The sequence below is a fragment of the Pituophis catenifer genome, unplaced genomic scaffold (genome assembly GCF_029215685.1).
Source record: "Pituophis catenifer annectens isolate HBS135680 unplaced genomic scaffold, rPitCat1.0.hap2 SCAF_3, whole genome shotgun sequence".
Lineage (NCBI taxonomy): Eukaryota > Metazoa > Chordata > Lepidosauria > Squamata > Colubridae > Pituophis > Pituophis catenifer.
The window spans coordinates 42,391,107-42,463,195 of NW_027256883.1; the positions used below are offsets into that span (position 1 = coordinate 42,391,107).

General features: G+C 36.5%; 1 protein-coding gene across 3 annotated transcripts; it reads left to right on the forward strand.

Moving 5' to 3' along the window:
* Positions 1 to 25,940: 25,940 nt before the first annotated feature.
* OPRK1 (opioid receptor kappa 1) lies at positions 25,941 to 41,374 on the forward strand. 3 transcript variants are annotated; one of them, XM_070942304.1, is made up of 3 exons: positions 25,941 to 26,203; positions 34,916 to 35,272; positions 40,852 to 41,374. In XM_070942304.1, the coding sequence occupies exons 1-3, from the start codon at positions 25,941 to 25,943 to the stop codon at positions 41,372 to 41,374; spliced, it is 1,143 nt and encodes a 380-aa protein (XP_070798405.1). The 3 variants fall into 3 exon arrangements, with proteins under 3 accessions (XP_070798405.1, XP_070798404.1, XP_070798406.1); XM_070942303.1 differs by having other exon boundaries at positions 34,916 to 35,268; positions 40,842 to 41,374; XM_070942305.1 differs by having other exon boundaries at positions 26,169 to 26,188.
* The last annotated feature ends 30,715 nt before the right edge of the window (positions 41,375 to 72,089 follow it).

Consider the following 72,089-nt stretch of genomic DNA (forward strand, 5'->3'; position numbering starts at 1 on the left):
CAGAAAATACAACTTCGGCAACAGAGTGGTCAATACCTGGAATGCAGTACCTGACTCTGTAGTTTCTTCCCCAAACCCCCATAACTTTAACCTTAGACTGTCTACTGTTGACTGCACACCATTCCTAAGAGGTCAGTAAGGGGCGTGCATAAGCGCACCTACGTGCCAACTATCCCTGTCCTACTGTCCCCATTTATTTGTACCCATTTCCTGTATTCATAATCATGTTTATACTTATATCTGTTATCATATACATACTTGACAAAAATAAATAAATAAAAATAAATAAAATAAATACTTCAAAATGCAATCTGGGCTCCTGTCCTACTCTAGTCTAACATTTGAAAGAAGTTGATATAATTATTTAAATATAGATGTCTATCAACCAGGAAGAACGCTTGGTGACAAACAAAAATCAAAACTATAATATAGTTTTAATGATTTAAAACCAAAATGGCTTTAAAAACCACTCAAACAACATTCAGGCCTACTAAAACTTGACTCCATGAGTCAAAGCACAATGGCTTCATCAACATTTTCCCCCAGTGCCTGAGGAGAAAGCTAGGCTATCACTGATTTCCTGAAGGCTAACAGTCTTAGGGACCTCCAACTCTCTGAGGAGAAGCTGTTCCATAAGACAGGCACGATGACAAAGAAGCCATATATCTAAGACATTACCAAGTACAAAGTAAAAAAGGTGCAGATCTATCTTAACCTATTTAAGAAAAAATATTTGTATGATTGTTTTTAAATTAACTTGATTTTTCAAAGAGCAGTTTTCATTATGCAGATTAGATTGGAGTGGCCACATGCTCATTATCATTAGAAGCTGATTTATAACTAATAAATATCTTTCCTTTTCTGGATGACGAGAACATGCAATTGAGATATTATGTGCTAATTAGACACATTCTTTTCTTTTAAGTATTTAGATTCCAATTTCTAGCACCAAAAAGAACATAAAAATATACCAAATCGTCCTGCTGAGTCCAGTCCAGCATCCTGTTTCTAACAATTAATCAGATGCATCTGTTCATCCTGTAAACAACAGATGATTACAATATAGCAGAGAAGGTGATATAGAATCAGGATAGAAATACAGTTTTCCAGATGTGGTTAGCTGTCTATAACTTTTGAAAATCTATTAAACACTGATTTATTTTCCATTCCCCTTTTTAGCATGGAATATGTCTTTGGTTACAAATTTACAAATGCTACAAATCCTGGTTTGAGGGATTCTCTCAACATTCAAGATTTTTATTAGTTGTACAATGAAAACTGTCTGGACTTGTCAAAAAGTTGCTATGTTAATATTTTTACATACAGCTGCGGCCATTTGCCAATTATCTGGCATTTCATCCATTCAGGGATTCTTGCTACTAAAGTACACCTAACTTGATTTAGGATGAACACTTAATGGTCCATTTTATTACTTAGGCATCTGACTGTGCTCTTCAGAAGTAAACCCTTTTTGATGAATTACTCTAGAAAACTTTTTTGTTTGTTCATTAAGGCATGTATTAGGTTGTACTGATTTCTAAATGCTTTTACCCATAATTTAAATTATAATTCACAGCAATTTCTTTAAAAAAAATGATTACAGGTACTTCTTGACTTACAACCATCGATTTAGCAACTGTTTCAAGCTACAATGGTACTGAAAAAAGTGACTTACAACCAGTCCTTGCACTTAGGGCCATCGCCGCATCCTCACAGTCACATGACAGAAATGTGGGCATCTGGCAATCAGGATGTATTTACAATGGTTACAGTGTCTCAGGGTCAGGTCATTGGTATTGGTGACCTTCCCAGTTGACTTTTACCAAGCAAAGTTAATATGGGAAGCTGGATTTGCTTAACGACCACATGATTCACTTAACAACATGGCAAACAAGAGTTGTTAATTGGGGCAATTCAACAACTGCCTTGTTTAGCATTGAAAATTCTGCTCCCAATTAAGGACTTCCTGCACAGTATATCTAAACATAATACATTCTTACATCTTTGCTAGGGGATAAAGAAATTATAAAATATTGGATGCAGATTAATATCCTAACCACTCACCATTATAAAACTGTTTTCCTCAGATTTGGTAAGGAAATATGAATATGAAAGTAATTCTACTGATCTGTTTCACGGCAAAATTTTTAAACTGAAATCTATACAAGATCAAAAGCACCAGTGATTAGAAAGGAGTTAATTCATAGACTTGCTGACATTTCTTTTCCCCAGTATCCAGACTAGTTGAAATTGGGTAGCCAACTTGCACCCTGGTTTTCTGTTCTCTAGTGCTAAATCTAAGAAACCTTATCCATTTGTCTTTCAATATGAACAAATGGCAGTGATACAATTATTATATTGTACTTACTCTACCAAAGAATGGGTTGTGATACACAATGTAACAAAGAGCTTTAATCACGTATTTATACAGCAAGTCATAAAAAATAATAACAAATTGCTTTGTCATTTGAATATAATTCCTTGTGAACATAGTGCTCCAACATTTCTAACAGTAATTACAACCAATAAAGAACCAGACAAGAATTATGTAAAATAAAAGCCATTGTTTGTAAAAATGCACCTTTCCATCTTCTCACTCTCTGTATTTCTTCTAATTCAGCTATGTTGTTTGTGTAGAGTCTGCCTGGCTGCAGTTCTATCAGTCTGTGTCCTCTGTTTACCTAGGTTTACACATTACATTAATTCAAATCAGCCATGAATGGTCTGCATCTTGGTGCAATCATTTACTCTTGCTTAGCTTCTATTGCCAGAAGAAATGGTAGACAGTGATTTCTTTCTCTTCTAGTTGATCATTTTAGGGGTGGGAAATATATGCAAACATCCTTCAGATATTTGTGAGTTCAGTTCTTTTCATTACCCATCACAAATATTGTTTGTTAGGCTGATAGGAATAGAAATTATAAAATACCTGGAAATGGATATGTTATCCATCCCTGATCAGTTTCAAATTTAGACAAGCACCCCAAAATGTTCTAACAAGCTGGGGTCATAACTCAGCATTTGCTGTTGCCCACAATTTCTGGCTTATTTAGAGGAGTCAGATCAGGGATTTTGGTTGAGATTTTATATTTAATGAGCCATGGTAGCAGCTTTTACAGGTTTTTAAAGATTTGTCCCCAGTAAAATGCTATTTTTTCATTATTAACCTGGGATTTGAGTTAATCATCATAATTCTGCAATCCTTATTACAATTCTTGTACTATATCATGCCTCATAATACCAAAGAGAAGGAAACATTTTTCCGTAGCTTGCCGAAACTAACAGGTTCTTGGAATTTCTTCCCAACTTCAAACTTCATAATAATGTTAAGTAAAGCTGTGGGGTACTTTTTCACAACTTTCACATCTTATGTCTGAAGTAATTAAAAAAAATATTATGAAAAATTGTTTTGTCTTTAGATACATCTAAATTTTTAGGTGGGGGCAAACTGCAACAGTTTTTATCTTTAACTTATTAAAATAATATTTAAACCAGTGCTTTAGATAATTCAGAACTATCCTAAGGTATGATATCTGTCTTTTACACAAAGTTACTCAATCAGCTGATGCATGTTATGATTTATTTGTCTTTACACACATGGGGGGGGGGGAGGGGAGAGGGACAGAGAAATTGTATAAAACTCCATAAAAGAAAGTCTATAACAGCTAATATTTTGTGGTTCTGAAACAAATTGGATCACATCTCTGGAATGCTCCTGGGACTCCTATTTCATATACAGTCGTAATACTTTATCACTGACCATCTGGATTTTAGAAGGAGATTTCACTTGAGGTTGAGGCTGACATTTTTGGCTGATGTTTTAGATATTTTCGTGGGAACTTGACAAAAGATAGGTATAGAAGTTTAACACATATTGTCAGAATTTTAATTTAAATACCCATATAAATTGGCAATTTTTGACAAATTTTCAAAGCATAAGAAATAAGTTCTCCTCAGAGAAAAAGTGGCTAGTGCCACTGGATGAGAATCTGGAGAAAGATAGAGGAGATATTAAAAGACCAAAAATCGGTCCTGAAAGATATGGCAAGTTTGACCTCCACAATTGCGAAAACCGGTAAAAAAGCGACATCTATACCTACCCTAGCGATGTCTTCCCCAGCTACCCAAAAATCAGTGGAAGGTCTTCAGAAACTAGACAAACCCCCTGCAACTCCTACATTGCAAACGGTGCAAGCATCCCTCCAGTCAATTCAAGAAACAATGCTTGCGATGCAAGAAAAACTCTTGAATAGCCACTCTGAACTAAAATCAGACATCCATGCTCTTGATTTTAAAATGAACGAAATCCAAAATGCTATTGCTAGTAACGAAAACAGAATTTTAAAAGCAGAACAAAGAATTGAAAAAAACGAGAAAAAACTGGACACAGTGGACCAAACCTTGTCGGCACAAAACAAAGAAACAGAAGACGCGCTGATCCAACTTGAGATGGATAAGGCCTCGTTTTACTTGCGTTTCCAGAACATCTCGGAGGAAAAAGAGGAGGACTTAGGTGATAAGATGGCGGAATTGATTGCAGAAACTCTGCAGCAAGATAAGCAGGAAATAATTCGTGAGATTGACGAGGTGTACAGAGTTCAGACGAATTACGTAAGAAGGAACAGACTCCCCAGGGAGGTCCATGTGCGTTTTGCTAGGAAAAAAGTTAGGGACATCCTGTATAACATAGCCCGGGAGGAAAAAATTACCTATGGAGGAAAAGAAATTAATATTCTGAAACAAATTCCGAGAAGAGTGAGGGAAAGGAGGAAAAATTATAGGTTCCTGACAAACCATCTAAACAGGAGGAATATAATTTTTAGGTGGCTTTTGCCAGAAGGATTGCAAATTTCCTGGCAAGGGAGGAAAATAAGAATTGACTGTCTAAGTGATGCTCAGGACTTTTTAGAACAACTAAGGGGAGGAGAGGAGGAGCAAACTAGTAAGGAGGATAACGAGATAGTAAATACGGAAGAAGAGATATCCCAAGAGCAAATTACTAGAGAAGATATAGAAGAGGAGAAGAAAAAGGAGGATACTGAGGAAAGAGGAAAAAAATCAAGACCAGTGAGAGCCGTAACTTTAAAAGGCAAGTAAGAACAAGAGACTAGAAACTAATTTTAGAAATGAACGATACTAAGATCATATCGGTAAACGCGAATGGTTTAAATGATTACAAAAAAAGAAGGATAATATTGTCAAAATTGGCGAAACAAAACCCCGATATTATCTGCATCCAAGAAGTTCATATAAAAAAAGATGAGGCTGATTATCTAAATTATTGTAAATTTGGTAAAGTATTCTCCTCATTAGCTGAGAAAAGGAAAAGGGGGGTCGCCATCTACGTTAAGAAAGGAATAATGGCAGAATGCAAATATAAAGATGGAAAAGGGAGAATACTTATAGTTGAAATAACGAGAGGCAATGCTAGGCTGTTATTGGTAGGGGTTTATGCACCGAATAAAAAACAAGGGAAATTCTACAGGAAATTGCAGGAACAGTTGGCAAATTGGGCACATCTTGAAATTTGTATGCTAGGGGACTTTAATGGAATTGTGGATCCAAAGCTTGATTATAAGAGCGATATAACAAAAAAGAATAAAAGATCTCCTCTACCAAAGACCTTTTTTGACTTAGTAGATGAGATAAATTTAATTGACATGTGGCGTACCTTACATCCCCAGGACAGACAATTCACATTTTATTCCATCCCACAGAACTCCTGGTCCCGAATCGATATGGTTTGGGCTACCAGAAAATTGGCGTTAGAAATAAAGAAAGTTAATATGGGCTCTAATACTTGGGCAGATCATAAGCTCCTAGAAATCAGTTGGTCCCACGATATGAAGAAAATACAACAGAGATGGAGTTTAAGGACCAATCTCTTAAACGAAAAAGAGTTTACACTAAAATTGAATGAAGAAATCAAACGCTTCTTCTTAGAAAATGGGAATCGAGAGACAGCCAAAGAAATTGTGTGGGACACTATGAAGGCGTATGTCAGGGGAATAGCTATTTCATATACTGCCTTTAAAAATAAGGAAAAAAGAAAGAGTAGAGAAGAACTTACTCAAAAATTAATACAAACTGAGGCCGAATTACAGCAACGACCGGGAGACGAGGAGACGAAACAACAGTGGTTGATGTTGAGACACCGATTGAATTTATTGGACCAGGAGGAGATGGCTCAAAAAATAAGAAGATCTAAGCATTATTGTTTCGAGAATGCTAACAAGTCGGGGAGATGGTTGGCGTATAAATTAAAAAAAGAGAAGGAAAAAAACCAAATATTAGCTTTAGAAGACCCGCAGGGCATCTTGTTGACAAAGGAAGAAGATAAATTAGAAAATATAAGAAAATTTTATGAGTGTCTTTACAAAAACGAAGGAATTGAGTTAAATAAGGTAGAACAGTATTTGTTGGAAGCCAACCTCCCTCAAATTTCGGAAGAAGAAAAGGAAATGTTAAATGAAAAGATCACCATAGAGGAGTTAAGATCTGCCTTATCTAAAATAAAGAAGAATAAAACCCCAGGCCCTGATGGTCTCCCTGGGGAACTATATCAAAAATTTGATGATGCCCTGAAATTGGAACTGCTAGAAATTTTAAATGATGTTATTGCTGGTATAACAATCCCAGACTCCTGGAGGGAAGCCTACCTGACGATCATTCTGAAAGAAGGTGCCGACCCGAAACAGATTTCCAACTATAGACCCATCTCACTGCTTAACGCAGATTATAAATTATTTATGACTATAATTGCGGAGAGATTTAAGAAAATTCTAAACCGTTGGATACACAAGGATCAAAATGGTTTTCTCCCTGGGAGACAGATTAGAGACAACTTGAGAACAGTCTTAAATACTATTGAATACTATGAACAACACCCTGAAAAGCAGATGGCTTTAATGTTTGTTGATGCCCAAAAGGCATTTGACAATTTAAATTGGACCTTCATGATAAATCAAATAGATCTTATGGGATTCGGGACTAACTTTAGGAGGATGATAGAGAATATTTATCATAATCAAAGGGCAAACATACTAGTGAATGGAGACAGAACTCGGACATTTCAGATCCAAAGAGGAGTCAGGCAGGGATGTCCCCTATCCCCCTTACTTTACATTCTAGCACTAGAGGTCCTACTTAGAAAGATTAGAGCAAATGAAGATATCAAAGGCTTAAAGATTAGGAAGGAATCATTTAAAACCCAGGCTTTTGCGGACGACGTCGCCTTTATAATTGAAGACCCATTAGACACCGGCTCAAAATTAATGCAGGAAGTTCAGAACTATGGAGAAGTCGCGGGCCTTAAACTTAATAAGAACAAAACTAAAATAATCGTGAAAAATATGACAAACCTACAAACGAAAGAATTAGAAGATCTACTAGGCCTCCAGGTAGTTAAGAAAACAAAATATCTGGGAATATGGATTACCACAAGACTATCTTCATTAAAAGATGATAATTATATTCCCTTATTGCAGAAAACCAATCAAGACCTCGATAGGTGGAGGAGACTTAAATTGTCCCTGACCGGGAAAATTGCGGCGATCAAAATGAATATTCTACCGAAATTTCTATTTTTATTTCAAAACATACCGGTATCACTGGATAAAATTTTTTTCCTGGATTTGAATAAATATATCAGGAATTTCTTGTGGGAGGGTAAGAAATCAAGGATATCTCTTAAGACACTTCAAGGGAAAAGAAATTTGGGAGGGTTTGGGCTCCCTGATTGGGAATTATACCAAAAGGCGGCAAAAATAATTTGGATAAAGGAGTGGATTAAATTAAAAGAAGGGAGAACTCTGACACTAGAAGGACATGACCTCCACGAAGGATGGCATGCTTACCTCTGGGATATAAAGGATAGGAGGAAAACGTATTTTCATAAACATAAAATAAGAGAGACATTGATTTGTACGTGGCGGGAAATTAGACAGAAGATATATACCAAGGTTCCTAGCTGGTTGTCGATTATGGAAGCTCTAGTGGTCCCAAATAGGAGAGGAAACTATAAAATGGGCACATATAAGGATATCTTGGACGAAGAAGGGAAGCTCAAACCTTTGGAAGCATTGAGGGACCAGGGGTTCAATCTGGATTGGTGGAACTATCTCCAAATTAAGTCTAGATTTCAAGAAGATAGAGATAGAAGGGGTATTGAAATGAAATATGGATATTTTGATAAAATTATTTGGGGCCCAGATAAGAAAATGCTATCCAAAATTTATAACTTTATATTAGATGAGGATAGAGCGGAGATGATAGCTAAAAAACAGTTAAGCATTTGGGAGAAAAACTTAGGATATGGCCTTAATTTCAATGACTGGGAGACAGCTTGGAATAGGAATCTCAAAATAACAAAATCATCAACATTCAGGGAAAACCACTACAAAATGTTGCATAGGTGGTATCTAGCCCCGGACAGGCTGGCTAAAATATTCCCAAACTCTTCTGCTTTATGCTGGAAATGTGGAAAAACGGTCGGCACCTTTTATCATCTTTGGTGGACTTGTCCCGAGACCAAAAAGTTTTGGTTAAAGATCCGACTCTGGCTCTCTGAAATAATGGGACAGGAGATAGTCCTGGCCCCGGAATTCTTTCTCTTAGGTATGACGGAAGATGGTCTCAACAATAATAAAACCCATTTGGCAATTCAAATTATTACTGCGGCTAGAATAGCCTTTGCGAAACTTTGGAAATCTAAATCTACCCCCTCTGAGGAAACATTAATAAATAAAATCCTAGAGTGCGCAGAGATGGCTAAACTGACAAACGAGCTAAAAAATGAAGAAAATTCTAAGCACTATGAAGTATGGGGAATTTGGTATAATTGGTTAAAGAATAGGATAAAAGTATGATAATAGGCTATAGTTGCTTAAACACCAGAAATGGACTCAATTGTATAGAAATGTAGAGGAATATATAGTATTGTATAATATAATGTATAGTGATAGTTATGGATGGAATCCATCCAATATTTGACTTATGAAATGTGTAAACACCGTACCCCGGATCAAGATTGAGATTGTATTTTGTCTTTTTAAATATTGGAAAACTCAATAAAGTATTTAAAAAAAAAAAAAAAAAAAGAAATAAGTTCTTAGCACTGCATGCAAGTGACAGATTTTGATGGGTAATTCCTGCTTTATATGTTATTGGTAAGCAGTTAATTTAGGGACTATTCTTGATGGTCCATGTGGGTATTTAAAAAAATAAAAAAACAAATTGCCGTAATATAAACTGAATTTCTTTCTGATTTTCTGACGTCTGAATGGGAATTTTGTCCTATTTTTATAACATTTTGAAAAAAAAAAAAAGTTATAATTTGTTGTTTTTGTACTATCTGGACATATGGAAAAATAACTGATACATGTAAGTGAACATAAGGAAAGAGCCAATTGCATGTTTGAACACTTTCCCCCCCTCCATAGTTGAATATACTGAAGTAATCGATGTGTCTTGTAACCTCACACAATGGAATAATACTAGTACAGACACTTAAGATTGATAGACTTTATTTAGAAAACTATTGATAGTAGATAAATCAAATTTTGTGTGAATAATACTGTTGTTGTTCAAACTTTATTGAATGATATAGTAATATAATAATCCCCCTGATTTATGCCTATGTAAAATTCAGTGTAATACAGCTTTTTAAAAAATCTGGTATTATTAGAGCGTGTAATTATTTAGAATATGTCGTAATACAAGGATAAGAAAGTTAAACTCTATTCTCACAAGCTTCTAAGAATTTTTTAGTATGTTGAATAAAATTGATGTTGATAAAGTAATAGTTTAAAAAGTTATTAGTGAATGTGCATTTTATAGAAAACAAGAACGTGCCATATGTAACTTTCTGCTCTTGCTGATATATGAAAAGTAGAATTCATCAAATGCTGACAATTCATTTCCAAGGATATATTTGTAGCATCTTCAATAACTCAGCCAAATAATTCTGGCAAATAAAAATAATCCTGCTTCAAAGGAAAAATTTGAAACATTTTTCTATCAGGCAGAACAGTGGAGTCAATCTATTTCATTTAATAGTTGGGGAGCAATAAACATGCAGCTATTTTTATAAAATAAGGGCAAGGTATACATTTAATGTATACATTAATTTAATTTAATTTAATTTAATACTTTACTTAATATATTCATATATTTATATATTTATAATATTTTTATGAAGTAAATACACAAACATAACATTAATATTAAACATATATCTGCATCTCTACCAAAAATTTTTACCTTGTGGTAAGATGGGCGGTGAATACATTTTATAAATAAATATATAAATAAAACTACAGTGTCCTGACTAAAATATTTCCATCTTATTCCTCTTTATTTGCTTGCTGAATCCATTTAATTGATTCAGTAAATCATCAATCAATCAATCAATCATTCATTTGATTGCTGAATCAATTGACTGATGAATCAATTAACCCAAGCTGGCTTGGCAAAATTTGGCAACTAGTCACCATTTACTTCACAATTTAGAACTCACTGCAATATTTATGTTTATTGCAAGCAAAATTGTTTTGAAAATTCTGCAGCACCAGCAGTTTCAAGAAAAATGTATAACAAATAAAATTAATGTATGACATCTAGTATAATTATCCCTCCAGCAAACAATTCAAAACACCAATGCATCCCTGAACAATGAGCAAAGAGGTAGGCATCCACCACATAACAAAAATATTAAATGCCTTGTCACACGCTATGGCTGTACCTTAAGAGGGCTTGAAGTAGTTGATTTATTCAGAAGAAGTGATGTGAGGTCTATTCCCACTACCATCCCCTTAGAATTCTTCAAGACTTTTAATAGTATTATTTGGTCCTTATAGAACATACATTAAATACATTAAAGCACCATGGATGGTAAAGCACAGATATCACTGTGTTAGCCCTTCCTTTACACCAGGGCTCTCCAACCTTGGCAACTTTAAGACTTATGGACTTCAACTCCCAGAATTCCTCAGCCAGCTTTGCTCTGGGAGTTGAAGTCCACAATGTTGTGGCTCCATTATCTGAGCCTGTGTCATCAGCAGGAGAGGACTCCGAGAGTGAAGGAGAGGTTGGCAAGGCCTCCCTCTCCAGGACCCTCCTCTCTGGCAATGCCTTCGGTGTCTGCCGAAGGGCAAGAGATAGGGCCGGGGCCAAGCACGTCCACGCAGCCACAGATGGACAGTGATGAGGGTAATGAGTCTTGGCTGGATCCACGCCAGCGTCGCAGAGATAAGCGCGCGCAACAGAAGAAAAGGCGTGCCTGAGATTAGGCTGAGTCACTGGACCACACCCCACAGGATATAAAAGGGAGTGTGGTGGCCAGTCAAACCTTGTGACGAACAAAGCTGAAAGCTTCCACACTAATCTGCATTGCCGGACTTTTGCTATAGACTTTGCTGGATTATCTCTGGACTTGATTGACTCTGTAATTATTGAGCTGTTTCTTTGGATGTACCAGAAGTGGGGAGAAGTTATCTCTCCTCTTTGTAAATTTGTAAACTCTTGGCAGGCAGCCACTAGGTTGTTGCCAAGTTCCGTTATCATAAGGAAAAGGATTTTGCCGGCTGGTTTGGTCTTTAACTCTTGAACGTCTGTTGGTATGTGTGCGTGTGGTTGGGGACAGAACACACAAGTCTTAAAGTTGCCAAGGTTGGAGTCCCCTGCTTTACACACCAGCATCATGATGCCATTGTGTGACAAGGCTAGCCTAACAATATCACCGGATGTAGTCAAATGCTGCATAAGCACATCTTCGTTACTTGCAAGCAAAAACCTGGCTCCTTTTCATTGATATTGCTATGTTAGCTCCTCCTCTACACAACTGCATCATGATATTCATTAGACTAATGTCACCTCTCTCAAGATTGCTGTCATTTGTACTTTATGGAGAATTCTGAGTTTTCTAACAGAGGATGATAATTATTTTTCAAAAACCTGTGAAATGAGAAAGAAGGAATGATTAATATGCCACCTAAGTCTATATCTAATATCTCTTCAGCAGAAAAACAACAAAACTGCTGCTTTAGTTCTTTCTTTAAAGTCAGCCTTTAAACTCAGCGTAATGCGGATCTTTACACAGCAAAACCAGTTGTATCAGAATACAAGATAGAAAATCAGGAAAAATATAACATTTGAAAACAGCTCAAAGAAAATTGAACATGACGGACGTTTGTGAATGACAGAGCAGAATGTGTATACCTATTTAACAAAACAATGTAGGGAAAAGAGAGGCCTGCACTAAAACATTACATGCTGTAATGTTTTTTTTTTTTTTTTACTGCAGTATTAATTCTCTGTTTTTGCAACCAAGAGATTATTCAATCAGCTTTCATCAATTGAAGTCTGAATTTTCATGCTGGAAATTATGTTTTGGAATTGTATCATGCATTCTGACTTTAGAGCTGTTAAACTGGAGCTTGATCAATTATGCGCTCTGAATGTAGAATATTAATTAAAGTGTATTAAGCAATTATGTGGGGACAAGGGAGAGTCTTGGCTTCTTGGTTGAAATAATTTAACAAAGCGACATAATACCTATAATCAGAGATATTACGAGGACAGTTCATAGGGAGTACAATGTAATATATTTTGAGTTCTTATAGTTCTATTGTATTTATGTCCCCACAAGAGGATATATCAGCTGAAAAGTAGGGTGACTCTTTAAAACAGTCTTCCAAAAATGTTGTATGCATTCATGGTGTTTACCTTTAATTTTGAGCAGATATTTGAAAGTAGTGATGCAATAGAATCTGCAGGAGCTCCTGTGCTAAATGGGGTCCCTAATGAGTGGTATAAAAAGTATAAGGAAAGTTTAACCCCTAAATGATAAACTATGTAGTCATAGAATATAATAAGATATTTGAAAAAAGGTCCCTACCCTCATCACATTCTGTGGTGGTTTATATTTTGATCATTTTGAGAATAGGAAAGGATGCCAGAACCTGAGCAAATTATATTCTGATATCCTTGTTAAATGTAGATGTCAAAGTTCTGACAGTTATCTTGTAACAACTATTATAGAAGATATTGCTTTCAATAATTCACCCAGCACATTGTGGCTTCATGAAAGGATGTCAATCCTCTGACAATATTAGAAGATTGGAGATATTTTAGCATTGTATTCGGATAATAATCAGTCACAATAGCTTTGCAAGATGCAAAGAAATTCTTAAGGTTGGGAACAAATTATGAATAAATGGGTTTCTAGAAAATTTAATTCTTGGATTATTCTAATTATTCTAATGTTTTTTGGGGGTAGTTACCAATAGGATCTCTTTTGTAATTAAGATATTATATAAAATGCATCAAAAGTACTCCTTGTCTACTTTAATGTTTAAGATGGTGTTAGCAAATTAACCTCTGGCATGCTTAATAAGATACTTTGATGTTCTTGGATAACAGGAATTAAATATTTTTTCAATTGATAATAAGGTATGCCTAGAAATACATACAAATGACTTTTGTTTTCCATCTACTTTCTATTACATACTTGGGATAATTCTTCCTATTAAAATAAATAGGGACATTGAGAAGTAGATAAAATTTCCTATGGGTCCTCAAGGAAGAGTAAATATAGTGAAAATGAAAATGGATTTAAGTTTGATATATATGTGGAGAATAATAGCCACATTGATTGCACTCAGATATGTTAAACAATTAGGTAAATCAATCTTTACAAACAATTTGTAACATTGTAAGATCCTATGGAAGTCTTTTTAAAAAACTTTGTCTCTCATAAGATAACAGATGCTTTAATTTTCCTGATTTAATTATGTCATTAACTTCAGTGATACTGTGTTATCACTGTGTTATCACTGTATTATACAGGTAAAAAAATAAGCTAGTGTGGGGATAGGGGATGGAGCTGCCCTACTTACCAGGTCTCGCACACCTTGTTCCGAATCGATCCAGAGCTCTATTATTGGCTGCAGATGCCTTCCGGCAGGCATCTAAAGGCAAAACAGAGGCTGGGGCAATGTGTGCAAGTGGTGGCAAGTGGCCACAGAAGAAATGAGCCAGCAGTGGGCTCCGGCTGGGTGGGGCTGTCCATGCCACCACCGCGAGGTGAGTCAATAATTAGAACCCTCCAAAAAGAAGGTCTACCTGTTTTTTCACGGGTCAAAAGAAAATAAGACCCTGCCTTCTTTTTGGAGAAACACGGGTAGTAATAATTCTACTACTATGGACCCAGTGGACAGTTACTATGTGGAATTTCTGGCAAGCAGAGATGATCCTCATTACGAACCACGACTGAGACCAGCCACTCAAAGTGATGCAGCAGTAAAGTGAAATGTGACATCACCATACGTAGGGCTGGCTGCTGTCATTCAGCAAATCACTATGCATAAGTGTGACCTCACATGTCCATAACTGGCAATTTGCTGCTGGCTTCCTCATTGACTCTGCTGTTGGAAGCTGACTATGAAGGTCGCCAATGGTGATCATGTGATTGTGGGATGCTGCAAGCATTGGGAATGTGTGCTGGTTATCAAATGCCTGAATCATGATCACATGACATTGTTGGATTCTGTGACAGCTGCAACGTCAAGGACCAGCTGTAAATCTACTTTTTCAACATCATCCTAACTTCAAACAGTTTAAACTATTGGGTTCTAGGTACATTAGGATTTTTGTGGTAGTTTCAAAATTTTAAAGTAGTTATACCTATTTTGATGATATTGGATAACAAATTAACATTTGACTTAAATCTCTTGAGTAGGGGATGCTTTGAAATAATCCTTATTTTAAAATGTCAGGAAAAAAACAATAACAACTACCATGGGTGGACATTATTAATAATATTTTCAAAAGTTTTGAAATATTGAAAAGTAATACAATTTACCAAAGACTATTCAATGGAAGCATGTACAGTTAAAGCCTTTGTTGGTTTGGATCCTTTAACTGCCTCTGAAATTTTGGTAATTTTAAATGCCTTGGAGAAAGTTAGAAGCTAAACCAACAATCCAATAATACAACAATTTTAAAAGTTTACAAAATTAGAGAACGGATTAATAATTAATTAATTAACAAAATACAAGAAGTTTAGAATAGAGAATTAGAATATCGCATATTGGTGGCTGCAAGTTTTTAACAACCATTAAATATATTTTTTGTGGTTTGAAAACAAGATCAAATATATAAAAATGTCTTTTTCCAGTTGATTAGATTCCCCATTGGCTGCTCAAAAAAGGTTAATTGTAATACATTCTATATTCAATATGCAATAAATGTGAAGGCACATGATGTATTTGCTTTGGCAGTATCTTTTATGTTAGACAAGTATTTTTCAAACTTGGCAACCTTAAGATGCTTAGACTTCAACTCCCAAAATTCCCCAGCTAGCATGGTTCACACATCTTAAAGTTGTCTAGTTTGAAAAATCTGTGTTAACTTGTCCCAGTTAGATGTTTATGTGTAATACTGTTTTGTTTGAAAATTAATATATCTTTGATTTTAGAGTTTGTATTCCCAAAACAAGAACCGTCATATCAGAGAAGTATGACCCTATGAGGGATTATCAAAAAATTGTAAAACATTGCTACTAATTTTTATTATTTAATTTACAATCTGCATGACAAAAGGCTCTGGGACCAAACTAAACTGTGCATGTAATATTTATAGGTATCCTTTGTTTCATTCCATGTATGTCAATACACATTTAATAAAGTTCATCCCTGCTCCAATTTCTCTCTGTCTTTTTCCATATGAGTTGCACAACATTGAAATGTGTCCCAGGGATTTTTTTCTTCTTCTTGGAATATTCATAAGCAGGAAAACTGAGTTCCCTTAGCAACAAGAAAGAATTTCATGAAAACTCTTAAAACACCTTCTAGTACTTTTCCTTTGTTGGCCCAGAGATACTTAAAGAATAATACTATAGAGAAGTCAAATATATCAAACAACCAGGCTAGACATGAATACATTCATAGATACTGAATACTGGATAATGGATTTTCTTTCTTCTGTCAATTTCTAGGTTGCAATGCCCAAGAAGCAGGGATATATCATTTATAATTTGAAATGGATTTGTTTAATGGATCATAATTTTAATGGACGTTGCAAAAGAATTAATAAATACCTATTACTTCTGAATTAAATATAAATATTATAACTTCTCAGTGAACGTTATATTCACCTCAGAGAAAAGTTATGGACAAACACAACTTTGCATTTACTGCATAACTTAAATATGGAGATTAAAATGTGTATATTATGACTGTGCAATATTTCAAAAATAATTTGGAAATGATGTTTCAGAATGCACAAAAGCAAAATGCACACACACAAACATGTATATATATTTCCTATCCTAGCACAGCACAGCACAACACAACATATAATATCTTTTAATACGGGCTTCCAGTTAGCACCGCCAGCGTCACGGACGGTCTTTTTGGACTGCCAGCCCTGCGATTCCGTTGGAGCCGTTCTGACAGCGCTAATCAGCTGTCAGACGGCTTAAAAACCTCTCCTTCGGGAGAAGAAGGAGAGGAGAGCCGGTGGGCGAGGGTAGAGCTCCCTGGAAGCCCCTGGAGCAATTCCAGGGGCTTGGAGGGTGAGAGCTCCCCACTCAGCCCACTGAAGCTCCGGATCCGTGGCGACTCCGTTTAAACGGAGCCAGACGCCGGTGACTGACTCTGCTGTCAAGAAGGTTAACTGATTTCAAAAAGCAGAAAGAACGGAAGCAGAAGAACAAGCTTTTGCAAGTATATGCTTAACTCCTGGGATACATTGTTTCTACTTGATTTTGCTGAGCTGGAGGTGGAAATGGCGTCTTCGTTGTGGATGTGAAAGTGAAAGTTGGAAATGAAAGTGCTTGTTAACAGATTTGTGCTCAGAGACTGGATTTAAACTGCTGGGATTTGAGAGCTGGGTATAGAAAAGACTATCTTGCTTGATAAATTACAAATAAATCTGAGAAAGTTGTTCAAGAGATTTTATGGTTGTGAAAAGAAAAATTCTTTTAAAATAATATGGCTTCCCACCAAGGAGTTTCTGAAAGTGGTGGAGGCTCTTTAATGGCGTCAGAAATGACACAGAGAACTGAATCACAAAAATAATAAAAACTTTTTGTTTTAAATATCTTTTAATACAATATAATAATATAATAAAATATACATATGCAGTTAATGTACAGATATAATAAAAGTTGTATCTAATATTACTAATAATTATTTTAATTTAATAATTAGATTAAATAAACAACTGGCAAGTTTAAGTATGAAAGAATGAGGTCATCAAATAATGCTGAATTAACATGACCAATAGCGAATTATAGTGGGAATTCCAACTCAGCAACCTTTGTAAAACCATAATAAATAATTAGACTAGATACAAATAAATCTGAATTTCGATTATCTTCTTTGTTCCTTGAAGAACAGATTATGTTTTGTGCAATATTTAATAGAGCATTTTTATCAAAAGCATCAATTTCTGAATCAGAAGAAAACATTTATTAATACATCCCTGCATTACTATAGAATTTGTATTCCAAATACATCAGAAGTTCAGTGTGACTAGAGAAACATTTACCATTATAACACAATAATCTTTTGTTAATATATTTAATAAAGTTATGATATACAGTGACATCATAGGCACAAAGCCAAGTTCTATCTCAAGTGTGGTCATCATCATTTGTCACACAAAGATTAATTGAATGTCCTTATTGGTTCTGTGCATCAGATGATGCCTTACTCCATCCTGGTTGTCTGGACAGTTGAGGACAAGTCTGTTATTGTTCCAAATATTTTGCCACCTTTTGTGTATTTTACTGCTGCATGTTCATAATTGTTTGGATCCATTTTCTCATTCAGTGGTTATAACTTAACTGTTCCTTAGAGTACATTCTGCCATAAGACAATAATTTTGTAAATATTTGGGACTTTGATTGCATCTTTTGGCTTGTCCATAAGCTGGTCAGCATTTATTTCATGAATCTAGTAACTGCCTCAATAGGCTACACATGGCTATTGACATTTTACATAATGATCTTTTCTTTGCTGTTGTTGAACATTCTTATCTTTGCAAATTACAGCTTTCCATCAGCCTTTATTCTAATTATGCTATCTTAATTTTCGTTATCCATCTAAAAATCCCAGCTTCTCTCTAGGTACATTTGTTTGTGTGTGTGTCTATGTGCTTGTTATAAGCACATTATAAGTGCTTCTCTGAGTGAGGGTGCCTTTCCCGCTGCCTTGAAAGAGGCGGTGGTGAGGCCCCTCCTCAAGAAGCCTTCCCTGGACCCGGCTGAATTAGCAAATTATCGTCCGGTCTCCAACCTTCGTTTTGTGGTGAAGGTTGTTGAGAGTGTGGTGGCACGACAACTGCCCAGGCACCTGGATGAAGCTATCTATCTGGACCCGTACCAGTCGGGCTTCAGGCAGGGGTACAGCACAGAAACAGCATTGTTTGCGTTGGTAGATGATCTCTGGAGGGCTCGGGACAGGGGTTGTTCCTCTGTCCTGGTCCTGTTAGATCTCTCAGTGGCTTTTGATACCATCGACCATGGTATCATGCTGCAGCGGTTGAGGGGGTTAGGAATAGGGGGCACCGTTTTGTGGTGGTTCTCCTCCTTCCTCTCTGACCGCTCACAGTTCGTGTTGACACGGGGGCAGAGGTTGACTTCAAGGCGCCTTGCATGGGGAATGCTGCAAGGGTCGGTCCTCTCTCCCCTTCTGTTCAACATTTATGTGAAGCTGCTGGGTGAGATAATCTATAGTTTTGGGGTGAAAGTCCACCTGTACGCTGATGATACTCAGCTGTACATCTCCACCCCAGACCACCCCAACGATGGCCTTGATGTGATGTCTCGCTGTCTGGAGGCCGTGCGGGTCTGGATGGGGAGAAATAGGCTCAGACTCAACCCCTCCAAGACTGAGTGGCTGTGGTTCCCGGCGTCACGATATAGTCAGCTGGTCCCATCGCTGACTATTGGAGGTGAGTCTTTGCCCCCCACAGAGAGGGCTCACAATCTGGGCGTCCTCGTGGATGCACGGCTGTCTTTAGAAGAACTTATGATGGCCGTGGCCAGGGGGGTTCTTCTATCAGGTTCGCCTGATTCGCCAGTTGCAGCCCTTTCTGGATCGCGACACCTTGCGCATGGTCATTCACGCCCTTGTCACCTCCCAACTGGACTACTGTAATGCTCTCTATATGGGGCTCCCCTTGAAAAGCACCCAGAGGCTCCAACTGGTCCAGAATGTGGCCGCATGGGTGGTTATTGGTGCAACTCATTGTGCCCACGTGACACCCCTCCTGTGCGAGCTGCACTGGCTCCCAGTGGTCTTCCGGGTGCGATTCAAGGTGTTGGTTATCACCTTTAAAGCGCTCCATGGCATTGGACCTGGGTACCTTCGAGACCGTCTTCTGCCAACAGTAGTCTCCCACCGGCCAGTCCGCTCCCACAGAGAGGGTCTCCTCATGGTGCCATCGGCCAAATTATGTCAGCTGATGACACCCAGGGGGAGGGCCTTCTCTGTGGGAGCCCCTGCCCTTTGGAATGAACTGCCCCCAGAAACGTGTAAGATCTCCGACCTCCGTGTATTTCGCTGGGCCCTCAAAACCTTGTTGTTCCGCCAGGCCAGGCTATCAATGTAAAGATTTTAATTGGTTTTAAATGTGGGATTTTAAATTTGGGGGTTTTATAATTGAGCCAATTATTTAATAATTTTAATTATTTTTAAATTTTGTCTGTCTTTGTGCTTTTAATCAGGCTGTACACCACCCTGAGTCCTTCGGGAAAAGGGTGGTATAGAAATAAAATAATAATAATAATAATAATAATAATAATAATAATAATAATAATAATAATAATAATAATAATAATAATAATAGTTGTTGTTGTTGTTGTTGTTGTTGTTGTTGTTGTTGTTGTTGTACCTTTGAGTCAGCCTTGATTCCTGGTGACTGTATGGATCAATCCCTGCAGTTTTCTTGGCAAGATCATGGAAGTGGTACGCCCTTGCCTATTTCCTAGGGTTGAGAGAAAGTGACCGGCCCCAGTCCTAACTCTTGTGCCTATGGTAAGACAAGAAGCACAGTCTCCTAGTTTCTATCTTGATGTCTTAACCACTACACCAACTTGCTCTGTAATTGGCTTTCTGTAACTAGGATATATACATAGGGTATATGTCACTATCTAAATTTCATCCAACATGAAGTTGGCTAAGATGAAACCAGGGATAATTAAATTATTAAACCATTGACCATAGTTCTATACTTCTCATTCTGTAAAACCCCAGTATGAGAATACAAAAATTAAAACGGATTCATCTTAAATTTTATTGCCCACAATAAATGTTGGGATTTATCAGATTTGAACAAACAATATACAAAGTCATTTACTTGCCAAGAATCATAGAGCACAATGTTATGTCTAGTGATGATTATAACAGCCTGAATATCCTCATTGTAATATTTTCAGAAAAATGTTATTTTATTCAGTTCCATCAAGATATAATCACCTTACTTTATTGGACATATATATTTCTCTTGAACATACTTCGAAAAGGGAGATATTAAAGAATAAATCTGCAGAAAACATGCTCAGCTGGACATGAAGACTTTCTCAGTTAAATAAGAATTTCATATGAAATAATACTCTGTGCAATAAAAACAAAGCTCAGTTTTGATATGTTTAAAGAAAAAAGAAATCTCAGAATTATGATGTGTGCGCAGATTTTCTGGATTTAATTTCTTCAGAAAAATACTTCCTACTTTCAGCTTTGCTTTTAATGTAAATCAGATGTTCTCATTTTCTTAGGAGATTATTACAAGTTAATGATATGCCTCAATTAGCACAGGAACATCACCGTATAAATGATATGAATGCCCAATCAAGGCCATCATGTACTTTAAGGCCATAATTTGGCTATATTTGGAATGCAAATTTCTTTCATCAGAGTAATTTTACATGTTTATTTTTTAAAAATAAGCCAACATTTGGTTGTTTTTGGGTTTTACTGACGGAAGCTGATGCATACATTTTTTTCATATAATAATGTTTATCTTCAAGGATGAAGAAATACATTTATTATTTTCTTTAGTATCTGAAAAACATAACACTTTAAGAGAAGATGTGATTACAAATTCATTAATTTTGCTATGTACTAATGAAGTCTCTTGGTTCTATTATAATAATATGTGGCAAGTAGTATCTCTTAAAGAGAGGACATTTTTCTATAGCATAAAGCAGACAGATATCCTAAAATTGTAGTTTAACAGCTATCTTTATGGTTATAGCAGTACACAATGTTAAAAGTAGAATTAAGTTAAACTATAGATTATATGTCAGTATTGATATACTATATGTTTGTGTATGTGGGTATATGTTATACCATCATTAAATTTACACTTTCGGGTAATATTTGCATGATCAAACTTTATACACATTGGGCACCTTTTATTTCTCTTTCAGTATATGACTATAGCATATATTTATGTCAAATGACCAGAGTGTGAATTAAGAATCAGCAGATCTACCTTTTCATCAAGTGTTTCTTCAAATATAGGACAATTTTGTTTTTCAGTTTGCTTGTTTTATTTCAGTCCTTGAAATGTAAGCTTTCTTACTGTCATAATTTCTGAATGGAGTGGTATAATTTTGGAATGATAATAGAGAAATCATTTTAGCTGATCTGTACAAAAATTTGTTGGCCTCAGTATTAGCTTCTGTTATCAGAAATGGGGATAAATATTTTTTTCCATAATATATGACTGTATACCATGGGAATTAACTACCTGGGAATGTTCTGACTAATTTGACTAATTTAAATATTTTTACTCTAAAAAATATTTGATTTCTTTACATCTTTCTTTTCTATTTTTCTTCAACTTTTCTTCTTTTCTTACACTTTTGTTTTACCTTTGATTTTTTTCTCTGTACTTTATATTCATTTGTATTAGTTTTTTTCTTTTTGTTTAAAATTCTTAATAAAAATATATACTAAAATATAAATAAAAATATTTTGGTTCCACTATGTTTAACTTTCCCCTGTCATAGATACTTCACTATTATCATGGGCTTTAGTTTTAAACATACACAGGTAGTCCTTGACTTACAACCACAATTGAGCCCAAGATTTCTGTTGTTAACTGAGGCACTTGTTAAGTGAGTTTTGCCCCAGTTTACGACCTTTCTTGCCTCAGTTGTTAAGTGAATCATTGCAGTTGATATGTTAGTAACCTGGTTGTTAAGTGAACCTGACTTCCCCATTGACTTTGCTTGTCAGAAGGTCACAAAAGGTGATCACAGGAATGATCACAAATATGAACCAGGTTGCCAAGCATCTGAATTTTGATCACATGATCCTGGGGATGCTGCAAAGATCGAAACTGTGAAAAACAGTCATGAGTTGTTGTTTTTTCAGTGCCATTGTGACTTTGAATGGTCACTAAATGAAGTATTGTAAGTCGAGCAGGGGTGAAATTCAGCTTGTTCTATCCGGATTGCGCGATCCGGTAGGGCCGACTGCTCAAAGCCCCATCCACCCATGCAGACGTCATGATGTCCCTTTTTTGCAATGATTTTCAGCCTCTGCGCATGCCTCTGTGCATGAGCAGACGATGCGGCACACGCCCATTTGCAAACTGGTAGGGAAGGTAAGTGAATTTCATCCCTGAAGTCGAGGACTATCTGTATTACTATTTCATTCACTTATTTATTCAGTAACACTTCCTGTTTTTCTCTTAGAGCCTTGAGCATCTTAGGGAGTCATGTTTTCCTTTTAAGAATTAATGACATTTGACAGCTTCTTCATTTCTGATCTTAATATCTACAAATTGCCCATGGTTATCACGACAGGGAATACCTTTGTGGATAATGCCTTGTGTCCATATAAATTAAAATCTTATGTGATTCAAAGTTCCAGCTCACATTTGTAGTAATGTGTGTTTAAGGCTTCATCACTGCAGACATTCTCACACTGATTGTCTGGATTGTACAACACAGTGGGGAACAATGAAGGTTCAGACAAATGGTTTAACCAGGTTGTTTTAGGAAAGCATGGGACACCCCATCTATTCACTTAAAACATTTATATATCCACCCATCTTACAGTATAGCAACCTCTAGATGGCTCCAAATCAATTAAAGCATATTATTATCAATAATCAAACAATGCAATATATATCTTACATGTAATATTCTATTAAAACTATAAACCAACATTACCCTACAAATGCATTCTTTTGTAAGATAAATGCAAAATTTTTTTAAAAATGCAGATTTAAAAATACAGACCACACTAGGAAAATTGAACCAACCACAGAAAGTATGCTTGGGATAGTTGTGTAGAATATGTCACCATAATATTATGGCACTTGAAATTCTTCTTCTGAGTGTAATTTTGGTTTCTTCCATCCTCATAATCCTCCTGTTCTGTAGCACTCAATATTGTAAAGCACCTTTTAACAAACACTGGATATCCTTTAACTGTAGATTTATGAGTTACTTTGAATCCCGTCAAACAAAAAGGAAAAACACATTATTCATCTCTACAAGGGGAGAATATATATATATACTTACCTACTAGGAAGCATACAAATGACCTTGATACATGTAAGATCAATAGATTTAAAAAAAAATAATCTGGGAAGGAGCAAGGAAAGATATCAATGATGGGTCAGGAGAACTGAAACTGAACAGAACAAGGCACTCGTGGGTATTGTCAGAATACAATTGGGTGTTTCAGTGGTACGATATAATAAAACTCAACAGAAATGGTTAAAGGAAGATAGACAGGCAGGTAATTAGATTGTCTTCTCATCTCTGAAACCTACTAATTAGTTTGAATTGCATCTTAGCAGTAGAATACCATATAAGCCAAAGAAAAGACAGATGAGGAAAATATAGAAATATATATAGTTAAAAATAAAATAAACCCATTTTCAAATGGTATCATTCTTTTGAATTTCAAGTCAGTGGTTTGAATCAATGGGAAAAAAAAGATATTTAGATGGTCCAGAACTAGGATGGCAAAACTGGGTCAGAAGTTTCCTCAATGAGCTGGTGTACCAGTAATTCACAGACAAGATAGTTTTTAGAGGGTCCTACTACCCCATTCATTTATTTCTGCCTCAATAGTAGGTCTGAACAAAAAAGCCTTTTTCTGACCAAATAAACCTTTTTTTCTGATACAGATTTTGAGCATAGACCCAGTATCATCTCTGTTTCTGCAAATAGAAGGGTTGATGGTAGAGGTTCTGGGATCAGGGTTGAATCCATAAGGGACACTGAATTTTCTATGCTAGGATTATGTTGGCTGTGATCAATTTCGACCAGTATATCTCAACTTTAAGATATCTTGACTTCAGTTCCCAGAATTCCCCAGCCAACATGTTGGGTGTTGCAGTCCATATGTTTTAAAATTGCCAACATTTAAAAACAGTATAGACTGACTTTCAGATGGGATTATCCTTTTGCTAAACTGGAGCCCAAAATTAGAGTTTTCTCTTTTTTGTGGCTTTTGTGGCTCAGGATCACCTTGATTAAGCCTTTCCTGGCTCCAGAATTTTCATTTTTGGAAATGTATTACAAATGTTATAAATATGGTCTATAAACACCATGTTATTTCTTTAAAAAGTAAATAGTTACCGAAGTATGCTCACTATAACACTAAGATTTATAACAAAAATATAACAACACTTTATAACAAAAAGGGAATGTGAGAAAATATTATTCAATGTACGTTCAATGTCCAGATATGAATGTTAATCTGTCTCATCCATTCTGAGACATTTGGGAGGAAAGATAATTTTGTCTTCCTTTCTTAATATGGATTGAACAAAGGTGTCTGTATGTGTGCATGTGTTGTGAAATGCCAGCAAATTAGGGAACATTACTAAATGCTTAAATATGTACCATGAGCAATCAGATATGCTTTATAGGAGATGCCTGTTTATCATTGCCTCTCATAGCCTTAACCCTAAGCTAATTAACTGTCATAGGGAGAGGGATTCAGTTGTTTGAAGATCTAAACACTGGGAAACGATTACGGTATAGAGCAAGAAAGCAACGTGGGGGTGGGGAAATAATCTTCCAGAAGCTATAAGATTGGCTGTCTCACCCCTTGCTTAATACTTTGTCTGCCTTTTGGTGTTTAGGAAGTAGTCATGTGAGCTTGGAAGAGAATGTGTGCAAGGACTGCTAGAATACGGAGCTTGCAGAGTGCGAGGGGAGACAGGGAAGTGTGTTAGAGACGGTTTAGTAGAAAGGGAAAGTGCAACCGGCTGCAGTTTCAGCTCCTGCAGCTTTGGAGTGAAAGCTTGCGATCCAGCTCGATCACCCATCTGCTCTGCATCCCCAGAAGTGCAAACCTTTCATGGTGCAAAAATACTCCAATGCCAAGAGGGCAGAGGAATAGGGAAAGGAGGCTTTTCAACTTATGAGAATATTTGCTGGGAGACCCTGATAGTTTTCCTACACTTAAGGTAATGCGGTGACTTATTCTATTTCTCTACCTTTTTAATTTTTCAAGAGGACAGAGTCCCTTCTTCTTTGATAAGAAAAACTCAGCTTTTTCATCTTCAAGAACTTATCAAGCTTTTAAAACTCCCCAAAAGTATAGACCTTTTTATTGTTTGGCCCCCTTGACCCAGCATCTAAAAGAGCTGGGATTAATCCTATTTTGTCTCATTAATTTCCAGTGGATTAGATTAGAAAAAAATACTTTTGATTTAGCAACTAAGCAATTATTTTATTAAATGCTGATATTCATGATTATTGTTGTTGTTATTGTTGTTGTTTTTGTTGTTGTTAAAGAAGTCAGAAATGCAGGAATGTAATTTTAGTGGGGGGGGTTGGGGGGGGGATTTGGCTCTTCTCTTTTCCTCTCCTCTCCTCTCCTCTCCTCTTCTTTCCAGGCATTTATCTATTTCTTTCCCTCTCTTTCTGCCAATAGGGCTGGAAGGAGAATTCCCCCATGGAATCCCCAGTGTACATATTTCGTGAAGAGCCGGGTCCCACCTGCCCCTCAGGTTTTTGCCCTTTTCCAAGCAGGACCAGCCACAGCTGGCATGCAGACTGGGAAGAATATGGCAACAGCAGCAATGGTGGATATGAGGACTTACAACAGAATCAGACCAATATCTCTCCAGCTATTCCTATCATCATCACAGCAGTCTACTCTATGGTCTTTGTGGTAGGCCTGGTGGGCAACTCCCTGGTTATGTTTGTCATCATAAGGTAAGTAATATGAAAGGCAATTATCTAAATCTAACCCATGAAAAGGGGAAATTCTTATTGCAGGAAGAAGAGATCAATGAAGGAAAAGAACATAAGAAAATCATAAAACTAACTGGTCCCTGATTAATTATTGCATCTAAGGGGACAGTCTGTAGAGTGATGGTAAATTATATGTTTTGAACTCAGAAGGTTGCATTTTAATCCTTAGCATTTTGAGGTACAATGGAAAAAGTCTCACCTTAAGTCCTGGAGTCTGCTATCAACAATAGCATTGTGGCTAACTTTGTTAATATTTAAATGTCAAGATTCTTCAAGTGCTGCTTAGTGGAGCATGTTAGAGCATAATTTATAAACAGGTGTATGGGGATGGTTGAGGTAAGGACTGAAGGGGGAGAAAATTATTTCTTCCCAGAAGTGTTATGTTCTGTTTTGCTTAGCTGATGCAGCAAATGGATAGCTCTTCTGGACACCCAAATGAAGTAGGAATGACCATTAGTAATACCTGGAAAGGACACCTTCATAGAATACCAGGACTGTTATAAGACTGGGAAGTTGAAAGACATTCCATAAAATGGTACCGGCAAGGCAGTTTTGTACTGTTGATATGAAACCACAGGGATCTATTTAGTCACCAGAAGTTGAGCTTTGCTATAAAAGACGTAATCTCTGTTTTGGATTAGTGTAGTAAAACAAGTAAGGGGAGGTTGCCTAAACGGATTTGGTATCAGCCCTGCTTTCATTTGAAATATAGAGAAAACTCTAAGTGGACAAAGTGATGATAATTTTTAAGTTATCAGCCTGAACGATGTGACAGTTGAAAACCACTGCAGAAATATGTGGCTAGAGCTCCCCCCAGGGATAAAAATGCCATTTATATTATTACTAATTTTATGTGAAATAAAATATACATGCTAATTATTCTATTTATCAGTCATCTTTCTAATGATGTCCTTAGCTTTTGAATAATTTTCTTTTTATTCTATATACTTTTAAAAACAAAATATGACTTATAATGAAATTCACCTAAAATGCTACATTTTTGCAAGAAAATGCCCCCTAAACTCACTCATTTCCTTATATATGTGAACAAATTTATATGCATGAAATTACTCAGCTAAATGGAAGTTTTATTTCCAGATCTTCCTTATCTCAATTTACATTTCTGATGCGTAGAGATTTATCAGTGATCAACCTTAAGGATTTGTGATTTATCTGGGGGGAGAATTGGCATGGTGAAGGAGTTATCTTTCTAATCACTTCCTTCAAAATGCATCATTTCATATAAATTTATTGAACTTATATGAAATGTTCTGGGGCTCTCTTGGGGTAAAAACCATGGTGACATTAAGACATGGGGACTTTGATTCCCAAAACTGGGGAGCTGGGGAAACTGAATTGAAGTCCACCCACCTTAAAATTGCCTAGGCTCAGAAACATTGGCCTAGAAGTTATTAAAATAAATACAAGAACGGAACATGGGAAATGTAGCAAGTATCCAGTTGTCTGGCTGTTGTATGTTAGTCCATGGAGTCTAGAGACAGTCCTGTGGAGTTTATCTTAACAGAATTATCTGGTCACTGGGAATGGACTGGATTTTAATCAGGATTTTGTATCCGTGTTTCAGATTTGAGTCAGTTTCTAGTTTTAATGAAATCATTATACATAATTTTGCTTCATATAAGAGTCATTGTGGATATACTTCTGTTTTCAGTGTGCGTGGTGGAAAAATGGTGGTGACAAAACATTGCAGCTAGTAAAGTGAACAAAACCTGAGATTACCCTCCCTTCCAAATCTTTAAATCAGTTTCTGCAGTTTTGACTTAATTAAGCGTTAGTGCTCAAGATATTTCCTAAATCTAACAATAATCTAAAAACTCATTTTTCTAAAAGTGCTAGCAACTATGTGGATTGACATAAGAGAAACCTTGTCAATAAATGAGAAACTATATTTTCTATCTTAAAGTCATCTTCAAGCTGAAGCTGATTCTGATACTTAATTCAACACACTGATGTTGCTTTCTTGGCAAAAAGGATTAACCATTTCCTTCTTCTGAGATGTTTCCTAGTCTAATTTATGGTTTAGCTTGTTTTTGTATTTTTAATACTTTAGTACTTTCTCTTCCTGCATTTGCAAACCATCTATTACTACCTGTGATGAATTTACAGAGAACTTGCTATTTTGATTAAAACCTTAAAACCTCATCTATCATGGGGTATTCAAGTTCTGCAGCTCGTTCTCTACTTGAAATCCAGTAAAAAGTGTTGATAAATTAGAAATAAGGCAGATAGTGAAAAAATATTTCAGAATAATATTAAACAAAAAACTCACACTGTTTGTTTTCCAACAGAGATCAAATGCCTATACATAAATGTAATACATAACAATCCTATTGCTATTTGTCAGGGGAGTGTCAATCTAGGGTATTTCTCCTGTCTTTTCTGATGTAACAAAGTTGTAATCAAAGGAGGAGATACAAACATGGGACTCAAGCTCTTACCCTGATTTGGGGATAGGAAAGTGCTGACATGAAATTGCAATTGATTGAACTCTTAATTCTTTAGTTTCTTGAACTGACATTCACTGTTAACCTGTAATCAGTGTCTCACTTCCTTCAGGAAAGCTTATGATTTTGTTTTGTTTTGAATTCTATTTCTTGATCTTTTAGCAAACCTTCAGTCTCAGAATTATCATCCACAAAACTGGCAGATATAATATGCTAAGATATATATAATAACTTAGCACTGTACAAATGTATGTACTGGACACAAAATTGAATCAACAAGCCACTCTACCTTTTACTGAGAATCTAATCTATGTTGGCCTAAAATGCATTCTATGGTGACCATAATCCGTTACCTTACATTTTGGCTATATTGACTCAGGAATATGAGACTTGAACTTCAGGATCCCAGATACAAGCTATTTTCAACAAACATAGCCATTTGTGAGTTTTGCCTTTTATCATTAGAATTTCAATAGAGCATAACATTCTACTACAAATCTCTGTTTCATTCTTTCCCAAATATTTCCTTTGATTCCATGAGGCTCTAAAGACATGCTAAACAATAGCATTTGCAGCTGTGTTTGCTCCTCTCTTTTTTCCATCAATTACAGATGCTTTTAAGAAGTTAGCATCGTTCCATTTTAATTAACTGCAAAACTGTCTGGCTTCACGGGCAAGCTAGGGAATACTTATATGCCTTCAAATGTGAGATACAGTATTCAGTGTGTGGAATTCTACTGAGCTGTAATAGTTCCGCACTACTAGTATTCCCTAAGTACTATTACTTAGGAAATCTCTAGTCCAAATGCTTTCTTAGCCATGAGAAGGTAATCTAATTCCCAGATACCTCTCCCTATAATATGGGGATAATGTGCTTTATAGTTAAATACGTAAAATTGTTTAACACATATTTAAAGTGTTATGAGAAATTCAATAGCTGCAATGGAAAAAAGGAGCAATTTTGTTTAAATAAAGGCTAGAGATTTATGACCGGTCAAGTTGAAAATAGTTCAATTAAGTGAAGCTTGGCATCCCTCCTTCCCTCATTTTGCAATCTGCAGATAGCAAGAAAAATCAAAATTTCACAGTAATCAAAGCAAGCCATCTGGTGGTTTCCAGTGATGTTGTGCCTAGCTTCTGTAGATGTGTGCCTGGCTCTCTTTCTCACAAAGGGCAGCAGCATCTAGTAGCTACTGAAGGAATGCTGGCTTCTCTTGTTCTTGCTATAACAATGCCCTTCATTAACTTAACTAATCTTTTTAACAAAAGTGGAATTGGAACAGGCACATGCAAACTGCAATGAAATAGAGCAGATAGACTTGAGAAATGGGAACAATGCTCAGAGCTGTGTATCATGAGTTCTTTCTAGTGTCACTAGAGACACCTAGCATTGGCTTGTATTATCTTCAGGCTATTATTTATCCAGCCAACTGCTTTCCATACTCCAAAGCTTCTCATCACTGAAAGGTTCAGGAGGCAGTGAAGAGAATCAAGCCACCATATCAACAGTCAGTCTACACAGTGCTTCACTGTGACAGCTGGGTAATTAGAGCATCCCCACAAATTGGTTTATGGCTTAATGTTTATAACTCTGCTTCTTTGGATATGGCTGGTCTTCTCCTCCTCCTCCACCTCCTCCTCCTCCTCCTCCCTTTTTCCTTTTTTCCCTTCTTCTCCATTTTTAAATATATGATTGTTAATGGAGCAGAACACAATTGGACTTTTGAAATTTGATGGACAAAAACATTGGGAAGAAAGTTTTCCACATTTCTTTGTAGGGAAGAGAAATTCTTCAAAAAATTCACAACATTTTACCTCCTGGAGATAAAAAAATCCAATAAGTCTTCCTCCAAGTGACACTGAATACACAGGATGCAATTATTGTTGAAAGAGTTAATATTTCAAAATTATGAGGGTGGAGCCTGCAGATAGGCTACTGAGAAGTGAATGTAATTACATTACATATATCCTCATATTCAGTCTTGTAGAACTGAACCTGACTTGCTTGTCAATTGTTTGTAAAAGTTTAATGACTCTAGAATTATGTCAAGGGAATCCAAGGAATAGGGATAAAAGTAAGAAATATTGCAAAATGGGAATTTTTTTGGTGCTGGTGTTGTAGAAAATATCACGAAAGACCTTCATGACTAATTTTGAAATCAAATCTAAATAAATGAGCTATGATGTGCGTGCTTGGCAACTGAGAGGCTCATCCCTATACATCTGTTAAGAAGTAATGAAATAAATTTTTCTCAGCAAATATGATAGGACAAACATAAGAAAGACAGTAATGACGTTGAGGAACAAAAATTCAAATACATTTTCAGTTGGATTGCTATTGGATTAATATCTATATCAGGAGGGGAAATCTGTGTCCCGTCCCCCCCACATATTGTTGAATTACAATTATTAGCCCTTCTCACCATTAGCTCTGCTAGTTGGAGTTGCTGTTCAAGAAGATCTTAATGTTCCCATCCGTCTTCTATACAGGAAGCAAAGCTGAGGGTAGGTGATGCATAGTTCTGGGCATTTTTCTAATGCATTTTTGATTATGGCAATCACACTCATGGGGAGAGAGCCATTGCTATTTTAACATTCTTTTCATAGCAGGGACTTCATTGGAAAATCTCATTTCCAGCTTATTTAAATTTGAAGAAAATGACTCAAATTTCAATTTGTAATGGACAAGACACTGCAGCAATATGGGCCTGTTGCCTCAATGCTTTGGTCAAATTAATAATGGCTACCAATGGCAGCGTGACTCATTCAGCAGTTTTGAGTTTCCCTTGTTTTTCAGCTGAACCAGGTTTTTTTTTAAACTGGAAAAGAGCTGGGTTTCATCAGGCTTGGGTATTTTTCCCCCCTCAAATTATCTTACATGCTTCCAGTAATGTGCATAATTTTCTAGGTTTTACCTAACAAAACTTTTAGTTTTATGGCAAAACCCATCTGGGAGAAAAGGTAAGATTGGATAAGGCTTCTGATGAGATTTGAGAAAAGATGGGAAATGATTTTATATTTATAATCATACATTCAGTTATAAGCTCAATACTATATTAGAAAATGCAAAGGATAGAATCCCCACTTTGCCCTAAATACCTTAATACAAATGAGAATGCATTAAAAGTAAAAGGGGCACTTTTTTATCACATCTTGAATGCATGTGTAAGTGTTTATTAAGTAATGTTGGTAACTAGTCAGCATAAACAGAATTCATAACATTCTACTATATGGGCTTTGTTGTTTTTTTAATTAAATCATAAAATCATAAAATCATACATCTTTATTAGATGAAATACTTTAGCTAAGGATAAAGTGCTCTGAGAAGCTACACCAATTAATTGTATTTAGTTATCTTTGTGCTTTGACCCCTGGTGTTCTGACCTAGGCTTCCTGAGAAAGCATAAATCACAAGCTTAGTCCCCGAAAACCTCTTTTATTGAGACGGCTGTGAATTATGATCATTCACAGCCCGTAATCATTCACAAACAGTCTGTGAAGATTCCGACAGATGTCTGCTCTAGTTGACACAGCCTTTCAGGGTAATATTGATAAGCACCCACCTTTATCTTCCTTGAAATGCTGCCAGAGACTTAATTGCCAATTAGTTTTGCAAGGCCAAACGGAGCACAGAGTCAAACTGACTTCTCAGAGCTTGAATTGACTATATGAAGTAATTGCTTCCTGCAAAGGCTCACGTTCATTTGATCCTCTTTTATGTCTTATGGGAGGGGCCAATCATCTCCAAGCCTTACTCCCAAGTTGCCCTTTTTTTTTCTTAATTTTTTCTTCCTTCTGGCAGCTCTGCGCATTCACACACTGGGAACTGTCTCACACTGTTCTTCTGCCTCACTGATATCAGATTCTGGAGGTAGCACATAACTACCAGATGGCCCTGGCCCCCTCTGTGCCTCTGACGCAGAGACTTCGTCCGAGCCTTCCCCAGACTCTAGGACTGGCCCATGTTCCTCCCTAACCTCCTCACTGTCCAAATCTGCTGCCAGCTCTGCTGGCCGCTGGCAGGCCACAACACCTGGCTGCCCTTCCTAGCATTCTGATTCTTTATAGTTTGACCCCCAACTTTCAGTGACTAGTTTCTTCCCTCTGGAACTTAGACTGGTTTGGCATTTGTCTCCTGGAGTGATGGAGTGACAAGTCTTCTTTGTGCCTTTGGACATGAGTAATCCCCTTTTGGATTTAGATATCCTTTTTGAAGTTAGATCTTGATTTTATAGTTGCATGTTTGTGCTTTTTGTCTCTTGTTTAAGACAGAAAATGACAATTTATTTTTTGAAAAGTGTGAGAGAGCACATACTAACATTGAAAACATCACTGAGAAAATGAGATACAGAATTTCGAGATTTGTCTCCCTGAAATGTACAAGCCCAAATCAAATTGGGTTGTTCTGTAATTATACAATAACTTTTAATTAGACAGAGGAACTAAACACATGTCAGCTAGTAATTAAACTTTCATTGAAATCTGTTTTGTCCTAGATTTTGGAAAAGTGTGGCAAGGCCTGCATCATTCTCCATATAATATTGACATATCTTGAAATCCTTCAAAATCAGAATTAGGTGGTACTGGATTCTTTGATCTTTCCTAAAGGCCATGAGATTCAGATCCATTGCTATTTTAATTTTATTTTAATGGAATCAAGTTTCTATAGTAGACATGAAAAATAGGACAAGTTCAGTTACAGAATCTGAAGGCTTTTTCATAAAGACAGACAGTTCTGTTTGGCCTCTTGTAATATATTATCAATTGCATATGCCAAACCATCCATTTGAAGCAGTTATATAAACCTGTTATTTCTGTCTTTTTCACTAATGCAAATGAATATATTATTTTAAAAAGAAGAGCAAGATACTACGAACAAGAAAACATTAAACTGGAATAGTATGGTGCTTTATAGGGATTATTCAACAATTCAAAGGCTTTATTATAAGAGGGACTATGTACATTCATTGTACTATAGTACTGATTGAATATTCTAAATATTAGAAAAAAAGCCCTCCTTGATCTCTTCTCTCTCTCTCTCATTCCCAAGGTAGTCACCACCTTGGAATTTCTAAATGTTATGGAAGTAATGCAATCAGATATGAGCAGCACTACACTGTTATTAGGTACACTTAGCATTTAATAAAACAGTCCTGACTAATACCTATGGAGTTAAATATTGATTATATTATGATAACTGCATTTTGCTTTGTTTTAAAGAAAACAAATCCTATGTTTTACTTGTTCTCAACAGAGAACCTTATATTTTCATTAGCTAAAAATAAATTTTGTTGTTTTAGGGTAGCCCAATTTGCATAATCTAATTAAATCACTCATTAATTCAATTCTGCTTGTGGCAAGTAAAACTTAATTGTTAACATGGCATTGCAACATTAAATCAAGGAAATTATGGAGTAAAATATTCAGTTGCTGATACTGAAGGTTGATGTAACCATCATGTTTGTTGCCTTGTTTTCCCTCTGGAAATATTCTCTCAAACTTCATGACCCACCAAAGCGGAAATCATGTTCAAAGCTAAATGATTGTCCTATTTACAATCTACTTTTCTCAAATGTGTTAAACTTTATGGAGTTCACACATCAATCACGATATTTTGCGTGGCAGAGGAATGTAAACAAATATGAAATAGATTCAAACAATATAATTGTAGCAACCTTTGTTTGGTGGACAAAAATATTTTACCTTTCTTTCTTCAAAGATAAGGAAGCAAAAATTATTTTCCTTATTTAAAACACATTTTTTTAAATAACGGTTTATTAAAAATTGGTATAATAACAGCATGTGATGGAGCAGAAACTTATCCTATAGTATTCATTCATCAAAACAGTGATTTGTGTTGATTTATATCTACCCCCAATAAGACTAAATCTGGAGGTAACTTTTATATGTTAGGTTTCAGCACTGACTCAGATGGAGCAGCTGCACCACAACATAGAAAAGCAGACAATGTGTAAATGAAGGCATGTGTTTTGTTCCCAGAGACCCCCATGCATTTTTATTCTTGCCAAAATATTCCCCCATAAGAACCTCAAAGTAATAAACAAAAACTATTACCTTGAGGTAAGCAGTTTGGAGTGTACCATCTATGTGTGTGTGTGTGTGTATGTTATGCAAAATAGTGATGTTTTGTAATAGTCTCTGTATTAGATTTATGGATAAATATTTACAAACACTTCTTTTGTTTTAGGTACACAAAGATGAAGACCGCAACAAACATTTATATTTTTAATTTGGCTCTGGCAGATGCTCTTGTCACCACAACTATGCCTTTTCAAAGTACTGAGTATTTGATGAACACTTGGCCCTTTGGGGATGTGCTGTGTAAAATAGTCATTTCAATTGACTATTATAACATGTTTACAAGCATATTCACCTTGACCATGATGAGTGTAGATCGTTACATTGCTGTGTGTCACCCAGTAAAGGCTCTGGACTTTCGTACTCCTCTGAAGGCCAAGATCATCAATATATGCATCTGGGTCTTATCTTCATCTGTAGGCATTTCAGCCATTGTTCTTGGAGGTACCAAGGTCAGGGAAGGTGAGTACAAACACTGATTTTATATCTAGACTGTAAAACATTAAGGTATATTTTATTGTTGATTCCTAAGCCAATTCTGTGTGCTTTTCTAATTTAATGAGAATTAGCAGAAGTTTGAGGTCAGCCCTGTAAGTCAGGAAATCGATTCCCCTAAAACACTCTTTATTGTTGCAGGATATAATAACAAAATCTTGAAAGCCTGCCACCATCTCTTATGCAATACAGAATCAAGGCAGGATTATTTAAAGTCTCCTTCTATGCTTACTACTTTCCTATGGCTGAAATTTCATTTAGTCTCTTTTATTTTATTTTATTTTTTTATTTTTTTAATTATTTTATTTTATTTTAAACATATTTATTGAACCACCCATCTTTCAACCAATTCTGGGCATCTCCCAATCAATTGATTTAACTATTTAATTACAAACATATGAAAAGAACAAGGGATCAGATTTTCACACTACTCAATACAATTCTGGTTAATAATACTGCTTAAAAATTATAGGTTGGATTATAAATGAGTAGTATATCATGGCAAGCTGTAACATGATTTCTCGTCTTTTGACTTAGTATGCTGTAATTTATTCAATGAAGTGTAGATAAACAATCCATGGCTTAGTCTAGTGCTACCAGATCTGGATTGCAAACATCTGGACAAATAGGAGACGGCAAGGAAAGAATTTCAGATTTTTTTTTTTCAGAATCTTTTCCCCCCTGGCATGTACTCAGAGTTTATTTCTGAATGTCTAATGATCATCCAGATTTTTGAAGCTTAAGAATTAAATTAATTTTAGTTGGAAGTACTGAACTGACTTATTATGCTTTTCAGAACTCCCACCAGGGGCGGGTTTCAAAACCCGTTGCTACCGCTTCACTCATGGGTGTGTGCGCGCTCGCGTGTGTGCGTGGCAATTCTGTGCATGCGCAGAAGTGTCAGGTGGGTGGACGGACCCTCCCGCCGCCACCATTACCGGTATGCCTGATCTGGGGCGAACCGGTAGCAACCCACAACTGGCCCCTACCCTTGACTTTCACATAATCTCCAAATCAAAACTTTGCACAAATAACAATAGCGATAGCACTTAGACTTATATACCGCTTCACAGTGCTTTACAGACCTCTTTAAGCAGTTTACAGAGTCAGCATATTGCCCCCAACAATTTGGGTCCTCATTTTACCCACCTCGGAAGGATGGAAGTCTGAGTCAACCTTGAGCCAGTGAGAATCGAACTGCTGGCAGCTTACAATACTGCATTCTAACCACTGGCTGTAAATAAAAACTATTTATCTAGCAGTTAAGTTAGCATTTACTTTTCTCAAAACTAGTATGTGAAATGACAGCTAACCAAGAAGGCAAAATGTTTTGAATTTACAGTGCTCCATTTCCAGCAAAAATAATTGTTTCAAAGCAATTCTGACTTTTTTTTGAAGATGTATGATATTTGAAACAAGTTGGTTTTGAGTTCAAAATGGGATCTCTAAAATAAACAGGGCTATTTCAAGAACAAAATATTTTGAATTTCAGATGTTTTTTCACACTCCTATAACCTATTCCAAGCAACAATATCTGTAAATACATTTTTCATAGTTTCTGAAATGAAGAATATGTGATTTATAGCATACATCAAGGTTGAGCCATGGTGGCACAGTGGTAGAGTGCAGTACTGCAGGTTACTTCTGCTGACTGCTGGCTGCCTGCAATTTGGCAGTTCTAATCTCACCAGGTTCAAGGTTGACTCAGCCTTCCATCTGGGTAATGGTGTGTAAAATGAGGACCCAAATTGTTAGGGGCAACATGCTGAGTCTGTAAACCACTTAGAGAGGGCTTTAAAGTGGTATGTAAGTCAAGTGCTTATTGCTAGTGTTATAAGAATCCATTGAATCACATTATATTAATTTCTATAGTCCATTTTTCATCAATCTCAAAGGAATATGTATGCTACCCAGTACTGGAATAATATCAATAGGCATTTTTAAAGTTAAACTTTAATATAATTTCTCTTAAATTATTAGTATTGTTATATATGTCACTTTGTACAAGTTTCCTAAATATTTCAATAGTGATAATAAAATAATAATGAAATCATTTTGTATGTTCACTTGTGAGCCACAAACGGGCTGTTCTTACAGTAAGCCACATCATGATACTTACATTAGTAGGTAATGTAATCAAATAAAATTTGATCTGAATATACTGGTATAGGAGGAAGTTGGGAACTGCCTACATGTAAAAATATATTCCCTGTGGCAAACGATACTTGCAGATTGCTCTGTAAGATTGTCCAAAGCGTTGTCCTGGAAAGTGATGAGGAAATATACATACAGTGGAGAATGCACTAGAGTATTCTCCATTCTCTGCATACGTAGAGTATGCAGTTTATATCCACTGGATCAAAGAAGTATATTATTTTAAAAACTGGATTCCAAGCACTGGCAAACCAATTTAGTTAAACCACAGGCTGAAGGAGAGAAGAGAGTAAAGAGGCATTTCAGCACGAAGTTGCTCCATGGGACCAAATAACATATGCCAGGCAGGGATGGGTTCCAAATCCCATTGCTACCGGTTTACTCGTGCACATGCAGGGCGCTTCTGCACGGAAGCGTCCGGGCAGGTGGGCGGAGCCTTCCACCACCGGCGCTACCGGTTCGCCCGATCAGGCTACCCAACCCACCACTGATACCAGGTTAGTGAAGCTGTTCTCTACTGGTTCCCAAGAAAACACATTCAGTCAGGCAAGAGTCTTGTAAAACAGGTGATCTACAATAAAGAAACTGCATTGATTTTTTCATAGAGTTCTTCTGGTTCCTTGAACCTGACACCAATTGAAAACCTAAATTAAACTAAAAATTGAATTAATTTAAATTAAACTGAACCAGAGTTGATGTGCTGATGTACTAGGTGTTCATTTTTCTTTTCTTTCCTGCCTTGTTTTGTTAAATATTATAATCATACCCATGATTTTGAGACCAACAAGCTTCAAGTTCTGCTACTGTCTAGTTGGACCCAGTTACTAGTCTTTGTGTACCAAACCTGTGATTTTCTTGGTAAAAGGCACTTTTTAAAAAACAAATGAGTAAAAACCCATTTTTCTTTTTATTCAGTTGAGTGAGCTGATGCATTATAATAGCAAACAGAATATATTCTTCTCCTGCAGACATTTCTCAATTTCTCAGCTGAACTTGCCACTTACATAACTCTTTAAAAGCTATGGTTACCCTTCTAACCACTTCAGTTCATTATTAGTAGTAGGATTGCCTGAAATTAATACATTTTTGAAATACATTTGCAAAGTTCATCCATGAATATCTGCAGAAGTATCAAGACTTTAGGGAGTGTTTTAGTAAGTAGCAAATCTATTATGGAGATTGTAGGTTTGTAATTAGAAAGGACATATTTAATTAACAAGGATTCTCTAAAGTTCATTTCAGTAATGCAATAGACTATACAATACTGTGACGAAATGGGGTTGAGGGGTACCCCGGACCGTGAACCAGCTCATGAGTAAACACACTGAGACTGAAATAATTCTGACAGAGGCGTCTTGTGTAAAAATATAATTTACTTTAAAACATTTAAAAAGCACTATGTCTTTAAGAAAACACATTAAAAACAAAGTCTTATCTGGGTATGTGAAGCGAGGCTATCTCCCTAGATCCCTCTCCACAATACCGAAACAGTTCACAAAAGAATAAAGCTAGCATGAAGGTAAGCAGCTTCGGCGTCGATACATCATCAAGGCAATCATAATGGGAGCAGCACGAGCTTCACAGCTGAAAGTCACCTGAAGTAAAAACAGTTCAAACAGCAAACATTGCTTGAAGCTTGTGGGAGGAAGAAGGTCCAGCAACAGCAGTCCCGATGATAGCTTGCGTGCTACAAAACAGCAAAAGGCAAGCATCCGTGGGAGTCTCTCTGTAACGACGTCTGGAGTCCTTATCTGCATTCTTCTCCCATCTGCGGCGTTGCACCAAGCTTCCTGCAGGAGCTGTGCATTTAGGCCTAGAAGACTAGGCCCAAGTAGCAAGCAAAAGGTCCTTGCTTATATAGGGAGTTAACCTGCAATTAACTAGGGCGGGTAAGGCTTGCAGGTAATTGACAACAGTAGATGGCTTGATTAAAACCATACTGTTTGTGAGTAGGCAGATAGCCACAGCAATCCTGGAAACACTCGTGACAAATACCTTAACTCAGTGGTGAAATTCAAAATTTTTTACTACCGGTTCTGTGGGTGTGGCTTGGTGGGCGTGGCTTGGTAGGTGTGGCAGGGGAAGGATACTGCAACATCTCCGTTTCCTCCCCACTCCAGGGGAAGGATACTGTAAATCCCCATTCCCACCACACTCTGGGGCCAGCTAGAGGTGGTATTTGCCGGTTCTCCGAACTACTCAAAATTTCTGCTACCGGTTCTCCAGAACCTGTCAGAACCTGCTGGATTTCACCCCTCATAACTTATATTTACCCCGGTTCCTTAAGTTTTTTGTTTGAGTGAAAGAGCTCCTGTGCATACAAGTAGTTCTCAACTTACAAACATTTGTTTAGCAATTATTTGAAGTTACAACAGCACTGGAAAAAATGACTTGTGACTATTCCTTGCATTTACAACTGTCGCAACACCCCATGGTCATGTGATCGAAATTTGGTTACTTGGCAGCCAGCAAAAGGCTTCTGACAAGCAAAGTCAATGGGGTAAGCCAGATTCACTTAACAACCCTGATATTCATTTAACAATTATAGTGATTTGCTTAACAACCATGGCAAAAAAGTTCATAAAATTGGGCACAAGTCTCTTAACAACTGTCTTGCCTGGCAATGGAAATTCTGGTGCCAGTGGTGGTTGTAGGCTGAAGACTACCTGTAATGAGCCTTGGTGGCGCAGCAGACTAAAGCACTGTTAAGTAACATCAGCTGCCTGCAATTACTACAAGTTCAAATCTCACCAGGCTCAAGGTTGACTCAGCCTTCCATCCTTTCGAGGTAGGTAAAATGAGGACCTGGTTTGTGGGGGCAATAAGCTGACTTTGTATAAAGTTAGCTTATTTAGGGGGAAGCTGAAAGCCCTACTAAGCAGGTATATACAAAAGTATGAAGGCTATTGCTTAACGCATTGTAAGCCACCCTGAGTCTCCGGAAAAGGGCGGCATATAAATCGAACCAATAAATGAATGAATGAATGAATGAATGAATGAATGAATGAATGAATGAATGAATGATATCCTTTGCATTTTACTGGGAGAAATTCAGTAAACATCTTGCAGATTTTATTAGAATTAATTTCCATTAGTAGGCCATAATGTTTTCATGTAAACTTCAATTTAATCAGTGGAATCCATATCTGGGGTATATTAAAATATGCCTGTTAATAGTTCACCTCTGATTTGTAAGAATGACTGTCAATACAAATGCAATAAAAGAGAAAAGAAAATTTTATGAATCTTGCCTGCAGAGCTTGATTTTAGCCTTCAAAAGTGATATGGCTTTGAATCCTTGTAAATTCTATGCTATTTGCTTTTTTCTGAAATTGTTAATTTAACGTATTCATTTGTTTTCTTCTTATGGGTCCCTTTACGTACAGATACCGGCAGTACTGAATGTTCTCTTCAGTTTCCAGATGATGACTATGTCTGGTGGGACATCTTCATGAAAATCTGTGTCTTTGTCTTTGCCTTTATTATCCCAGTCCTAATTATTATAGTTTGTTACACTCTGATGATCCTGCGCTTGAAAAGTGTGCGGCTCCTGTCTGGATCACGAGAAAAAGATCGAAACCTCCGCCGTATCACCAGATTGGTTCTTGTTGTAGTTGCAGTTTTCATTATCTGTTGGACCCCCATCCACATTTTTGTGTTAGTTGAGGCTCTTGGAGATGTCTCACATAGCACTGCAGCCATTTCTAGCTACTATTTCTGCATTGCATTGGGCTACACCAACAGCAGTCTAAATCCCATTCTATATGCATTTTTGGATGAAAACTTCAAGCGTTGTTTCAAAGATTTCTGCTTTCCTTTTAAGATGAAGGCAGACAAACAAAATACCAGCAGAGTTAGAAACACAATTCACAATCCTGCTCATGCTGGGAACGCTGATGGTACAAACAAACCAGCATGACTAGTTGTGGAAATGTCATCCTATTGTCCTCCTGGAAAAGAAGAATCCAATGATCTTGGATTAACTCAAATAACTACAGCAGTGTGAAATGGACAGTAAAAGGACCATTTGATATTATTTACAAAGCCCCACAGTTTCAACTGAAATATAGCCATCAAGATGTCCTTCATCTATGTTCACTGATGATGAATTCTGTTTCAACAGAACTTTGTATATAGCAAAGTAATCATCTGGGGCAGAAGAAGAGAACTAGTCATCCCTCCCCCATTTTTGATGCTTTATGTATGTTTTATGTGGATGTTTTAGTGATTGCTGAAATTTTTATTAAGGAGTAATGTGACTTCAGCATATCACTAGTTTTATTGTACTTGTCAGAATAGCAAATCAGCATTTCCTTTTATTGATTATATTGACTAAGTATGCAGTACATTTTCAGCTATTTATATGGCCTTAAATAATACAAAAAAAAAAAAAAAAAGTGACGTCTAGCCTATTGCAACTGTTGGAAATTTCTCCTGAATGGGTTCACACAGCACTGTAATGATTGATATGATGATAATGTGTCATGTGATCAACAGAAACATTTAATTATGGATTTTCTATTTTCAATGAATAGCTTTTAATTGGAGGGAACACTATATATGAGGAATAAGGCTATGTGAATTTTATTTATTTAAGCAATTTGTATTGTACTTTTGGGGTGCCCTAATGTTCATGGGCTATAGCTTAGTATAAAAATTCTGTGTTCATTCTCCAGGTGGAATAATGAAGACTTTATTAAATCTGATGGACAACCAGGCTGACCCGAACAAAATTTACTGAATGATACAAATCCAGGTGTCTACTCCAGAATGTGCATATATTGACCCTAAACTGGAGCTGTTAACATATACAAAAGAATTAGGGATCATATATTAGTAAACATATCGAATGCAATTATGATATGCAGTCAAATCATAGAAATAGAAGCTCAATGTTCCCATTAGTTTCTAGCAAATTAATTCATTTCATTCACTAACAAAATTAATAAGTGAGTGCAATTTTATTAAAATGAACCATAATGGAAATACTTTTATCAAGAAACAAGCTAGGCTGCTTATTCTTTGTAATATAGATTGAAAAAATTCTATTGAAAAATAGATTGGAATGCTCACATATGGCTGTTTTGAGGTCTGGACTTTCATCTTATTTTGGAACTTTCCTAGTCTCCCATACCAATCGAGTATTTCTCTTTTAACACGTCTAAAGGCCAGAAAAACCTATATCTAAACATGCACGTATGCCTGGAGCTTTGTGAGTTGCATATGTTTCCTTGCTGTTTTCTTGTATCACTTTGCTTCAGATGCTTCTGGATTTGTATGGAAGTCTCTTCTCATTATAGCAAAGGAGACAACCATGTTATGGCATTGGAACTGATTATGTGAGGGCCACCTATGCCTGATCGTTTCTGCCCATCCAGTAAGATCCAGCAAATGATACACTTGAGGTTCCCTTAATTAAGCATGGTATCGTAGAGACATGGCTTCTCGGACCAACCCTTGTCCCCCACCACATTTCCATCCCAAAGATCAAATAGTTCCCACCAGGATGATGTTCCAAAAAGCATTGAAAAAGCTTTTTTCCCAGGCCTTATAGTAGAGTGGCTGGTGGACCCTGTAAGATTTTGTCTTGTTAAGTATGTTTTGTTTTTCCTGGATGCGAGATATATATTCTTTACTATTCTGGCTTTGTATAATGTAAATTGCTCAGAGTTGTTTGGACTTGACCATTCATTAAATATATGTCAGTCAGTCAACCAATCAATCAATAAAATCAGGTGATTCTTGAGGTGTCATGGTGGAACAATTAGATTTTATAAGCGAAAGGTGTATCTCAGATTGGAATTTGGCAATATTTGCCTTCAGGAAAATGTATTCATTGCCTTTTCACATAGTTCCAATGTTTTCCATAGTAGCCTTCTTATAACAGTGCTGATCACGTCCTTTCAAAATTCGCTTACGAACCTGTAATGAATGGAGATCGCTATTCTACCTGGAAGCCTCAACTAGAAATACTTGTTCAGTATTAAAAAAATAAAAAGCATGTGCCATTTTTTAAACTGTTCAATATAATCTTTATTATTAGATCAACTGTAGAGGATAAGGAAAGATCATTTACCCTTTCTCTCACTATTGTGATCCTGTTGAAAATGGCTTTTCTCCTTAAAAATATTATTTAAATGTTTAAATGTTAAAAGAAGAAGCAGAAGGATGGATGTATATTAAACAAAAGATAGTTGCACTGAGAAGAAAGGGAGAGAAAAACGTGGAAGGGAACAAAACTGGAAGAAGATGAGGCACAGAAAAGGGACACCCGGACAGAGAAAGAAATAAAAGAGAGAGGAGCCCTTCAGGAGTTCAGAGGGGTAAAGGCACCAGGCGGTATCTCCCTTCCAAGCAGGTTAATCTTCAAGTATTCAAGATTTACAATACTGCACCAGTGGTGGGTTTCTACTGGTTTGCTCCGGTTTGGGTGAACTGGTAGTGGCGGTGGCGGGAGGCTCCACCCACACGCCCGACATCATCACAGACGCCTGCTCATGTCCAGAAGGTTCTGTGCATGCGCAGAAGTACTTGCATGCGCGCGCTCACAGTTTCAAACTGGTAGTGAAGGTAAGTGGAACCCACTACTGGTCTGCATCCAATTGCATCCTTTCTTCTTGCACTTCTCTTTTTACTAGCAAGTAGACGATATTCTTTCTAGTAATTTAGAAGTAACAATGGGGATGATGGGAGAACCCTTATTTTCCTATGGATAAACATGAAGATATTAAAGGCCATAATGGTAGCAGAATTTTGTTGCAGAATAGCACTGCCAACTTCCAGTGATCTAAGAAGTGGAATGATGGCTGCTATCTGCCTGCCCCCCTCTTTCTCTGTTTGAAGCTAACTAATATCATTGCTCTTCATTATTAATGTAGTGGTAGTCCTTCATCTTAATCCTGACTGTTCTTTTCCCTGATTTCATCTTCTGTTGAAAAGAACCTAAACCTAAACCTAGATTTGTTTTCTTTTATCTGACCCCAGATATGTGGAATGTAATGGGTACTCAATGGCAAAAGGCAGTCTAATCCACATCCTCCAATGTCATCTAGGATAGGATACATTGGATTCTTGTAGCACCTCTGTACTCATACTAGAGTTCATTACATGTCTTATATTATTAACAGAATTCTCTTTCAGCCTCCTCCTCCCTTCCCCAAGTCCTACTACACTGCCTCATTGTGGTGGGGATGTTCCTGGGAAGGATGAGTTTATCAAGCTAAAATAAGCAGGCATCTAGAAGGCAATGATAAACCACTCTTTTTACCAGGAAAATTTGAATAGAAAATATAAAATTACTAACAACAAATTTATCCATGTTGTTAGTAAGAGTCTGACTAGGTGGTTCAGTGGCTAAGACACTGAGCTTGTCAATCAGAAAGGTTTGCAGTTTGGTGGTTCGAATCCCTACTACAGGTCTCCTGCGTGAGCAGGGGGTTGGACTAGATGACCACCAAGGAACTCTGTTACTATTACTGTGTCAGTAATGATTTAATGACATATAATCAATCAGGAGTAGCACATCTGAGACTTCAAAAGCCCAGTTGTTCTGCCATCTGAAGGCAAGGGCCCAGAGTGTTATGAATCATGATAAGGGTTTTTTTGTGGTGGCACCTATTATGGATTCCTCTTTATACAGGAAATATAATTAAGCCAATATTGTTAAAACAAAGAATATTCAAAACAAGATTATTCACAAGCATTTATGAGATAGTATTGTCCAAGGACCAGGATATTTCTTAAATTGATCCTTCTAAAAGTTATAATTGATATATTCCCTTCCTTCCTTCCTTCCTTCCTTCCTTCCTTCCTTCCTTCCTTCCTTCCTTCCTTCCTTCCTTCCTTCCTTCCCTTCCTCCCTCCCTCCCTCCCTCCCTCCCTCCTTCCTTCCTTCCTTCCTTCCTTCCTTCCTTCCTTCCTTCCTTCTTCAGTCTTATTTGCATCAGATCATAACCTTACAGTGGAACCTCTATCAAGTCTATTTAGAGAAGATAAGGTGTCTTGTAGTCAACACCTGGGGATGGTCCATGACATGTCTAATCAATACCTTGATAACATGGATACCATCTGCCAAACATCTGCTTATGAGGAAATTGCTCTTAATAAGCAGTTATTGTTATGTGCAATTGAAGCTCTGGTCAGTTTCAGGAAGCAGCATTTTCCAGCCAGAGGATTCTAATCAACTAATTAAGGTTACAGCGCTGAGCTTGTTAACTTGCGGTTAGCACTTTTTAAGGATATGCTGTGCTGTGCTGTGGGAAACATCAACTCAAGAAAGGATGGCTTATTTAAACTCTCTCTCTGCAGTACAACTGCAGTGCAATGTTTTTATGTACTGAAGTATTCAATATAGATGTCAAGTGCTTAATGAAGTACCAAAGAAGTTTAAGGCCCAGGATTAACGCTAATGATCCCAGCATTTATTGGGTTTTCTTGGAAGGCATACTATCTACAGAAATTTTCTTCTGTAACTGAGCCTTAGTATTTTGCTATAGCTTTCACTCCTGACCTTGCTCATTCTTTACTCTTGTCTTTTTTCCATTAGGTCTGGCTGCTGTTTTTCAAAATTGCTATAAATTTCATATTTTAATTGTTTTTATTCTTCTCTTTTGGCTGTGTTCACCAGAACAATAAAATTGGAAGATTGTATATTCTGTATAAAATTCCTGATTACAATTCTGCAATCTCTTAATCAGGGATAGAGTTGGGATGACCAGATGGAGCTTAGCATTTACTGGCTGGATGCCCTTCCTGACACCATGCAGAGTTCACAGCAGATATTTTTTCTTTGCACCCTAGGAGAGGAAACATCTGCCATTACCTAAGATTAAACTCTCAATCTTCCAAGTGGGGGGCGAGTTCTTCACCACGAGGCCACCACACCGCTCATGTATTCTCATACTATATATTCTGTATCTATGGAGCAAAAGGTTAGCGGGGAATAATGGCAGGTGATATTGGCTGAAAATTAAAGCTCCCTTCAGTGCTATTTAACCTTTGTCCTGGGGGCTGCAAAATTTAGTAAACATGCCATAATGTGATATAGAGGAAAGGCATAGAAAACAATTTTATTAACATAAAGAGTCTGAAAGAGAGACATTTCCAAAGTATGTTTTGATAGCATCAGTTGCTTGGAGAGATTAGATCAGCATAGATTTTACAAACAAGGCCATTCTGCATCTGTTATTCATACTAGCAGAAGGGCAGTATGTATTAATTCACACCAGGGAACAACATATGTATTTTATTGCTAGACACAACTGATAATTAATGAATATGCTAAGAAATAAAGTGAAGGAAAATCTATACAACATAGCCGAAAGGTAATCTTAAAATATAATGGCATGTTCCTTTATTTTTTTGTTATTGTTGATAGCTTAAATACACATGCCCACACACTGCATACATATGCAGAGGCTAGTTGTGCTCATTTTAAGCAGTACATTGGCTTGGAAATAAATATGAAAGATACTCTGTACATTTTGTGATGAATGAAACAGGAAACAAGCACTTGGAATTGTTTTGCTTGCATCTCTTCATATTCAGGAAATTGGACTTCAGTGCAGATGAAAGCCCATCCTACCCAGAAAAGTATTTTGTATTTCAGTGTAATAAACCAACTGTCTATATTCAGCTTTCTTTATCTAACATTTTAAAAAATATTATCTTTTTTTTTTTGGCATAAGCTTGTCAATTTGTATACCCAAATTAGTTGGCTGATGACCTTAGATAAGCTTTAACCCAGGGTTTCTCAACCTGGGCAACTTTAAGCTGTGTGTATTTCAACTCCCAGAATTCCCCAGCTAGCATGCTGGGTATTGAAGTCTCACATTTTAAAATTGTCAAGAGTGAGAAACACTGCCTTAGTCTCTTTTTTTTTTATTGCAAAAGTTTTACAATTACATTTTCACCCCTTTTCCCCCCCCCAACCCATCCCAAACTTCCCAACCTCGCCCTCCCTAACCCCCCCTAACCCTCCCCTCCCCCCAGACTTCCATACAATATACTCAGATCAAGAGAAAACCCCCCTTTGTATAAAACTTGAACCCCTCCCTCCCCCTTATAATTTTTCATCTTCATTACATTAAAATATTTCTATCTTAATATAACATTTTCAAATAAAAACTATTTGATACTTCCTGGTTTGATATTTGTTCTGAACATAATCTATCCACTTTTTCCATTCCCATTCATAAGTCTCTTGTGAACAATCTTTTAAATATGCCGAAATCTTCGCCATCTCTGCAAAACTGGCCATCTTCAGAGTCCATTCCTTGATCATGGGCAAAGCTTCATTTTTCCAGTATTTACCTATCAATAATCTCGCAGCTGTTATCATGTACAATATCAACTTTGTTTCACCTGAAGTAAAACCTTTAACTATTCCCAATAAAAACAGTTGTGGAGAAAATTGAACTTTTTTCTTCAAAACATTCTGCATAACCCACCAAATTTTTATCCAAAAAGCCTTAACTTTCTTACAGGTCCACCAAACATGATAATATGTAGCATCTGAACAATCACATCTCCAACATTTTGGCTGAACATTAGGGTACATACACGACAATTTTTTGGGGTCTAAATGCCATCTATAAAACATTTTATAGAAATTTTCCTTTAAATTCTGCGACTGTGTAAATTTAACGTTCTGAACCCAAATTTTTTCCCATGTTTCCAACATCACTGGTTCTTCAAAATTTTGTGCCCACTTAATCATACAATCTTTAACCAATTCAGTTTCTGAATCCCTTTCTAACAAAACATTATAAAGCCTTTTAATATGCATTGGACCTTTCTCTTTTATATGTCTAACCAGTTCTTCCTCATGCAACATAATACCAGTTTCTGCCTTAGTCTCTTAATTCCCTTTCCATTTGGATGATATTATGTACCATGTTTCCCCGAAAATAAGATCCTGTCTTATATTTTTTTGAACCCTGAAATAAGCACTTAGCCTTATTTTTAGGGAGGTCTTATTATTTTGGGACGCATGGAGCAAGACAGGGCTCCTCTTGCTGTCTTACCTGATTTCCAGCTCTGTCTCCCTAACCCTAAGCAGAAGAAATGGTGGGGACTGGCTGCACATGCATTTAAATATTTTCGGGGAGGGCTTATTTTCAAGGGGGGCTTATTTTAGCACATACACTCAAAAGCCCGATTGACTTATTATCCGGGCAGGTCTTATTTTTGGGGAAACAGGGTATTGTATTTATATTAGATTGTTTCACTAAAAATTAAGAGTGTATATTTTAATAGTATCTGAAAACTGTTGACTGTTTCCTTGTAACTTGATTCATGAGAATATCAAGTAGAAAAATATTTTATAATATTATGGTTTCCAGACTTCAGATTTCTAGTGTTCACAGGGAATCATAGAACTGCAAGCAGCTTGTGTGATTCAACATGTACTGTTAACTCTAAAATATCCTTAAATAACCCAAAATAACCTAAAATAACCAATACGCTTTGGCTGTATGAAGTATAAAAAGTCAAATGAATGGCATATTGCATCAAAGGAACTATTTAGAAAGTTTAACTTTTTAGCTATTGTTATGGAATGTTTTAACTTGCCAATTTCATTCAGTTACTTTAGAAGAAAACAGAGACATTGATCTTGAAAGAAGCATAGCAATCAACTTGTTTTCCTGGATTAAAATGTGAAATGAGGGTATAATGGTTTTCTTCACAAGACTACAGGTGGAAACAGTGGAGAGGAAGGCCTTTCCCCAACCTTTTTATCTAGAAAAGATGCTCTGAAATTGGTTAGTTGTGCATTTTGTCATTTGATTACTGCAATTTACTCTACATGGAGTGGCTTTTGAAGGTTGCCCAGAAATTTCAGTTTATGGAAAATGTGCTACCCGAGAGCTTAAAAGACAATATTGGAATTATGATATAAAACTACAAAACTGCTAAAGCTGTTATGAGAGCTGCATCAGTCCTTAATCTATTTCTGAGTGCCATTCAAGTTACTGGCTCAGACCCTGGGTATCTTAAGAGACTGGCTATGCTAAGTAGATTCAGTACATGCTGAAACATCCCTTGTGTGAAATTCCAGAAAACAATTAAAATCTGGCTTTGCCAGAAGACCTTTAGTGATTAAGCAGCTAAAATAAATTGCATGCTGTGATTGCTACACCGTCAAAGCTGACATCATAGACCAACTCAAAGAAGTATTGCAAGATTGGAAGATGTGAAGGGACCTGATCCTCCTCTTCCTCCTCGGTAGTGTTCCCTCCCCTTTTTTTGCTGTTTATTGTATTGTTCCTTGTAGTGTGTTTTGACTTGGCATTCTGTTTCGAACCAATTTATACATCTTATAAATTAAAAAAAAAAACCAATAAAAACCATGTATGGAAAAATTATTGCTATACCAGCTCTCATTATCATTTCGACATCTTCATTTATCTGAAGTGGTGAACAGACAATGTGGTGGGGAATCTATCCTGTAGCAAGGTAAAAAGAAGTTCTTAAAACTCAAATACTGAAATTCTCATTGCCTCAATGTCTTTGAGTACACCAAGTACAGGTAATCCTCAATGTATAACCACAACTGAATCTAATATTTCTGTTGTTAAGTGAGACATCATTAAGTGAATTTTGCCCCATTTTATGAGCGTTTGCCCCATTTTGTAAGTGAATCACTGCAGTTGTTGAATTAGTAACATGGTTGTTCAGTGAATCTGGCTTCTCCATTGACTTTGCTTGTCAGAAGTTCTCAAAAGGTGATCTGCAGTGTTCCTGAGTTTAAAATTTATTTATTTCAATTTAGGTGTGACTCCAAACTACTGTAACTCTTGGCAACTCACAATAAAATAAACAATAAAAGTGCATTCAGAACAAATCAAGATTTGATGCTGTCATTTCATACACAGAGAAAACACATCAACAAAGGGATTGTTCTGTCCCCCCACCTCACATAGGCAGACACACGAGCAAAAGATGTCTATCAGTAATTTATTTTTACAAGCCGACCTGAATCCCTTTGGCAGATAAAAATTCTGGCAGCTACTTTCCGAATGCCTGCCAAGTTTCTTATCACCTCTAGAAACAGGAGTCTGCGTATCTGTAGTCAGTTGCTGGGGCAAGAGTTCAAAGAGTAGTCAGAAGTCATTCACAAAGTCCAAGCCTTAATTCCGAAAAATATTCCATCCGAAGCTCATGATATGCAGTTTTTGTCCATCATAGAGCCTGCAGAGCAACCCCACCCACTTTTATCCCCTGTGGGGCATGGCTTAGTGACTCAGCAATCTCTGGCCCTTCCCTACCTCTTCCTTTGCTGCGCATGCCTCTCCCTCCGACGCTGCCTGGGATCAATCCAAGATTGATCTTCATCACTCCCTATTAGTGGGTGCCCCGACATGCTTTCCTCCTGGCCTTCAGCTGGAACCTGAGGCATTGCCAGAAAGGAGGGTCCTGGAGAGGGAGGCCTTGTCAGTTCCTCCCCATCACTTTCAGAATCATCTTCCTCCGTGAGGACAGGCTTGGGAGCCGGAGTCACAACAGGGATCCATCCATCTTAACTTAAGCCTTGGGGAAAACAAACAGATCTTAAAGGCTTTATTGAATGCAAACTGGGTGGGAACCAAACGAATTTGGGAGGGGGAATCTCACTCCAGAGGGGAGGTGATGCAACAAGATGGCACAATTCATTTGAAAGAACTCAGAGTGTGCCAATTCTGCTAACATGTAAAACCATAGGCAAAAACCATGGAGACAGGCAGTCCCTGAAATAAACTGGCCTTATGCTTTGTACATGTACAGGTGATGAGCAGCATCTTGAATTCCATCTGAGAGCAGAATGGTAACCAATGCAGCTCACCAAGACTATGCGATCATATTAAAAGCAGCTGCATCCTCTTCGCTGATGACGTAAAATTAAATAACACCACTGACAATGCTCCTGCCCTACAAAGCGACCTGGATCATGTGTCAGAATGATCATGCATTTGGCAACTCCAAACCTCAACTAATAAATGCTCTGTCTTACACATTGGCAATAAAAATCAGAACACTAAATATAAGTTGGGCGATAATGACCCCATAGACAGTCCTCATTCTGTCAATGACCTAGGAGTACTCATCTCAAACGATCTAAGCCTCAGAGCTCACTGTAACAGCATTGCCAAAAAGGCATTAAGAATTGTTAACCTAATTTTGCGAAGCTTCTTCTCTGGTAACATTGTATTGCTAACTAGGGCATACAAAACCTTTGCCAGACCAATTCTCGAATACAGCTGGAATCCACACTGTATATCAGACATTAATATGATTGAGTGGTCCAGAAGTATTTCATGAGAAGAGTACTCCACTCCTCTACTAACAATAGAATCCCTTATGCCACCAGGTTTGAAATTTTGGGCTTGGACAATCTGGAATCACGTCGCCTGCGGTCTGATCTAAGCATAGTACACAAAATTGTCTGCTACAATGTCTTACCTGTCAATGACTTCTTCAGCTTCAACCTCAATAATATATGAGCAAACATTCGATACAAACTCAAGGTAAACCTCTCCAATCTCGATTGCAGAAAATACGACTTCAACAACAGAGTGGTCAATGCCTGGAATGCTCTACCCGACTCCATTGTTACATCCTCAAACCCTCACAGCTTCAATCTTAAACTGTCTACCATGGACCTCACCCCATTCCGAAAAGGTCCATAAAGGGGGTGTGCATAAGCACACCAGCATGCCTACCATCCCTGTCCTACTGTCCCCATTTATTTGTATTCATTTCCTTCATTCATGTCCATATTCATATTCATAGCTGCTATATTGTAATGTTTGACAAACAAACAAACAAACAAACAAACATGATTGGCCATGCCGCGGCATTTTGGAAGAGCAGCCCCAGTAGAGCATATTGCAGTAGATGACCCATGGGGTTACTAGGGCATCAATGACTCAGGAAGAGACTCTATTCTGCTATATAGTACCCACCAGTGAAATCTAAAAATTTTCCCTACCGGTTCTGTGGGTGTGGCTTAATTGGTGGGCGTGGCTTGGTGGTCATGTGACCCGGTGGGCGTGGCCAATAATAATAAATAATAAAAATAATAAATAAAGTACACAAAACAATAAGACGTACCAAAAAACAACTTTTACACTTTACACACACACAACACAACACAACTGACTCACACACAATGTAAAAGCAGCTGTACTTCACCCAAAATGGTCCCTGCAACAAGCAGGAACCTCACAGAGGCACAAAAAGCTCAAAAACCACATCTCCAAAATATTTAACATTTGGATTCACTGATAATGCTTCCAGTGAACAGTCCGGTTTGTACTTTATCTGAATAATTATTGTTCAAGTAATTCTCAAAAAGTTCTAGCAGCACAATTCAAAGAAATCTTGTTTTTTTTTCTTTAGCCTTTCTGATGGTCTAGATCTCACAGACATACCATATATTATAACTGGAAAAACATGACCTTGACAATATTTTTCTTTGCTCACAGACTGCTGCTTCTGTATTTATTAGTTTTGCAGGTATGTCACAGTCCTTCTTCAAAAGAATATTTCTTTATTTAATGACTACAGTCTTAAGTTTTAAGATCAGAAAAAAAGTTTATTACTTCAGCTTATTCAGTAGTCATTTGCATTAAGTTGTTATTGCCTGAGATTTTTCAGTTATTATTACCTATTAGACTTCCTTCCTTCCTTCCTTCCTTCCTTCCTTCCTTCCTTCCTTCCTTCCTTCCTTCCTTCCTTCCTTCCTTCCTCTCTCTTTCTTTCATTCTTTCATCCTTTTTTCTTCCTTCCCTCCTTCCCTCCTTCCTTCCTTCCTTCCTTCCTTCCTTCCTTCCTTCCTTTCCCTTCAATCTTATATGCAGTCTTATATAGTTATCAGTCATAAACTGATATATGTTAATCTCACCACTCTATTCATATTCAAAAAAGTTCTGATTGTTGCACTTTCTAATGTCTTGCAAACTGTATTCAAAGAAGAAAGATTCCAGAAACTCCTATACAATGAGATGAAATGAATGTGTTTATTACCAGAAATCAAGAGTTATTGAAACAATAGTTCTTCTTGACAGTCAGTTCTATCAAGTTCTGTGACACAAATTTATCACACCTACATTTACTCAATGTTCACATTATAACTGATTCTTTTAATCTCAATTATGTTTCCTCTAAGCAGAACAACACACTTTTTAAAAATGGCTTTCAAGATTGGACCTGATCTTACTTAGAATAAATTGACTATATTAAACACATTCCAAATTTGGCAATAACAATAATTATTCCCATTTATAGTGCTAATAGCTTCATTACATTATTCTGAAAAAAGAAAGTTTATTTATTTATTTTATTTATTTGTTTGTTCTATTTTATTTATCTTATTTTATACTTTATAATCTTTTTTATTTCTTTTTTTTTATGCTATGTAAGGCTATGCAATGACTTTGATGAAATGCTGAACTCTAAATCTAGTTTAAAAATATAATTTATATGCTTAATATGTTTAATATAAACCATACTATAGCTTATGTGATGGCCTGGTTCACACAACATGCTAAGGCCCAACTGGATTTTCACAAAATGGGAAAATATCCAATGGATAAATCTATGAATCATCCATTCTACTTCAAAGTATAGGTTCCCCAAGACTGATCAAGACTTTTATTGAAACTTGGATATTCTTACTGATGGTTTCAGTTCAGAATCTCCCATAACTATCATGTTCCTTTACGACACTCTGATGAACTCTCAGCTAAAACATTACATGTAAAATATGCAAAATATGTAAAAAAAAAAAAAACCAACCTCCAGAAAATAGGTTCAAGATACAGAAGGATCTTGACAGACTTGAACACTGGGCCGTATCTAACAAAATGAAAATCAATGGTGAGAAAGGTAAGGTTTTAAACTTAGCAAGAAAAACTAATTACACAGAATGGAATATGTCACATGTAAATGCCTTATTCTCTAATGTGTAAATAGTATATGAACGGGGTATCAAGGGTTAATTTATTCTTCACTTCTTAATGTATTCATAATTCACCACTCCCACACCTAGCTCCACCCATTGTATATATAAGGAGCTGTATGCACCCATTTCCCTGCTTCTATCTGTGAATATTCAGTTAATATAGAATGCCTAATGTAAATAAAAGGAGAAATATTTAAACCTTTAACTCTTACTAGATTTATTGAGTCTGATCCTGAAAATATTGCAACAAGCTGGTAGCAGAGGATGGTTAATTGACTCAATAAAAAAATTTAAAAATGTCTAAGAGAGATAGGCCCAACACCAGGGCATACAGCAAAGAAATGGAAACGGACCAAGAAATAATCGACGAATCCACAAACGCGATTTCGAGAGAATCCGAAGAATACACCACTGAAGACGAAGAAATAATAGATGAAAATGATGATCGGGAGGAAATAGAAATAGAAAACAACGAACTCAGGTCAGAGATATTAAAACTATTAAAGAGCCAGAAGAATGATGAAAGCCTCATCGCGAACCTCCAAGATATGCTGAAGAACAGCGGAGCAGCGAGAGAGAAGCACATCACTACCGAAAAACCAAAAGACCCGAAAATAGTGAGTGATATGACTGCAGAAAAAAATACTATGAAGAAGAAAAACGGTGATCCCGCGCGAAATTTTGAATGGCAGCCATCTTGGTTTCAACAGACCTCCAGGGTGAGCGAAGCAGAGCCAATCAGAAAACCCGATTCAAAATTTCTGGTGCGAAAAACATTACTAGACAACGAAAATGAAAAAGAAAATGCAAACACCTCAGAAGAATCAGAATCGGAAAGTGAAGGCGATTCAACAGATAATCAGATAAGATCAGCAATGAAAACGCTTTTTGCTGCATTTGGGCCAGAACTAAAAATTACCAAAAAGCTAACTAAGAAGCAAGCGAGCAAACCAATGCTTCAAAACCTATCCGCTCCCATCCTGACTACGAGAGCGCCGACACCCGAACCCAGAGAGCCCTGCCGATACCGCCCCATGCCACAGACCGAAACAAGCACCAACGCTCTCAAAAGGAGAGGAAGAGCTGCCGCCATCGTCAGGACTCCCAAAATCGAGCCAGAGACCGATTCATCTGAGGAGGAGCAGAACGAGCGAGCCGCAGCGACGAGAACCTCTCACGATGACTCCAGGGACGAAATGGACAACGCGCATGCGCAAGACTACGCAGACCGTCCAGGAAGACATGAATTGACGAGAAGACCGTGCAGGCTCGTTGCGAGCATCCCCATGCCGTTTTGTAACTTTCAGCATTTACGAGACCACGGACTACCTCAGGTTGTAAGTAATGGACCTAATAATGTCGGAAATTTGCCCAGTGACTTCCCAAAGCTGAGGATAGATGGCATTAATTTACAAGAATGGTATCAGCAGCTCCAGGTTGTCTTTATGAAAGAAAACTTACTGTTCTTTATCACTAGTCCCCCAAAAAGACCTTGGACTCTAAAATTAGACTGTTTACACCATAGAGCATTTTTCTTATTAATTTCTAGTGTATCTCCTACTATGTATCACAGCATTAAGCAAAATCTGACTGTTTCAGAAATTATTCAATGCATGTTCAATTTATTTCACAGTGACAGTGTAGCTACTACCACAAGAATGTCTAAAGATTTCTTTTCATCTAGGATAAAACCAGGGGTTTCCATAAGTGAGCACTTAATATCTTTAAACAAAATAAGAGCTGAACTGCATTTAAGGGGGGAGGTGATTTCAGACCAAACAATGAAAAGTGTTATCATCAACTCACTTGACCCATCATGGGATAATTATATGTCACATTTAGACACAATCAATCTAGGATACTTATCCATAGAAAGTCTGTCCAATAAGTTAATAGCAGAAGACAATTCAAGGAGGAATCGCTCTAACAATCACATTGAGCACAAACCATATAGAAAAGTAGCTTTTCAAGAAAAATATAATGAAACTTTTAGATGTCACAACTGTGGATCCAGGGAACACAATAGAAGAGATTGCCCCAAAATTTCAAAAGAAAGACATCGGTCAGAATACAGAAACAAATACAATTATAGACAGTCTTCCATTGATAGACATAGATATAGAAGCCCACCAAATTACAAAGAGAATAGAGGGGGCAGAGATAATTCAAAGGATAGAAAATCTGGTTCACTGAATGGGTTAAATAAACAAGACAACATTAACATACAGCAGACTGAGAACAATAATTGGCTTATTGATTCTGGAGCAACTAATCACACCACTAATAACAAAAATATATTATCTTCATTTGTAGAGGATAAATTTGTAATAAAGGTAGCTAACCAAGAAAAGGTTCAAGTATTAGGTAGAGGGAATGTAACCTTACCTGGCCTAGGAAAAATAGAGGGGGTATTACTAATACCCGAAATACCTCATAACATACTAAGTGCCATAAAACTAAGCAGAGATTCTGATATTAACATTGTTTTTTCTAAAGGAAAAGCGACTTTGGAGAGAAATAAAATAGATATAGGCACTGTGATGATTAAAGGAGGCCTACCTTATTTAATAACAAAGGAAAAATGGTTGCACAACATTGATTCAAATATGGAAGATTGTATTGAAGTAGATGATGAAAACATTAGCAACAGTGACAATGATGAATGTAAAATATCTCATGATCACAAAGATGCACATAATGAAAAAAAACCAAAAATAGGTAAGCCAATTCATGATGAGTGTGCTCATATTTTACATAGGAAGTTAGGACATGCCAGTTTTCCTGTAGTACAAAAAATGACTGAACACGCAGAAGGTGTTAAAATAAAAAAATTGTGAAAACTATTTGGAATGCTCAGTATGTAAATCTACAAAACTAAAAACTAGCCCCAGGCCAAGGAAATCAACTAGGTCAACCAACAAAATTTTTGATTTAGTACACATGGACTTAGTTGGTCCACTAACTCCATCAATCACTTATAGAAAACGTTACTTCTTAACCATAGTGGACGATTATAGTCGCTATGGATTTGTTTATACATTAAGACACAAAGATGAAACTTTTCAGAAATTTAAAGAATTTTATAAGCGCGTAGAAACACAACACAATATCAAAATAAAACAAATCATGACAGATAGGGGATGTGAATTCATGTCTAAAGAATTCTCCCAATGGCTGAAGGACAAAGGAATGTTACATTACACATCTAGCCCATTTTCTGCGTTTCAGAACGGGATTGTAGAGAGGAAGAACTCAACGTTACAAACCATGATTAGATGCACATTGGAAGATGCTGGCTTAAGCAAACAATTCTGGTCAGAAGCCCTACATTATTCCAATTACACTCAGAATAGAACCTGGTCCAGCATTGTAAATAAGACACCATATGAGGTGATGTATAATAGGAAACCAAAATTGGCACACATGCACATATTTGGAGTCACTGCAGACGTACACATACCTAAGCAATTAAGAAGAAAGGGAGAAAATGTGTCCAGAAGACTCAGATTTATGGGATATGAGACAGGCACTAAAGGATACAGATTCATTGATAATAATAACAAATTTATAGTTTCCAGAACAGCTGTGTTCCATGAGCAGGCCAACTGGTCTAAAATACATCTTAATGAAATATTTCCAAGTAACAACAAAGATACAAAATCTCAAGAGAAAGGGACTATAGAAAAACAAAATGACAACAAACATAGAAACAAAACCAAAACATGGACAAATAGCCAACACAAAATAAAGACAGACACACTAACAAAAAAGGAAGCAAGATATTTGCATGATAATAATAGTAAGCCTGAAAAAACAATTAGAAACACCAGAAATCAAATGCCAAATAAATACAAGGATTACATAATGCATATGGATGGTGAATCAACAACACCTAATACATATGAGGAAGTGTTAAAACTTCCTCGTAAAGAAAAAGAAAAATGGGAATTGGCAATGAAAAAAGAGATGGAAAGTTTACAAGGATTAAACGTATTTACTCCTGCAATTGCACCAAAAGACAAAACAATTATAGGTACTAGGTGGATATATAAAATTAAAAACTTAGAGGGAGGCAATACTCTATACAAAGCTAGACTAGTTGCACAAGGTTATGCACAGAAATATCCGGAGGACTATACTGACACATATTCCCCCACAGTAAGAACTGAGAGTGTCAAAACAGCTCTAGTAGTAGCATCAGCACTCAATCTCGATGTATTTCAATATGACATACAGACTGCGTATCTACACGCAAAACTAGATAAGGAAATATATGTAAGAGCACCTCACAGTCAATACACAAACAAGAATGAGACTTGGTTGTTAAACAAGAGTTTATACGGGTTAAAACAATCTGGTAAACGATGGTATGACTGTTTAGTAAAAGTACTTAAAACTATGGATTTCAATGCTACTACTGCTGATAACTGTTTCTTTGTTAAAAAAGGTAATGATTACATAGAATTTGTATTGATCTATGTGGATGACATTTTATACATAGGTAAACATAAAGAGAGAAGAGAAACATTTGTAACTAAACTAAATGAACATTTCTCATTGAAATCTTTAGGCAAAGTAAATAAGTATCTTGGTGTTCAAATTAATAAGACTAAAAGAGGATTCAAACTTACTCAGAGAGATAAGATCATAGAGCTCTTAAACAAATGCAATCTAAGTGATGCCAAACCTTGTGATACTCCTATGCAGACTGACTTCCTAAGAAATGCTGATGAATCATCTCCTGAATTCAAAGATAACACGTTTTATAGATCAGTCATAGGTTCACTTCTTTATATCTCTAATTGGACAAGACCTGATATCGCTTTACCCCTCAATTTATTGTCCAGACATGTCAGCAAACCAACAATGTACCATTGGGAAGCTGTTAAAAGGATATTAAGATATTTGAAAAATACATTAGACTTTTGTTTGATGTTAGAACCTAATAATAATAAAGAACCAAACCTCACATGTTACGCAGATGCAGATTGGGCTGGAGACACCTCATGTAGAAAAAGTACATCCGGTTATATATTCCTCTTAAATGACTGTCCAGTTTACTGGTACACTGGCAAACAAGAATTAGTAGCCACTTCAACGACAGAAGCAGAATATGTTTGTTTATCCAAGGCTGCAAATAACCTTGTATGGTTTAATGATTTAATTTCAGATGTTTGGAAAAAACCTGCTTTACCTTTTGTTATGCATGAAGACAATAAAGCAGCTATTGAAATATCTAGATCTGATGCCATTGGACAAAGGTCCAGACATATAGATATAAAATTTAAACATGTGAGACAATTATCTCAGGATGGATTATTAAAGCAGTGCATTGTGAAACATCAGAACAATTAGCTGACATACTGACAAAGCCTTTACCTTCTAAGCAGCATAAATACTTGACTTCCAAGTTATATGTTTTGTATTGTCCTGAATCTGAATGTAATTGGTGTAACATAACGAATCGGCATTTAGAGGGGGATTTGTCACATGTAAATGCCTTATTCTCTAATGTGTAAATAGTATATGAACGGGGTATCAAGGGTTAATTTATTCTTCACTTCTTAATGTATTCATAATTCACCACTCCCACACCTAGCTCCACCCATTGTATATATAAGGAGCTATATGCACCCATTTCCCTGCTTCTATCTGTGAATATTCAGTGAATATAGAATGCCTAATGTAAATAAAAGGAGAAATATTTAAACCTTTAACTCTTACTAGATTTATTGAGTCTGATCCTGAAAATATTGCAACAGAATAGGTAGCACCTGGCTCAATAGTAGTAACTGTGAGAGGAATTGTGGAGTCCAAGGGGACAAATCACTTAAATCTGAGTCAGCAGTGTGCTACAGCTGCCCAAAAAGTCAACGCAGTCCTAGGATGCATTAACAGAAGGATGGAATCCTTCCAGCTTATTTGGAAGTATCAAGCTTCATGAAGCTTTTGTGGTTGTTTAATTCTGAACTTATTTAATTCTGAATTTATTTATTCATTGTTTTATTTAAGAGCCTTGGTGGTGCAGGGGATTAAGTGCTGTTATGTAGCACTTAGCTGCCAGCTGCCTGCAATTAGTGCGAGTTCAAATCAACTAAGCTCAAGGTTCACTCAGTCTTCCATCCTTCCGAGGTAGGTAAATTGAGGACCCAGACTGTTGGAGGCAATAAGTTGACTTCGTAGAAACCCCGCTTATGGGGGGCCAAAAGCCCTAATAAGCAGGTATATACAAAAGAATGAAGGCTATTGCTATAGGGCATTGTAAGCCGCCCTGAGTCTTTGGAGAAGGGCGGCATATAAATTGAAATAATAATAATAAAAAATAAATCTAATTTACATTGAATGGAGGGTTAAATTCCTGGAGAAGATTTACAGTAGTCTCTACCCTAAAGTATGAAAATTATGCATTTTTAAACTAATGTTTATCTTCTTATATGCACATATTAATTTTGTCATATTAATTTTTCCTCTCCTTCCTTCCAACACAGAAGTTAGTATTACAGCTATAACTATTTCAGTAGCATTCGAAAATCTCTTTTTAATGGAGATATATCTGTGCTTGTTCTTTTTTTCCCCTGTGTTTTCCCTCATCTAAATATTTACACAAATCGTTTACATTAATTCTAGATTTTAAGAAAAACTTATTTTCTGGATAATAGAATTACAACATTGTATAATTTGTGGACTATTTATTGAATCTTCAGTCCATAAAAACCAAAATGAGAAGCACAAATGGAAGGGCAACCAAAGCAGAAGGAGTTAATAATATGTTTGTAAAATGCATCATGCAGAAATTTTAAAACTGCTCTCTTAATTGGAGAACAAAATTAGGAAGCTGGGATTGATGCTCTTGTTTCAGTTTTTGGAATCTCTCAAAGAACCAAGTTGTCACTGCGTTTTTTATATTTGTCAGCTGGGCTCCCATTCTGAGACTTATGGTAGACTGATTTGACTCTTATCTCAGAAGCCACTGCGCATGTCCACATTCCTTCTTCCACATTCTTTCACTTTCTTCTAACTTTCTTTGTTCATCTGCCAAGAGGAAAGGCAGGAACGCTGCCAAGATGTAACTAATTAGCTAGTAAGATGTTTTTATTTCTTTATAATAAAATGTGTTTATTAGAATATATCTCGGGTTTATTTTTTTAAAGTATGCTGCAAGGAAAAAGCCACGTCCATTCTCTAATCAAGGTGCAATTACCCAAAAGCAGAATGGGATTAATTGCCACCCTGACACAAGTAAGAATTACATGCAACTATTTATGGCAAGGCCACCTAATTTAATATAATATTAATTGAAATCATAACCCAATTTACTTTATTAATTTAAATCATCATTTTTAAAAAATTTGATTTATATGCCGCCCTTCTCCGGAGACTCAGGGCGGCTTACAATGCGTTAAGCAATAGCCTTCATACTTTTGTATATTTATACAAAGTCAGCTTATTGCCCCCACAATCTGGGTCCTCATTTTACCTACCTTAGAAAGGATGGAAGGCTGAGTCAACCTTGAGCCTGGTGAGATTTGAACTTGCAGTAATTGCAGGCAGCTGATGTTAATAACAGTGCTTTAGTCTGCTGCGCTACCAGAGCTCTTTAAATGCCCTTTCCATTAGAATTTTCATTAGAAAAATATCCCTTTATCAAAATGACGCCATAGAAGTTCATTCTAAAAACAATACTGAACCTCTTGAGGCACAAAGAAAGGATGCAATTACTACCTTAAGTAAAGGAAAAAGAAATGTTTACATCTTCCCTTCTCTTATTAAAAGGTGCTTGATAATTATTTCCTGCTACGGATAGCTTCATTATTGCTACAAAGGATAACAACACTGGCAATCTGAACTAGACAGATGGTAAAAAAATTAATTCAACACTATACAATGTTATTGTCAAAGCTGGGATGAAAATCCAGTATTGATGTTCCAGACCACTGCTCCGGATTGCTAGACTTAATTAGGATGCATATAAGCTTCCCCCCCCACACAGAAAGACAAAGTGACAGAAATGGCATTGATAAAATTAATTATTGACCATTGGTTTGTGACATTTAAAGTTTAACTTTTTGTAGGGAAAAAAAATACCTCCTACATTTCAAAAGATATCCCAGGATAGAATAAATGTAATAGAATGATTTTTTTCTTCAGAGAGTCAACAAATAAAATATGTTTGAATCCTTACTTTTCTTCTGTCCGGTGATATATATTCATGAGTCATTTTAGAAACATTTAATTTACCATTAGAATTTTGCTGGCTATTTGTAAATTTTTTCATATATATAAAACTTAGGTGACATTAATGGCACTCAGAAACCATGCCAAACACTGGATTCTGCATTCTCACAGCAATTAATCTTATCAGGAATATATCGGCACTGTGTTTTCTTTCTTGGCACAAAACAGCCAATACACTAACATTTAAACTTCTAGATTAATTTCAATAAAAATATAAAGTAAGGTATATTAAAACTCATTTGCTCTAAAGCAAGATATTTTAAAAGAAGTTAATGTCAGTTCATAATGCACTAAAGAAAAAGTTAAAAAAAATCTATATCCTATTTATTCTTAGTAGAAGTCCTCATTACTCAGCAACTTGAAGATGTGTGGGCTTCAAGCTGGCTGGAAAATTCAGAGAGCTGAAGTCCACAAATCTTCAGGTTGCCAAAGCTGAGATACACTGCTGTAACCCATTGACTTGATTAAAGAGAAAGAGAGAGAATAATAAATTACCAGTCCTGAATACAATAGTCTCTGGCTTTTCTGATTCCTTTTTTGTCCCAGGTAAAGTGTTGCAAGATACTGGTCTTCTTTACATTTTCTCTCTCTGTAAAAGGGGTGTAACCAGGAGTGAAATGATCCTGGTTCGGACCAGATCGCCCGATCCAGTAGCGATGGAGGCGGGTGGTTCGGAGAACCGATAGCAAAAATCCCTGCTCCCCCTCTCATGCCCAGCTGAGCCGCACAATCATCAGAGATTTTTCTTTTAATTTTTAAAAGCATTTTTTCTACAACTTCTTTGGCTGAAAAAATGCTTTTAAAAGTAAAAAAAAGCCTCTGATGATCGCGTGGCTCAGCTGGGATCGTCAAAGGGATCATCATCTGATAATCGCAGCTAAGTTGCCTGATCGGCAGAGGCTTTTTTTTCTTTTAAAAGCCTCTGACGATCCAAGCTGAGTTGCCTGATCGGCAGAGGTTTTTTTTCTTTTAAATGCCTCTGACGATCCAAGCTGAGTTGCCTAATCAGCAGAAGCTTTTTTTCTTTTAAATGCCTCTGACGATCCAAGCTGAGTTGCCTAATCAGCAGAAGCTTTTTTTCTTTTAAATGCCTCTGACGATCCAAGCTGAGTTGCCTGATCGGCAGAGGCTTTTAAAACAAAAAAAGCCTCTGCCGATTAGGCAACTCAGCTGGGATTGTCAGAGCCTTTTGAAAGCATTTTTTTACAACCTCTTTGCCGAAGAGGTTGTAGAAAAAATGGTTTTAAAAGAAAAAAAAATTGGCCACACCCACCCAGTCACATTACCCCCCCCCCCTCACCAAGCCACGCCCACAGAACCGGTAGTAACAAATTTTAGATTTCACCACTGGGTGTAACCACATTAGTATTAATATTTTATACACTTGTACAAGACCCAGCTCTAGGTGAGATTGCCTTTTAAAGACCTTACATTTCAGCCCAGCCCCCACACTCTTATTCTCTCTCATTTTCCCTCTATCTCAAATGGCTAAAAAAGATTTTAAAAAAAAACTCTGTTCTTTCACATCTGGTTTCAAGTATCTCCCTGCATTACTACTATTGCAACAATAAAAGAATCTTTGTGTTTGTGTCCCCTGGTCATTGGATACATGTTTATTTTTTTGTGCATAGGTTCTTGTAAGCCGACGGATATTCTTGTGGAAAAGAAGCACCCATGAGGCACCTATTAGACTGTGCACAATGGGTCCAAGTTAGGGATATGGGTTAGGGATATTCTTGTCTTGGAATGAAATCTTGCATGGTCTTTGACTTTCTCTTGGTTGGCTTTAGGTGAATTTGTTTTATGTTAACCTATAGCTGTGTTTGATCATTTCATATGTTTCAATTTAAAATGGCATTTTACCTGTTGCAATCTATCATAGATGCTTTAACTTAATTTAAATGTTGAAATGGGAAGTTTTCCATCTAGGAACTTCTTTTAGTTTCTAAACTAGTTAGTTCCAAACTCCCAAGATGGAGTTTGACACTTGCTCCTCATTCCTATAATAGGCTTAACAAAATGGAGGACACTAAATGCTATTGAGATGTACACAAATAACAGCACACTAAAATGACAGTGGGGAAAGGAAGATGAAAGACAGGTGAATCAGGATGAATACAACACTACTTTTGGGACAGAAAATGCTTAAAAGATTAGCTGAAGAAGTAAATAACAAATGTTTCCTCAAGTATTTTTTATTTTTCTTTTCAGCATCCAGTCAGGGTGAATTTTTTAATATGTTTAATATTGGATGTCTAGACCATTTTTCTTTTGTTATTGTTACTGTGGTTGGATGCGTGCTTTTTATGGGTTTTTTTCTGTTTTGTATTTTATTCCTATTGATACAGCATAATAAATATATACATAAAAATATTTTTTTCCTCAAGATGACCCATTTTATAGTAACCAATCTGTAAAATAGTTGAAATATGCAGACTTTTCTCTGAAATAAGAGCACAGGGATTTTTGTCATCCTTAGCCAGATACCAGTATGAAGAGAGATGCACCTTAAAACGATAACCAGGAAATAGTGGTGTTTTGTGTATCTGCAATACAAAAAAATAGGAAACAACTCTCAGTGAAATGAAGATTATTCAATTTTTCAACAATGTAACAAAATATATAATTAAATATAAACTTTATTCATATAAAAAAACAGATTCTCTCCATCCAGATACCATAGATGAACAATTAATATGAAATATATCATATGATTTTCATACGTTATCAGATACCAGATATCAGTCAATATAATATTTATCAGGGGAGAAGTAAATTCCACAAGGTAAAAATTAATGTCTATAATTTTATTTTGGTGAATTCTTCATGAATTGACAGTTGAGGCTGGAGAGATACATCTCTTAAAACATTCCATTTAGGCAGAGATTTATATACTTTCAGGGATGGGGAATGATGGCCCTTTTATGACTTGTGGACTTCAACTTCCACTCAGGAATTCTGGGAGTTAAAGTGCACAACTCATAAAGAAAGGCCATTGTACCCCACTTCTGATCTAGATGAAGAATAATTGTGAAAGAAATCTATTAGAACTCTGGATGCAGTTTTGCTGAGTCTGAGCTTACTGATTATATAAAAGAACCTGGAACTCATATGCAGATCAAAATCTGCACTTCTCAGAATATTAATATAGTTTGCATCTCAGAAACTGTGCACAGAATTCTGTGTATATCCTTAGAAAAGATACACCAATCCAGGCAGCTGAAGCCAGATATTCTCCATTCATTTAGCTTCAGGTTATGGTAACCCTGCTAGGTTTCAGTCTGGGGAAAGTGTTTTGGGTCTGTGTGCATGAGTGTATAAATGCACTCATTATAGAAAATGAAAGAAAATTGACTTTTTGAGGCCAATACTATGTGGGTACTATAGCCTCATGACTAAAATAGGCTTAACAAAAGTAGAGCACACAACTCCTTTGTCAAAGCCAGTCCTACTCTACCTACATCTCTGCTCATTTTATAATTACTTTTCTCTTAATAGTCACACACACACACGACTGAAGATTAAATGCTATGCCAGGGGATCAAAATGTATGCATTCATACATTATAATAATATTTCAGGTAGGCATTATCATTTATCTCTAAAGCTATTACCTTTCCAAATTTATGTGACATAATTCCAGAAGACAATATACTTACTACCAAGAAATACTTCCACTCAAAAATCATTATTTCTGAGTAAATTATCTTTAAATTGCCATTTTAAAATCAGACAGACTTTTAATCTACAAATTCAGGAATAAGTGCAATTAAAGTCAGTGAAATATATTTCTTAGTAGATGTGTAACATTCAGTAGTGGGATTCAGCCAGTTCGTACCACTTCGGGAGAACTGGTTGTTAACTTTCTGAACAGTTTGGTGAACTGGTTGTTGGAAGAAATCATTAGGGAAGAGAACCGGTTGTTAAATTATTTGAATCCCACCATTGGTAACATTGTATTGTTAAGCACTTTTCATACATTCAGCTGAAGTCATATCTAGGAAGAAAAGAATCATATTTTCTGTCTACTATTCCTAAGCTCCAATATTCTGAATCTCATATATATGGATAAATACAGATCAAGATCCAATATTGTTCTTTTCTATTTGAGTTTTTATTGCTTTTCTAAACACCTCAGGATTTTTTTGCAATGAGGTTTCTTTTTTGGATGAAGATGATGGGGAAAAGATTAAAATGAAAATTACTTGATAGAAAGATAGGCAGAAGGCATAATTGTATGTTTGGTTTCTTTTTTAAAAACCCCGTCTTCTCTTTATATTTCTGTTCGTTGTATATACTATATTGAAAAATTCTACTAAAATATACATTAAAACAAAAGAGTGAGAAAAGGTCTCATCTTCTTTCTCTTGATATATACAGCTTTCTTCCCATGTGGTTGCAGAATCTGGGAAATTAAGATTTTCATGATCTTTCCACATGTAGGTTGTTTGTATGTATTTTGTTGAATTTGTGAATATTGTAGCATAATCACATAAAGATGGTCCGGCTGAATGTAGAAGTGTTTCAACTATGTTTTTAAAAGGGTCTAACTCAGAGCTTAGATCTATCTATGATAGATAGATAGATAGATAGATAGATAGATAGATAGATAGATAGATAGATAATAGAAGATAGATGATAGACAGACAGACAGACAGACAGACAGACAGACAAATGATAAATAGATAAATGATCATCAACCATATTTTCCTCAAAATAAAATAAAAAGTCTTTAACTTGAACTGTTGGACATGTTGCTAGGCAATTTTCCATTATGACATTGATGAACATAGAAGCTAAAAGGAGCTGCTTTTATTCTGAATCTGTGTTATTTATATTCTATCTGCAAAGTTCTTCTAGAAACTAAACCATTCATCAAATTCTAAATTAACTAGCCATTCTCCCCATAAATAAAGCTTTCAGCTTGGTTAGAATTTAAAAACTGGTTATTTATTCCACCCACAAATAGTCAGTGACATACAGCCCTTTAAAGGCAACTCCAGCTTCTGGGCACAGATAGGGAGAAAGAGAAGGGGAAAAATGATGTAGGAGGTGACTCTGGCATGCAGGTTTGAGTAAAGAAAAAAAAAGGCAGAGGGAAGAAGGATGGAAGAAATTAGATCAAACCTTTTTAAGGACTGGTAATGGATTTGATTTGATTTAGAAAAGCAATGTGTTGAGGTTAAATAATTCAAACTATGCATATTCGATTTGAACTATATTTTTGAACAGGGTCAGTTTGGTTCAGATTTCCAAAGAAGATTAAAAACAACATTTCTGAAGCTACAAATGCCAACTACACTTAAAACTTCTAGATCACTTCCGGTTGGTGTGGAGTTACACTTAATTTAAACAGCTGGAAGAGCAGTCTAATGCTTTTCAAGCTGTAATAGTCCAAAAGGTATAACTATATCATCTGTTGTATTACTGTTGTATTTTGCAAAGTAATAAAAATGATTCTGCAAATTCCAAGTATTATTAAGTTGCACTGGAACTAAAACTCTGAGACAATGCATTGCTATCCATTTAAACCAGTTCTTTATCAAACGGCACATTTAATAATTCTCAGCATTTTGCTTAAACAGTTAAGATTTCTAAATTCAATGCCTTTCTGTAAGTGGCTATTTCGGTAATAACTGTAGACCTTTAAGGCTTTTTTTTTTGCTTTTTCTTTAAGTTATATTCTCTGAAAAGCTCATATTATTTTTTGTAAAGAAATAAAAAAGAAATTAAAAAAAGTATGCAGGCTATTGCTATAATGCATTGTAAGCCGCCCTGAGTCTAAGGAGAAGGGTGGCATATAAATTGGACTAATAAATAATAAATAAATAAATAAATAAATAAATAAATAAATACTGAAGTTCATCAAAATCTTGGAAGACATTTATTCTTTAAAAAGTTTTAATGAATAATTTGTACTACTACATTGTAGTAATTTCTATTTCTACAGGATTAACCCAGCCTCTCTGAATCCAATGACAATCAACATTTTAAACTAAGAAAAAAAAAAGTCTATTACTGAAGGTGATAACAATTCCTTTGGTTTTGAAAGAGGATATTTTTTGTGCTATAGCTCTGCTAATCTTAATAGCAGATTCAGATCTCAATATGCTAGATAATAGCCCATATGGGTCAGTTGATGGAAGCTAATATTAAGAGGTTGCCTAGAATATGCCTGACTTTAATGAGACATCCATTGAGCCTTAGGGAAAATGCTGTTTGCTTCTATTTAAGCTTCCAAGGGACAGTTGGTAGGAAACAGGATGTTGGATTTTATCTGTTCCAACAAGCTTTTTCTTCTGTTCACAAAATTAAAGACCAGATTGATAGTGTCTCATAAACAATGCTACTTTAATTATACACAATTTGGAAAGAAAATATAACTGCCAGATTTATCTACAAGCATGGCAGGTTATAATTAATACTTTCCATATCATTTGAAGTTGGACAAAAATCTTTAAAATATTGTAAGTTACCAATGTATCTTTTATTAATCTTCTATAATTGTGAAAGTACATATACTGTATTCCAGTAGGATTACCTCAGCTGCCTTGAAAGCTCTGTATCTGGGAGTTACAACAATTATAACACTTTGGACTTCCGGTGGCTCCGCAGACGTCGAGGACGGTCTCCATAGACCGCCAGCCACCCGATCTGTTAAAACCGCCCTGACAGCGCTAAACAGCTGTCCGGCGGTTTGAAAAAACTCTCCTTCGGGCAAAGAAGGAGAGGAGAGCCGGAGGGGGTGGGTAGAGCTCCCCGAAAGTCACTGGATTAATTCCAGGGACTCGGAGGGTGAGAGCTCCCCAGTTCACCCCTCCCATCGCTCCGGATCGCTGGTGCCTCTGTCTTCAGAGCAAGACGTCTGCATCCAATTCTGCCGGCAAACAGTGAGTTTTAATGATTTTCAATAAGGCAGACAGAGCGGAAGCAAGAGTGCAAGCTTTTTAAGAGAAACAGAACTTAACTCCGTGAATACATTGTTGCAAACGGAGCTCTCTGGAGCTGGAGGCTGGGAGGAAGCCTTTGTTATGGGCGGAAGGGAAAGTGAAAGTTAAAAGGGAACTGCTTGTTAATAGCCCTCTGCCTGAAGAGAAAACTACTCGGTTTTGAGTATAGTTTGAAGAGAGGATTGTTTATTTTGGAAAAACTTTGGAATATACTTTCTAAGACTGTTTACAAGATTTTCTGGCTGTAAAAGGAAAACTTTTCTTTAAATAAAATGGCTGCTAAACAACTAAAGCCACCAACTTCTAAAGGGGGAGGAGGTTCCCCTGTAGTGACTCAAAAACAACAACTTCCGGCTGATACACAGTCACAAGACCTTAAAGAATTTATAATGGGTGCCCTGAATAATCAGACAGAAATGATGAAAGGATTTTCAGAGGAGTTAAAGAAACTTACAAGTGTGGTGGAGGAAAAACATGATGAAATAAGAGATGACATTGTTTATGCAGTTTCAGGATTGGCTACTCACATGTTAAAGATTGAGGAGAGAGTGCGGGAAATTGATGATGCTAACTTGGAGATTGCAACTAAACTGGGAGAGGTTATGATACAGACAGAGAAAGTGGATGACGAGATGGTTATGTTACAGTACAGGTCAATGGAATTTGCCCTGAGGCTGAGAGGTTTGAAAGAAAAGAGTGGTGAAAATTTAAAAGATGTTTGCTCCAATGCTTTAGCAGAGCTGATTCCAGAAAGGCCAGAAGATGTGGCAATTCAAATGGACAAAATTTACAGGGTCAATTCCTGGCTGGCAAAACAAAAGCAGTTACCAAGAGATGTGGTGATCTATTTTACAACAAGGAGAGTTAGAAATGACATTTTGCAAGCGTCTTATAGAAATAAGATTAAAGTGGAAGGACAAGAGCTGGTGGTCCTGAAAGAGCTTCCTCCTAAAATGTTAAGAGATAGAAAGCAGTTTGGCTTTTTGGTGAATGAACTAAGAAACCAGCAAATTCAGTACAGATGGGATGTCCCATTTGGGATAATAGTGCCATACGCTGGGCAAAGACATCGTTTAAACACAGTTGGAAAAGCAAAAGATTTTTATGCCAATGTTTTAAAGGCTGGAAGGCCACCCTCACCAGGGGGTGCTAGAAAGCAATTGGAAATTACTCAACAAGAGAAAGATGGAGGGCAACCACAAACCTATGCTCAAGTATTAGCTGGAGGAGCTATTCTGGAAGAAGATCCATTACTGACTGGGGGTCCACCACCAACCTTGGAGTCATTAACGATGATTCAGCTGCCAAAAGATCAACGACTGACAAGGGCTACCTATAAACAACATATGGCACAACAGCCTCAAGATCCAACTCAACAAGCCCAAAAAACGCAAGCAGTGGGAGGAGCTAGGCCGAAGTCTAAAATGGCGGAGGAGGTTCAGCTGATGCTCTCAAAGCTTGGAACGCCCAGAGATGGCAAATAAATTTCTATCTTGGAATGTTAACGGTTTAAATTCTCCACAAAAAAGAAAGAAAATATTTCATTATTTGAAGCAATTTCAGAACGATGTTATTTGTTTGCAAGAAACGCATATTAAATCTTCAGATCAAAAGTACTTGATAAATTCGAAATTAGGTACACATTTTGTGGCATCAGCACCAGAAAAGAAAAACGGCCTAGTAATATATGTTAAAAGAGGCTTAGTGGCCAATTTAATTGAGGCTGATACTCAAGGTAGATATATCGCAATTGAATTAACAACACAGAGTGGGAAGCTGCTTGTAATCGGAGTATATGCACCTAATCAACAACAAGATAAATTTTACAAACTTTTACATACCAAAATACTACAATGGGACTATAGATCCTTATTTTTAATGGGTGATTGGAATGGGGTATTAGATACCCAGAAAGATAAAAAAAGTCTTTCCAAGATCTCCATGCGTGCTAAGTTGCCTAAATCTTTTTTTGATATTTTGGAGGATATGGAGCTTAGAGACATTTGGAGAGAAAGGAACGTATTGGAGAGCGATTTTACTTTTTTCTCAGATAGGCACCAATCTTTTTCGAGGATTGATTTTATATTAACTACAAATGATCTTTTTTCTAGGGTGAAGAGTACGAAGATATGTCCAAGAATTTTAACTGATCATAGCCCGGTTTGGGTGGAACTAGAGCAGGAGAGAGGGGAAAGGAGGTCTTGGAGGCTAAATGAGAATTTATTCAGATATGAAGACAATTTGTGTGAGCTTAAAAAACAAATGAAAGAATTTTTTATTAATAATATGAACAAAGGAACTTCGATGGAGATGGTATGGGATGCGTGTAAGGCTTATATGAGAGGAACATTAATCTTTTTGAATAATAAACATAGATTAAAACAACAAAATAGATGGAAAGAGATAGAGGAGGAAATTAAAAAGAAAGAACAATTGCTTATAATTAATCCGGGAGATAAAAAGGCAAAAGATATGATTAATATTTTAAGAGAGCAATTTAATATGTTA

Coding starts and splice junctions, on each gene's coding strand:
- OPRK1 (XM_070942303.1), top strand. CDS start 25,941: ATGGAATCCCCAGTGTACATATTTCGTGAAGAGCCGGGTCCCACCTGC. Junction 26,204..34,915: donor GTTATGTTTGTCATCATAAG/GTAAGTAATATG, acceptor CTTTTGTTTTAG/GTACACAAAGATGAAGACCG. Junction 35,269..40,841: donor AGGTACCAAGGTCAGGGAAG/GTGAGTACAAAC, acceptor CTTTACGTACAG/ATACCGGCAGTACTGAATGT.